This window comes from Phocoena phocoena, chromosome 16 (assembly GCF_963924675.1).
Source record: "Phocoena phocoena chromosome 16, mPhoPho1.1, whole genome shotgun sequence".
NCBI classification, from domain to species: Eukaryota; Metazoa; Chordata; class Mammalia; order Artiodactyla; family Phocoenidae; genus Phocoena; species Phocoena phocoena.
The window spans coordinates 48,074,496-48,135,443 of NC_089234.1; the positions used below are offsets into that span (position 1 = coordinate 48,074,496).

A 60,948-nucleotide genomic window follows, 5' to 3' on the forward strand; every position below is an offset into this window, starting at 1 on the left:
CCTGAGGCCTAACCACACTAGGGCCCCAGGTGTCTGGTGCCACGGGGAGAATTTCATGAGCTGCCCTCAGACCGCCTGGTTGGACACATGGGGTTTTCAGACACACGGGTCCCGCCCGACCCTGCACCTCTGGGGTCAAGATTCTGGAGGTGGGCCTGGAAGCCTCCAGTCTTTCACTTTTGATAACAACTTTTGAGACTGAATTCACATACCATACAATTCACCCATTTTAAGCCTAAAGCTCAGTGGTGTTTTGCACATCCACAGAGTTGTGCAATCATCAGCACGATCCATTTTAGAATATTTCCATCATCTCCCCAAAACTCCTGCCCTTTAGGGGTCACCCCTCACTTCCCACAGCCCCAGCACCAGTAACCGCTTTCTGTCTCTACGGGTGTGCCTGTTCTGGACGTCTCATGTAAGTGGAATTAACTAACTGTCCTTTTGGGTCCGGCTTCTTTCTCTGAGCATGTTTTCAAGGTTCGTCCATGTTGCAGCCTGTATCACTGCTTCACTCCTTTTCATGGCTGAGTAGTATTCCCCCCTCTACTTTTAACTCTATAATTTATTGTGACTCCCTGCCCACACTGCATAGGGCTGATGAGAAATTCACCTTCCATCTTTCTTGGGGTGTAACCTGCACTTTTAACCAACACCCAGGGGTCCTGTGCAGGGGCCGAGAGCCCAGCCCCATACGGTGCACAGTCACCCTGTATGACCAAGCCCAGAGGAAGGGTGAGATGGGCCTGAATGTTTAGAGGACCAGCGCCCTGCAGTCTCATGTGAAACCAACTTGCTGGTCAGTGTCCTGTGAAAGCTGTCCCCAGGGCACCATGCAGGGAACACGGAACAGTCAGGGTCCACAGCACTGCCTTCAGTTCAGGCCTACCCATGGCAACTGTCTACTCGGAAAGTGCTGAGGCTCTTACTGCCTCTTCCAGCTTCTGGGGGCTCCAAGCATCCCTGGACATGTGGCTGCATCCCTCCCATCTCTGCCTTTGTCTTCACATGGCTTCTCCTCTGTGTCTGTGCCTCCCCTCATCTTAAAAGGATTAGGGCCACACAGAATTAGGGCCACCCTAATGCCCTTGTCTTAACTTCTTACATGACCAGTCCTTACTTCCAAATGAGGTCATGTCCTGAGGCCCTGGGGTCAGGATGTGGATGTCTTTTTCCATGGTGGGGGATGGAACACACAATTCCCCTTCACTCTGAGGTAACAGACTCCATAGGACAGGTGTCCTTTTAAGAAGAGGAGATCAGGACACAGAGACACCAGGCACATGCCTAGGACCATTCTAGATGACCAAAACTCTCCTCAACCGTATCTCACCCAGACCCTGTCCTTGGCCTCCACCTTGGCCCCATCCTTGTGGGGCCTGCACAGCCCGGTCTCAGCAAGAATCCCGCCGAGTCGGTGCGGAAATGAGGGCACCAGAGCACCCCAGAATGTGCCTCTCTGGTGTGTGGATAAGCGTGAGCTAAAGGCCACCAGGAACCAGCAGATGAAGGCAAAGCTCTAGACCAGGGCACAAGCATTCCTCCTGCAAAGGAAATTCACATTTATAAAGGAAACGCCCACTTGTAGGGACCTCTCCTTCTCTCATACCTGGAAGAGGAGGCCACTCAACAACTCTCATCAATAAACAAGTCACCAACTTGAATCTGCATCACAAACTCCACGAAACACCCTCGCTCACCGTGCTTTCCCGACCGCCTTCCCATAACTTAATCCCCCCAAACCACTTTCCTTTGTCCATGATGGTATTTACGTCCCCAGTTCTCACTGCCCCCTGAAGTAGCATTTCTTTATTCCCACATATACATACATCATTCAGACTTTTTCTTTTCTCTTGTTAGTCTTTCTTTTCTCAGTTTAATTTCTGGGTTCCAAGCACGGAACCTGGACGGGGAGAGGGCCCTGGAGCTGGCTGCCGTCCATTGTGAAAGCCATATTGGAATCTTCAGGAATGGCGTGAGCCATTGTTAAACACAGCTAGTGTTAGAAATTAACTTAAAACCTTACACTGAATAAACTATATTAAGAATAAAGGCAGCGGACTTCCCTGGTGGCACAGTGGTTGAGAGTCCGCCTGCCGATGCAGGGGACATGGGTTCGTGCCCCGGTCCGGGAAGATCCCACATGCCGCGGAGCAACTAGGCCTGTGAGCCATGGCTGCTGAGCCTGCGCATCCGGAGCCTGTGCTCCACAACGGGAGAGGCCGCCACGGTGAGAGGCCCGTGCACCGCGATGAAGAGTGGCCCCTGCTCGCTGCAACTAGAGAAAGCCCTCGCACAGAAACGAAGACCCAACACAGCCATAAATAAATAAGCTTTCATTTAAAAAAAACAACAAAAAAACCAAGCAATGTCAGAACTACTCTCGTGTGTTGACTAGGGGACCATGGGTGGTGGGGGAACTGGAGCCGGGCAAACATCCACAAAAGCATCCCATGAGGCCCTGGGCTTTCTGGAATTTACACCAGAGTCTTGTCCGTTAGTATTTTTTGTTAATTATGTACTACACATCCTGTATTTCAGTTTACCTAATAAACATATGTGCCCATACATGCACCATTTTGGGGGGAGCCCATTGACAGTAGAGGCTTGTGTGTTATCTGTTGTCCCATGATAGCATATTTTCATCTTTTTTATCTCTGTACCACCGTCCTTCACGTCATCTTACATCATAAACTGTGCACGTGTGCTGGCTCTTCTTTCGCTGGAGAGTGGGGTCCTGACGACTGGCCATCCCTGGCAGAACTCAGGCCCTGAAACGTTGGCTGGACTCACACCCAAAACCTAGGTGTCCAGGGGTATGGATTTTCCAGACCTTTACCTCAATTCCACAACTTGCCGAACTGGAAGAACCCGGCCACTCTGCACACTCAGGTGTCAGCAAGAGCAGTGGGCAGAGATCCTACGAGACAGAGGAGGAGAAACACGATGTGTCCTAACAGCAGGTCCACCGATTATGGCCATGGTGAAGCTGGGCACCCTCACGTGAGAACCAGACAAAGATGCTGTTGCTCCAGAATGTCTGCACCCAGGCACTGTGACCACAGGAGAAAGGGTCACCCCAGTAGACCTCAGCCTCACTCACGCTTGAGTGAAGGAAAGAATGAAGGAAGGAAGGAACGGGCAGTGACCCAGCAGGGCATCCACAGGGACCCAACCCCTCCCCCAGAGAAATTCCACAGTTGCTCCCAACAGGGAGGTCACCGGACACCTGCATTGTGGGCCCTCAACACGCTCTCCTTGACCCCAAACACAAGTTTGTTGAGTGAATGAACAAACGTCACCCCCAGGTACAGTCACTAGAGCCCCTACCTTTTATTGCCCCTGTACCTTAGAAGCACACAGACATTTCTATCTACAGGATCCAGTGTTCCTCCAGGAAAATCCAGCTAAAATGTAAACTTGAAGGTGGAAAGATCACCCGTTCCCTGTACCTACCTGTACCTCCCCTAGGCCCGCCCACCTGCTCGGCATCCTCAGGTGCACACACCTGCTCAATTTGCTGTGACTAATATTAGCGGTGGGTGTTCCAGAAGTGGTGGTGGTAATTGTTCCATTACTAGTATGTTGCTTTGCCATTTTAATCCTCGACTGAATGAAATAATTCCTGGGGCCTCATCTACCTTGAGACAGAACAGAAAACATCCATCCACAGCACAGACAAATTTGCAAAGCGGGTAGGAGAACTCGGTTTCTACAGAGCCCACCTGGGACTCACGCTGGGCAGTGTAAGAGCAAATCCAAATTCAAACCTCTGGGCTTAATTCTCCGAGAATAAAGACTTCCCCCTTCCCTTTTCTTAGGACATTTACTTTAGAACACGTGGGAATTCCTTCTCTGTCTCTTTGAAGTCCATCTTTTAAAAGTAGACACGTGTCTGACACTATCACATCTCAGAATGTTTCCGGCAGGACTGGGCATGTCTCTGACATGTGACGGAGAAAAAAAAAAAAAAACCCGACTTCCAGCTCCTGAGAGGAGAACCTGACTCCAGCGGGGCCTGGTTCCAAACACAAACTCACCTCCACCATGAAGAAATCAGTGATTGTTTATCTGGGAACATGGATGGAGCAGGTGGTCTCCGCTCAGCTGTACAAAGGGTGAGACGCTTTGTCTCTCAGTGGGTTCGCCCCTGATGCCACCTGTGATGCATGACCCACTGTGGTTTCATGCTGGTTCCAGAATAAAAGGTGTTTTCTCTCCTATGTTTGTGGAATGTCCCCTCCGTTCTATCACAGGTCAGGGTCTGAGTGTCCTCTCCTCCTGTCACAGCCCAGGATCTGAGTGTCCCCTCCCTCCTGCCACAGGTCAGGGCCTGAATGTCCCCTCCCTCCTGTCAGAGCCCAGGGTATGAGTGTCCCCTACCTCCTGTCATAGTCCATTGCCTTTTGACAATGTTAAAGGTGACCTGAAGGTCCAGAAATCCCTTCACCCTCTGTGTCCAGGAAACGACTTTCCACAAAGACCCTTCCCCACAAAGACCCACCTGAGACTCAGGATCCCCCATTTTCTGACCAGGCCACACAGACCCAGTCCCTCCCCAGGCTCATCAGCCAGGAATTGACCCACTCATTCCCAGAATCTGTCAGAACAAGGGTTGGTTACCCATGCATTCCCCTCCTCCCCAGTCTGAGCTGCAGCCACTGCCCTCTGATGGGGCAGAAGCCCTGCGCAGAGCACCTCCTGATTTGGGGCCTCTGATCCACGTGCCATCAGGCCACCTTTCATGCCAACCCCACGCCCAGGCCTTTATACCTGTGTTTACTCTTCTCCATGGAAAAACCTCCTTTGGCCCAACTATCCAGATGCTTGCAGACCTTGTCAGGAGTTATCCCTACTGTCATAGTCCCCCCTCTATAGCAACAGTCCTCCTCTATTTTTCTATCCCCCCTCTACAGTAACAGTCCCCCTTTACAGTAATAGTCCTCTACTGTCATATAACACCTCTACAGTAGCAGCCTCCCCTATAGAGTAATAATCCTCCTCTTTGTCATAATCCGCCCTCTAAAGTAAGTCCACCCTCTAGAGTAATAGTCCCCCTATATTGTCTTAGTCCTCCTCTATTGCCATAATCCCCTCTCTACACTAACATCTCCACTCTAGTGTCACAGTCATCACTCTACAGTAACAGTCCCCTCTCTGTTGTCATAGTTCCCCCTCTACAGTAACAGTGATCCTCTACTGTTATAGTCCCTACTCTATAGTAATAGTCCCCCCTCTACAGTTATAATGCTCCTATATTAACAGTCCCCCCTCTGCAGTAACAGACCTCCATCCATTATAACAATACCCCTCTACAGTAATAGTCCTCCATTGTAATAGTCCCCCTTCTTTCGTAAAAGTCCCTTTTCTACTGTAATAGTCCCCTCTGTACGGTAATCGTCCCCCGTCTACAGCGATAAACCCCCATCTACTGTAATGGTCTCACCTCTACTCTAATAGTTCCCTCTCAACAGTAATAGTCCTCCTCTACTGTAATAGTCCCTCTCTACAGAGTGGTCCCCCTCTATTGTGAGAGTCCCCTTTATGATAATAGTCCCCCTCTATTGTCATAGTCCCTCCTCTATTGTAACAGCTCCCACATTTTCATAGTTCCCCCATTGTAACATGCCCCCCTCTACAGTAATAGTCCCCCCGCCACAGTTGTAGTCCTCCTTTATTGTAAGAATCCCCTCTCCACAGTAATATCTCCCCACATTGTCATACTCCCATTTATTGTCACATTCCCCCTCTATCATGAGTCACATCTCTATGGTAATATTGCCTCTTGTACAGACATAGTCTTTCCTCTACAGTAATGGTCCCCCCTCTACTGTAACAGTCCCTCTCCCTATGAGTATACTCTCATGCCCTCGTAACAGTCCCCTTCTCTCCTCGCAATACTTCTTTTGAAATAAGTCTCCTTTCTAACCCAGATTTGATTTTATTTCATAGGCCTCATAGAGTGACATATAGCAAAACACTTATTGCAGGGTCCTGGCATGGGCACCTGTGGATGTGTGTCCCCCATCATGTAGGGCGCCTATTGGTGTGCCTGTGTCACCATCATGGGGATACCTGTGTGTGTGTGTCTGCGTCCCCATCACAGAGGAAACGTCTCCCCAAACACAAGTCAAGTGACACTAACAGTATCCTGTCCACACCTGTCCCTATGTCCCCAGGCCTCTCCCCATAACTCAGGTCACCTGAGTACCGGGTGTCCCGCCCCCTCCTGTCCCACATCCCCCAGACCTCTGTCTTATCAGACTCTGGGTCACTTTGTAACAAGTCCCTCATCCTCCCATTTGCCCCCGCCTGAGAAGGTCATGGGTTTGTCCATGGTGGGAGGAAAATCGTCCCATCCCCGTGGACACCAACCATGCACTTGCCAGGCACTCACCTCCTCCCAGGTGCACAGATGTGGGTCACCCGTCCTCTTCGTTGACTTCAGGCCCCAGCTCTCTGGTTTCCAAGTACAGATTCAGTTGTGCTCTGCACTAGTGCAAACCCAGAACTAGCCAGGTGAGCCCCATTCCCAGGTGCAGTCCCAACCTCGAGCCCTCGGACAGCAAGCCTGGGAGTAAGCCAAGTGCACCTGGGTGCCCTGATGCCTTCCCCACCGAGCACTTCCCCAGCTGGATCCACTCCATCCTTTGCCTTCTCTGTCCACATGGGGCTCAGGTGAGCACCAGGAGAGGCCTTCCCAAAACGCAGCGGGGCGCAAGATGAGTTAAGGTCTCAGTCCCCTGCCCTGCCTGGATGGCCAGGTGAGACATCTGAGCCGCCCACCTGTGACAACACAGGAAGGCTCCTTGCGTCCCCCCGCGCACCTGCAGGTGGTGACTGGCACAGAGTAGACACTCAGGAAGTAATTCTCAGGTGAAGGAATGGACGGACGTGCACACAGCCGGCAAACCCACCCGACGTTCCAGTCCTCCTCCTCACCCAGACCCCTGAATGCTCACCAGGACCCCCAAATGCTCAGCGGGCTGCTCAAATGCACATCAGGTCCCCCGAACACGCACTCAGCCCCACAAATGCTCAGCCACATCAACCCGCCCCGATGGCCCCTCAGCATATGCGCACAGGACAGGAGACCTCAGCCGACAAGCCCTTCCCCGCCCCCGACCTGATCCACGGCCTTGGTTGGCAGCACAGGAGACGGTGGGCTCATCACACACACACACCCCGCCCCGTGAGCTGCAGTCCAGGGGCTCCTGCAGGCTCAGTGGCTCCCCCTCCTCACGCTGGGAACACCGGAGCCTGTGCGTGGATGCTGGCCCCCCCGGGGGGGCCCGGCCCTCCAGCCCCACCTGCTGCCCCTCCAGCCCCTGGGTCCCAAGCAGGAAGGAGGAGCCAGGGCCTGAGGGGCGTGTGGACCACCCTTGACCCCCACCCCACCTGAAGACCCTGAATTCAGACAGGCAGGTGGTCCTCACCGCAGCCCTGAGTCCAGCCGACTCCCCTGCTGCAGGCCCGGCGTCCTCTCTCAGGCCCCCGGAGGGAGCCTCACGCACTGCCTCACACACTCTGGGCCGTAATTGGATGTAAAATACCCACTCCTGTGAGGGTGTGGGCGGAGCTACCTCCCAGAGCTGACCTGCCCCGCCCCAGACGGGACCCCAGTGTCCCCACTGTGGGGACCGCACTGCCCAGCTGGGCATCCTCAGGTCCTCACAGCAGACAGCCTGCAGGGACCAGACCCTCACAGGGGACACGAGGACTTTCTGAGTGTGACCACAGCATCCAGCTGTCAGAGGACAGGACTGAGGATGTCCTGGGTGTGACCACTTGGATAAAGTGTCAGGCCCCAGGCCCCGGTGGGCCAGTGCTAGGGGTGGTGCTCCAGTAGACTCCTCCCACCCAACTTCCCCACTCCCTCCTGCGGTCTGCACTCTCCCCTTCAAGGAACTGTCCCCCCACTGATCCCCCCCATTTGCCTCCCACATTGAAGCCCCCCGGTGGGGCACAGCGGTGGACAAATGGGGCTGAGGAATGGCCTGGCACCTCCAGGCATCGACAGGCTGCCCCCAGGCTGCAGCACACCTAGCCCACGGGCCTTGAGCCCACAGGAGACGAAAGGCCCCCACTTCCTCCCCAGGGTTGCCGTGCTTCCACCCCAGCCAGAAGGCCTTGGTAGAGAACAGTCCAGGCCAGAGGGAGGCTGGACCCAGGAAACTCCACAGTGATGTGCCCTCTGTAGTATATACAGTCAACTCCCAGAGACCCCCAGATGGGAAAGACCCTGCCCACACCATCCTCCCCCCATAACCCTAGGTCCTGCCCCTGGCCTGCTATGTGCTGCTCTGAAACAGCAGCCCTAGGCCAGCATCTGTGGTCGGCACTGTAGGAATGTGTCTGAGCATGGGACAGAGAGGAAGGGCTGGGGAGGGGAGGAGGGGAAAAGGAAGAGAAGGGAAAGGCCCGGGAGGGAAGGGGGGCGACTTCACTGGTGCGTTAAAAGGCAGCGGCCACTGAATACAATGGGAGCTCCTGGAAGGGATGTGGAACAGAAGGGGCGTCACACGGAAACCCGAGGACCGCTGAGTAAAGTCTGTAGTTTAGTTAGTACTGTACCAAGGTTAATTTCTGAATTTTTGATAAATGGTTATATGTTGGGTGAGAGAGGTATACAAGAACTCTTTAGAATCTTTGCAATGCTTCTGTAAATCTAACAGTATCTCAAAAACTGAACTTTAAAAAAAAAAAAAGGCAGTGGCCACAGCAGAAAGGGCACCTCAGGGAGTCAGAAACCTCTCACTCTTCGTGTCATGGCTCATGTCATCCTCAGCTGGGCTCTCTGAGGCCGGGAGGTAGAGAGCTCCGGGCTGTCGGCTGTGGCAGCGCAGCTCACCACCTCTGCGTGCTCACCCGGCTCCCCACCTATCCTGCTGTGCTTCCTCTTTTGCGTAGGGCTGGACTGAGGATGCAAAAGGAGCCCAGGATGGGGAGGACGCTCCACAGAGCTCCCAGCTCTGCGTCTGCGGCTGCCACTCCCTCGCACACAGTGGGTTCTCCACGAGAGCTCAGCAATGAAAGCAGAGAAAGGGGGTCGCCTTCACCCTTCTTTCGGCACCCACTAAAACGGAACGTGGGGGAGGCCCACCCGAGCCCAGCAACCACTGACTGTGGGTGCAGAAATCAAGGACCCCTGCAGGCTCGGCCGTCCGGACCGCTTGCGCCTCACCCCCAACTCCACCCAGGGCACAAGTGGAGCATGGACAAGGCCAGAAGACCTCAGCTGGGTCAACGATGGAAGCCAGCATGGAGATGCCACAGGAGGCTGCAGCGCCAACAAGGAGCTGAGAGAAAATGCTTTCCTTCCCCCAGCCTTGGTCCCGGAGGTCGGGTCAGGGCAGGTCGGCCAGCCCAGCACAGGCACTGTCTAACTGGGCTACATTCTCAGGTACAGCAACTGCCGTGGGCCCGGGAAGGGAGCCACTGGGGTGGCTAAGGGTGGAGAGGGTCAGGTTGCCCATGGCTGCCAAGAACGGACACTCGTGTACACTATGGTCTTTTGGTGACAATGATATGTCAATGTAGGTTTATTAATTGTCACAAATGTACTCTGGCGGGGGACATTGGTAACGGGGGAGGCTGTGCATGTGTGGGGACAGGAGGCATAGAGGATATCTCTGTGCCTTCCTCTCAAATTTTCTGTGAACCTAAAACTGCTCTAAAAAAAATTGTCTAGTAAAATGTAAACAAAAAATACTTGTAACATATATGTACAGGACCACATGTTATTAACATACAATGAGCTCTAACAAATCAATAAGAAAAAGAAGAATCCGGGACTTCCCTGGTGGCACAGTGGTTAAGAATCGCCTGCCAGCGCAGGGGACACGGGTTGGATCCCTGGGCTGGGAAGATCCCACATGCCGCGGGGCAACTAAGCCCGTGCGCCACAACTACTGAGCCTGGGCTCTGGAGCCCAAGAGCCACAACTACTGAAGCCCACACCTAGATCCCGTGCTCTGCAACAAGAGAAGCCACCGCAGTGAGAAGCCCGCACACCACAACAAAGAGGAGCCCCCGCTCGCCGCAGCTAGAGAAAGCCCGCACGCAGCAAAGAAGACCCAACGCAGCCAAAGATAAAAACTAAATAAATTTATTAAAAAAAAAGAAAAAGAATAATCCAATGCAAATGGAAAATAGACACAAACAGGCAGATCATAAACAGATTCAAGTGGTCTGTAAATATATTAGATAATAATAATAGCTATAACATTTACTTAGCCCTTATTTTGAGTTAGGAACTGTGCTAGCACTTTACATGTGTGATGCCGTTAAATCCTGAAATCCAACTAATAAGGCCATTTTCATATCCCCATTTAATAGATGAAGAAACTGAGATTCAGGGCGTTCAGCAACTTGCCCAACATCACACAGCTTGAGAGGACCAAACAGGAATTCTCATCCAGGCAGTCTGACTAAACAGAATCTTTACTCATCTTTACTCATAGTAGTAAAGTAGTAAAAGTCTTTACTCATAGTAAAGGAATTGCAAATCAAAATAAGCATTAAGGTATCATTTTTTCACTTACCAAATTAGCCAAAATACTAAAGTTTGATAAGACTCAAATGTTGGCATGGGTGTGAGAAAATAAACATTTTCATGTATTATTGGTACAATCTTTTTGGAGACCAATTTGCTGGTATCCTTGGACACTTTATACGTACCACCAGTTGAAAACTTTATCCCCAGATATTCTCACAGATGTACACAAAATTATACATATACAAGGACATTTATTTTTACATGGTTTTTTTAAATAGCAAAAAATATAGGCAATAAGATAAAGTCCAGCAGAAGAGAACTGGTTTAATTTTTTTTTTAATGCACCTGTATTCCTTGCAATACAATATACCCACAAAAAAGGAGGAGGTAGAATCTATATATGGCAACATTATCTGCAAGATATATTAATTTAAAAAAATAAATGCAGAATAGTGTCTAAGTCGACCTAATTTATATAAAATATTTAGAAATCTGAGCTTGTGATTACAGAGAAAATCTCCTGGTGGACCCATGGAAAGTACAGTGGGAACTGTGGGAACTGCCCAGCGGGGCGTGAGGCAACCTTCACTCTACACTTTACACTATTTGCAGTTCTTATCATGAACCCGTACAATGTTGAAAAAACAAAAAGCCAAGGTCTGTACTGTTTGAGATTCTTATCGTAACTATCTATTGCTTTCATTTTAAAAAGGCAAAAAGCCAGGCCTAGAGTCACACAGACTGGAGTTTGAATTCCAGCTCCTTCATTTCCTGGTCATAAAACAGGGCAAGTTACTTGACCTCTCTGAATCTCAATTGTCATTGGGAAGTGGGGCAAATTGTGAGAAGTAAAGAAGATAACGTATGCAAAATATCGTCACTGTTTCTACCATTTGTTTAGTGTCAGAGTGTGGTAGCCACTATTATCATTGCCTTCATTCACTGACAGACTATGAAAAGCTGATGTTTTTCAACTGGTTAACTGTGCGTACCAATAAGTTCTTGTGGCAGACTGTAGGTCTCTTGCTTTCTAGGAGAATGTGATGTCTGGAGGTGCCGCAGCCATCTTGTAACCATGAGGCTAGCCGTTGCTAACACCCTGAAGATGGCAGAGCAGAATTATGGAAAGAATCTGAATCCTTGATGTCTTCATTGAGCCACTGAGCCTACTCTAGAACAGTGACCTCCTAAATTCTTAACTGAAATTAAGAATTAAGTGGTGAATTAAACATTCTCATTGTTTAGATAACTTTTGATTCATAATTCAGTTACTTGCAATCAAAAATGTCCTCAAGGGGGCTTCCCTCTTGGTGCAGTGGTTAAGAATCGGACCACAATGGAGGGGACACAGGTTCGAGCCCTGGTCTGGGAAGATCCCACATGCCGCGGAGCAACTAATCCCGTGCGCCACAACTACTGAAGTCCGCGTGCCTAAAGCTTGTGCTCCACAACAAGAGAAGCGACTGCAATGAGAAGCCCGCGCACCGCAATGAGTAGCCCACGCTCGCTGCAGCTAGAGAAAGCCCACGCGCAGCAACGAAGACCCAATGCAGCCAAAAAACAACAACAAAAAATGTCCTCAAGAGACCATTTCAGGGAGGCTTTGTGGGCATATAAAGAGAGAGGAGTGCTTGTCCTGGGCCCAGCCACTCCCTCTCACCCCACCGAAGAAGAGAAGCCCACCCCTGCTCAAGTTCTACTCTCTCTTTCCATCCCAGACACAGCCCTCAGCCACACTTCAGTTGAGAGGCTCTATCCAATCCTCCTGCCCGACATGCTGCAAAGAACAGGCTCTCCCTCCAACCTCTCTCTTGGCTGCCATCACCCCTGGCACACCCAGCTGGCCCTAGGGCACCAGACAGAGCAGGTGGAAATCATGCCAGGCAAGGAGCAACCAGGGGAAAGACCCTCAGAATCAGCCACCACCGCGGTGACCTTTAGGCCCCAGTCCCTCTCTGACAGTCAGCTCTAGCTCAGAACCCCCTCCTCAAGCCCACTGCCCCCGGTACTCCCTCTGCCAGACAGGGTCAGTCCCCCGTGACGGGAGGCACACTCCTGGCTGTCCACACCTGCTCTCTCCATGGCCCAGGAAGAGGACCTTCGTGGGGTGGGACCACGGGCACATTTAGAGGCTCTAGGTAAACTTAAAGGCAAGCCGAAGAAGAAGGGTTATAAAACAAGGCTCCTACTCTCAGCCCCCTCGGCGTGTATAACTCACATCTGGAGTCAAGGGTGTAAGTGAAGTGAGGCTGTCTTCCCTTTCAAAGGCCGAAATCGCCCCCGCCCCCCTTCCCCTTCTGGGCGCCCGCAGCCCTCTCTCCGCCCCGCCTCGCTCCGCCTGGACTCCACCCCCGCCACCTTCTCCAGCCCTTTGCACCTCTCTGGAATCTTCCGTTCAGCTGTCCTGGTTGGCAGTGGAGCGTCAGGAGTGATGGAGGGGGAGGAGAAGGCACAGGGACCGAACTTAGCAGTGTCCGCCATCCCCCCCACCCCGCCCCGCGTCTTCAACCCGGGGCAGGACAGGAGGAAGGTCGCTCGAGGCCGCCCCGGGCGGGGCAGGGTTGGTGGCTCCCAACCTGGGCCCCCAGGTGCCTCTGGAAGGCGACTCCGCGGCCACAAGAGGGCGCCCGTGCTCCTCCGGCGGGCTGCGCACCGTGGCTCCTCCCAGCTCCGCACCGAAGCCCTTGGCTGACCCCACCAGCCGCCTGGGACCGACGCCCAGCTGTGTCCCAGCCCCTCTGGGACTACAGTTCTGCTGATTCCTGCCTCTCCTTTCCCCAGTCCAGTAGTGTGACCAGTAGTGTGACCACGGAGGAGGCCGTGGGCCATGCCCAGGGGATTGCATCAGGGGAGAGGGGAAATCTTGGGTTGGGTTGAAATCTTCTCAAGAAGCCCCTTCCCCTCTCTCTGAATTCCCCCAAGTCTGAAGGGAAAGAAAATCAAACCAGAAAGTGTTCCTTAAAAGACGCAAGCGGGGCTTACAAAAGCCACAGAGCTTGCAAACCAAATGGCGTCCTTGGCCACTTTCTTCCCAGACCCTTGATATCTAGAAATGAAATGTGACGAGAGGAAGGGCAAAGCAGAAGCCTAAAGGGGACAAGCCAAGTGGGCCTGGGATGAGAGGCAATTCCACTCCTCCCCAGCTGGACTCCAGCACCCCAAGTGTAGTTCTTTGGTGAGCCATAGAAAATTCCCGCCCCAACAAAGGCTCCCTACCTGGGCCCACATCAGGCCTTCTCAGTGTCTCAGAAGTCTTCTCAGAAGTCTCCTCCCCCTGCCCCCAGCCCTGGCTCCTAGACACAAGTCCAGTCCCACACAGGAAGGGAGCAGAGACCAGACAGCGTGGTGTATCCCTACGGAGGCCCAGGCCATGCCCCAACCTAATTACAAGGCAAGCAAGAAGATTCTGAAAACATGAGAGAGATGACCTACCTAAAGCCAGCAGATGGGCACCACCCACCTGTCGTGCCCCTTGGGTGACCTAGCCAGCCAGGGCCCAATAAAAGTCACCCAAACTGAGGATCCATAAGGTGCCCTTCTAGCCTGATCAAAGCCTCTTCACTCACAGGGCAGGACCACTGACAACTGATTTCTCTCTTTGGGCAAAAGCGACGGAAACAGCCTGACAAATCAACCCCAAGTTGTCCCAGGGAGGCCTCCTTCTCCAGGAAGAAGCTCAGAAGCTATTTGGCAAGCTCAAACAGTTTGGATTTTGTCTGAAGAGAGAAAGGACAGGTGGGAAGGAAGGGCCTAGACTAGTGAAAATCAGGAATGCCAAGACCCTGACCACGGGAAGAGAGAGACTGCTGTTTGGAGCAGAAGGGATAAGGCAAGGCAGAGCTTTGGCATAAAGGGAAAGAAGCAGCGGGATGTGGGGACAGTGGGATGGATGGTGGGGAGAAAGAAGGTTTCTGGGGGCAAAGAGGACATGAGACAGAAAAGGAGAAAAGGGGGGAACTGAAATTAAAGATAAATAGGGGGTGGGGGAAAAAGAGCACCAAGGGCAGTGCGTGCAGGACCTGCAGAGCCTCCCCACTGCCCCTGGGATGGATGCCGATGGAGGCGCTCTCAATAGGATGCTGAGAAAGCACGCTGTGTCTTTTCTCAGGAAAGACGTTGGGAAATGAAAAGCTTCTGGGGAGCCCACTGCAGACTAGCAGTGAGAGATGGGATGCTTCTCCTTAACATGGCTCTGGGAGCCAGGGTTTCAGAGGACCAGGGCCAGAATACATGTGTCCCAAGCACGGTTCAAGGCAGAGGGTGAAGGACCTGGAAAGAGGCTCTCAATGAGGGAGGTTTAAGGAAACAATGTGGGCCTTGATTAAGGCCCAGCTGACAGGGCAAGAGCTGATCCCACCGGTGGCTGTGGAAGTGGTACCTAGCGACAGCAGATGTGTGCTAAGCGCTAACTCAGTGCCAGGTACCTTATGTGGACTACTTCGTTTACTCCTCACAGCAAGTCAAATAAGGGAGGCACCAATATCACCCCCATTTTACAGATGAGGAAGTTGAGGATCAGCGAGGTTAGTAACTTGACCAAGGTCTCATAGCTATAGGTGAGATCCAGGATTCAAACTCAAGTTTTAGACTACTAAGCTATAGTGCCCCCCTCAATATCCTAAGTATCGGGACCTGCATTGGGAAGACCCCATTGGCCTCCTGTGAAATAAAAATCCAGTACCTCTGCGGGACAGAGACCCAATTCATCGGATTCGGGAGGTGATGTCACAGTGGGTCAGGGCCATTTTCTGCTTTTGCACCCTCCCCCACACTGTGCCCTCAGCCCAGCAGTAGCCTACACTCTGGCAGGAACAGCTTTTCCCCCAGGTAGACCGGTGATCCCTGTGACGGTGATGGCAGCTTTGGACTTGGAGAGGAGATGCATGCCCTGTGTCCTGGCCAGGCCCACAGGTGACAAGTTCCAGGGAGCCAGGCTTCAGCTACTGGGGCCCCAGGTTGCCAGGAAGGAGAGCTGGTGGACGGAAGGGAGATCCCTGGAGAAGAGGTGATTCCTGCCTGAGCAGGGAGCTCTAGGAATCTGGGGAATGCTCCAAAGGACAGAATCTACCGGAAGAAAACAAAACAAACAAGACCAGCCAGGACCAACTGGACCCTTCCCTGACAAAGCTGGGATCTCCATTACTTTATTTCAAGTTCAAAACAAAACAGACATACACATAATGAAATCCACCACCTTCCAGAGCCAGGTCTGAAGGGGTCCCAGAAAGTCTGGTCAGAAATCTGGAGTCTGAGAGGAGGAGATCTGTAAATGAAGCTGGTGGCCATGTCCTGGGACCCTAAACCACTGCCAGTTAGGCCCAGCCAGGGAAAGGCCACAGCGGGAAGCGGGTGGGAGGGTTGGGTCTCCAGGTTGAAGTCGAAAATTAAGCTGCAGCTGCTCCACGTAGACTTGTCCGCAGAGGCTGTGCAGCCGGGGCTTGTGAGGCCAAGGACGCCATTTCCGCTGGTCTGGGGCGGCAAGCTTACCTAGGAGGGTGTTCTGGGGGCCCCAGCCATGCACAGCCCCCAGCTCGGACACAGGCCAGGCTGGATTCCAGCGCCACCCTGCAAACCTTTATCTGGGTCGCGATGAGGTGGGTGGCTGGCTAGCCCTCCCCATTCAGGGCACAGCCCAGCCTGCCATCTTGACATATCAGGTACAGCCTAGAGGTGGCAGACGGAGAATGAACTCATGACGGTTTGCATAGGACAGAGGAGAAAGTCTCTTCATGAAGGATGTCACTGGTCTCAGCCAAGCCCTGTGGCATGCAGCCTTTCACCTGTCCCTCCCCAACCTCCACCTGCCTCTCCTTGTCCCAGGTGGTAGCCTCACCTCCTTTTACTCAGACTGGAAGCCTCAGCTTCCTGGAATTCCTCCTCCTTCCAAAATCCATCACACGCTGTGTGTGTGTGTGTGTGTGTGTGTGTGTGTGTGTGTGTGTGTGTGCGCACCCAGCCCTAGCTGCCCTCTCCATCTCCCCCTAACAGGCCGCTCCTTGGTTCCCATTCCCCAGTCCCATTCCTCCCTCCCACCTCTTCCACTCGAATCTCCTGTCATGGCAGCCAGGGACATTGCTGTAATGAAGTCTGTGTCCACCCCTGCTTCCACAGCTCCTGTAAAGTCCCTTTCCTCAGTCACACCAGGAGCCTCACAACTAGGACCCCCTTGCCAGCCTCCCAACACAACAAACACCCCAACACAGCCTGCACCGCAGTGATTCACCGCAGCCTGGGCAAGACAGCCACCTCCAAGCCTCTGGCCAGGCCGTTCTCTCTGCCTGGTATACCCTTCCCTGCTTACCCACCAGTCCAGCCCCGCTATATCGTCAAGACCCTGCTCAGCTCTGGCCCTGTGTGAAGATGCCTTCCTACCCCAGTTCATCACTCCTCCCCCCGTGTCCTCACAGCTGGGGCTCCTGGCATCCCCATGCAGGGCCAGAGATGAGGGCACCCTGGTACCCACATGTCACTCCCCGGAGCGTGACATGCTTGCCCTGAACCACAGGCGTCGGGACGGACAGGCCCAGGCCCCCGGGCTGCACGGTGCCAAGAGCCTTATGACTGCATGAGAACCTGCTTGATCACATTTTAAAAGGGGAGTAAGATCAAGTCCCCTCCTGCACACCAGGAGAAGGGGGCCCAGGAACAGGGCCAGGCCATGGGCAGGGCTGCATGTGGGCCCTGACTCCACCTTCCCACGCCAGGTGACTCTAGGCAGGGCACTAATCTTTGGCTCCCTCACAAGGCGGTGCTGGTGGATTCTGTCCCAGGAGCTTGGAATCCCCAACACTAAGCCCCAGGACAAGGACACAAACTCACCCTTATCCTCCGCAGGTCTTGAGCGCTCCTTTGTCAATGAAGTCAGGCTGTGCTAAGTGCCAGTGTCCTGAGCTCCCCACCCCCCTGGCCCCCTGACCCCCATGGCCTCACAGCTCCTGCCATTTCCCACTAGGTGGGAGACCCCACCCCAGGCTCCTTCCCTTTTCCCACCCATTCCTGCCCCCCTCCTTTGAAGAACTGCACCAGCTGAGAATAAGTCCTTAAGCCAAAGGAGCAAGGTGAAAATGGTACAATTTCAGGCACTGCAACATATTTTGGGACAGGTGGCCACCCGCTCTCCCTCCTGAGGCCAGTGCCTGACACATGACCTACAGGGATGCTGGCTCTTAGAAGTACCCTGCAGTCCTCTGTAATGCTCAGAGCCCCCCATCCTACACGCTGTGAGCTCAGCAAGGGCACGGGCAGCTTCTCTCCCAAGGAACTCACAGAACCTGGCATGGAACATGGGCTCAATAAATTCTTCTTGTTCACAACTGCCCTGCACTGCCAGCCATGTGCTGCAGGAAAACACTGCAGGCTTCAGCCAGCCTCAGCTCTGCTCTCATCCCACCACCTCGAGCTGTCCAACCCAGGGCATGGCAGTTACAGCCATGCCAGTGTCTGTGGTTGCGTCTATAAAACAGAGTGAAGAGGTAAAGACTCCACAAAGTAAGGGGATGAGTACAGGCTGTGGCACATGGGAGGCCTCCACAATGTCAGTTCCCTCCCCGAAAGACTCAGACAGTCCTTGCCACTTGGGGCCCCACGTCTCACGGCAGGAATTCGTTGTATCTCAGCACTGCTGTGAAAATAAAGCCATCAAGAGGCCTGGGGAAATCATGGCAGAGTTCTGAGGAGAGACTGAACAGAAGGTCGAGGGTTTTGACAGAAAAGTCAGGATCCCCATTATGCACAGTGTTGAAACTGTACCAGAGTTCAGAGCCGGATGCGCAGATGTGGCTCTTAGAAATCAAGCCCTTAAAAACTAGCCCAGCTGCAGGGGGCAGGAAGCCCCCAGGCTGCAGTCCTGCGGTCTGCAGACAGCCAAGAACAGAGACACGTCCATGGGTGCCAGTGGGTCCAAAGGGCACAGGGCCCCTACTGTCCCTGGGGCTGAGTCCATGGGCCCAGGGCAGCTCCTGGGACTGCGGCTCCTTACTCAGGGACTGCACTGGAGCAGCCGCAGCAGCTGGGGCACTGCAGGGACTGCATAACAGCTCGAAGCGGCCCCCTCCGGCTCTCCACAGACAAGCTGTTCTCGCTGGCAGGGGCCCGCTGCAGCTGCTCAAACTGCATCTCCAGGTGCTTCTGGATGGCCAGGCCGAGTACCTCAGGGTCCACTGCAGCTCCATACACCTCCCATGTCATGCCCTCAGCATCCCATCGCACGTCCCGCACAGGGGATGGCACCTCCTCCAGGCTGGACCCCAGAGTTACCTCCGAGAATGTGTGCAGGGCCACAGGGGCCTCCAGAGGCGGGCTGGTGGCCACAGCTTTGCAGACTGCCTTGGGGGCCGCTTGCACACCAGCATCCTGGGCTGACAGAGGTGATGCCAAGATGGGGGCCAAGTCACTTGCTGAGGTCATGGTCCACATATCCTTGGTCCTGGCGCCAGCCTCCATAGCTAACCCGGTGGGACCCCAAGGGTACGCACAGCAGTGGGAATGCCCAGGAAGCCCCGCAGACAACCTACACTGGAATTTCACCCCGTGCTGAGCCTGCAGCCCAGATTCACTCAGTGATGCCGCTAGTTTAGGAAAGGCCAGGATCCCTGGGGCAGGCAGGCCATGGCCGCAGCTGCTGGCCCCCACCTCCCTCACACCACAGAGTAGCGCTGCTGGGGGCAGAGCGTGGCAGGAGGTGGTGGTCGACTGCCCAGTGGCTTTGAGGCTGCTGCTGTGGGTCATTGTGCCCCCCAGGTCAGGTGGCGGCACCCGCACCTGACTCTCGTCCAGTGTCCAGGCTGAGTTTGAAGTCTCATCCTCCAGAGCCAGGTCCCTTTCCAGGCCTGCAGGGGCTTGGCCACCCCAGCCAGAAGTGCTGCTGGGCTGCAGCTGAGCTCTATGGACAGGCGAGCTGCCCAGGGCCGAGCAGCTGAGGCTGGCCTTCCGGGCACTGCTGTGGCCCCAGATCTGGGTGCTGCAGACCAGGTCCGAGTGGCTTCTCTGCACAGCGGCGGTGCTGGGGTCCCGTAGGCAGCACAGCTCACCACCGCTCACAGTGCTGCTCTGCCAGTGACCCACGGCCCCGGGCCGTGGCCGGGGGCTGGAGGCACGTGCCTGCTCCTCACTCTCAGCCTGGTGCCCTTCTTCCTCCGGGACCTGGGCACCCGTGCTGGCCTCGCCCGGCTGGGCCTGCCATATGGTGCTGCTGGCGCTCTTGTGGAGCTCCGGCCTCTGCCCCCGGCCTGCGCCCAGCAGGCTGGAGGAGCTCCAGGACAGGGGCTGAGGGCAGGGACTGAGGGGTTCCTGGGCACCCCGCTCAGGGTGGCTGGATCTCATGGCTGCCTGCAGGAGAGAGAGAGGGAGGGAGCGGCGTTGAGTTGGGTGCAGCACTTCCCCTGGACTCTGCTGGGGGCCCACAGGGTGCAAGGCACACTGCGGGGACAGCTTCAGTCCCAGCCTGCCTGACCAGGCAAAGCCACAAGCAAAACGATGACAGGAGACCAGACACTTCAAATCAAGGTCACCACACATTATACACAGGGATGACACTTCAAATATCTAAAAACCAGAACCGAGCGATCAGAACGAGCCCTAGGGTAAGGTCCTAGAGACCACTCAGGAGGCCAGCTGTTGACTCTTTACTGCTGGGTTATGGGGAAACGGGGAGCCAGGGGAGAGGCCAAGCCTGCTGGGGACAATGGGTCTTAGCACAGAAGTATTGCAGTATTTTAATAACCAGTAAAGCTCAACTGGTGAATACTAGCCAGGTTCCTCCCACAACTGTCAGTATCTCTTTCACCTGGACTAGAGCCTCTTTGGTACACGGTGCGGGGAGGGGGGCGGGTGCTCAGAGAAGTTTCGTGGGACAAGCAAGAAATGAATACAGGGCACACTGAGAACCACCCTGGGTTCTCCCATGCCCCCTCCCCATCTTCTCTCGCGTAGCCTGACTGAGCTGTCACGTCTCTGGGGATCAGTCTTGGCTGCCGTGAAGGGGAAGGGCTTTCCTGGCTTCCATCACAGGTTCCAAGCGTAGGAAGAGGCCCCCACACCAGCCCTCTACGCACAGGACTCACTCGGCATTTCTCATTCCTCCCACAGCCATCTCCTGAGCACCTACTGCATGCCAGGCTCTCGGAACTGGGCAACATGGAACCAGTTTAGATCAGCTGTGCCCCCCCAGAATGGGGTCCAGTACAGGCCTCCCCCGCTATCCAAAAGTACAGCATTCCTATGGAACCGTTCGTAAACCAAAATGGTATAAAGCAAAGAAGCAACTACCTTTTCTTGTAAAATCCTCTTTGGATTTCTTTCCTTTATTGAAAACATGTACTAATTAATGTAGGTCTCTCATAAAAGTGAAGTGACGTAAAGTGAACTTTTGAAAAGCAGGGGATACCTGTACCACCAATCAGACACTCGCACCCTTCCTGCCCCATTCCCTCCCTGCCATTCCTGTCCCTTCCTCTAGCCATACAGACTCCTCCAGACCTGCCTACTGGCCCATCTGCAGCCCAGAGTCAGCACCGGCCCCTTCAACCTTGGTGTCTCCTCCCGGGGAAGCTTTCCCCAACGGGACTGGCTCCATCTCTGGCTGAGCACTGTCTGGCCTGGATGGAAAAGTCTGGCCAACTGTGGGCCTCCCACCAGCCTGAAGCTGTCAAAGCCTGTGGCCTGTTCCTCACTGTCTGTCCTAACACGTGGCTGGCACTCAGAAAGTGTCTGCCGTGTGTCTGATGGAGAGAACAAGCGAATACAAGAGTAAACCCGTAGGGGAAAGGGCTGAGTGCCAAGAACGGGGCCTGAGGGAGGGCATTTCCAAGGCAGGAGAGCTCACTTTGCATGATGGATCAGAACTTCCTGGAGGACCAGCCATGCAGGTCAGGCCTGGAGAGAGAGGAGGGAGATGGTGCCCAGGGGGAAGGAATAGGGTGAGCAGAAAGCAGGAGGCATGTGTTCGGAGCACAACAAGGGGGCAGCAGGCTAGGGGCTGGGCAGGGCCCCAAAGGGAGGGAGTGGGGTCAGGGCATCTGGGCCAGCCTGGCCCCAGCCAAAGCTGTGAATTAGAAACATTACTCTGAGACTCCCAGCCGGGCAGGACCAGCTGGAGAAACACCGCAGGGATAGCAGGCAACAGCTGCAGTTTGGACAACCCCAGTCCTGCCTTCCCAGCCTGGGCTGATAAGAACTGTCAAGAAACCAACCACCCTGGCCAAGTGAGCAAGGCCACTTGAAAGGGAATGTGGGAAGGGCTCTCGGGAACTCAGTTTCTGTATATTACAGACTCCTTGCTGTCCCAGAGCTCAGGAGATGGCTGGTGGCTGTTCGAGCCGACGGTGAGGAGGTTTCTAGGGCAGCTGTCCCCTGAGAGCTCCAGGCTTGCTAGGAAGCCCAGTTCAGCACAACTTCCGGCAATGATGGGAAGATGCTGCTCTGTGCCATCCAGTGCAGTAGGCACTGGCCACATGTGGCTACTGGGCACTTGGCGTGTGGCTAGTGTGACTGAGAAACCGAAATCTTGTTCTGTTTAAATTTAAGGAATCGAAATTTAAAGGGCCACATATGGTTAATGACGATATATAACCACATATGGTTAATACTGGACTGTGCAGTTATAGACATGGTCCCAGCCTGGGCAGGAGTATCCTGTCCTGGCTGCTCCTTGGGGATGAAGCCAGACTCGTCCCTGGAAGAGTCAGGAAAAGGATGAGTAGGCAAGAGAGGACTATGACCCAGGCCCAGCCCTCAAGGAGTTCTAAGATGGACACATAAACAGAGAAGGGCGACAAAGCCAATAACCATCACAGTGATGATAATAAGAAAAACAGCTCCCAGTGCCCAATCACCCACTGTTTGCCAGGCGTGTGCCATCTCCTTTCCAGCACTGTCTCATTTAATAGTCCAAGCAACCTCATGACATATGTCATCTGGGACGTATGAGAGAGGTTTAGTGACTTCCTCAAGGGCACACAGCTGGTAAGTGGTTAAGCCAGGAATTAAACCCAAGAGTGTGTGAGGGTCTCTGTGCTCCCTCTGAGCACCGTGCAGACCTCTATCCCAGACACCATCACTCTCCACTGTCGTCCTTTTTTATTTACTGTTGCCATGGCTCAACCGGAGTCCCAGAACCCGGTGCAGCGTCTGGCACTCCCAGTGGGGCCCACAACATGCCAGTGGAACAAGTGAATGAGTACGAACAAAGCCTGGGTGTCCATCCCACCCGACCTGCTTCTTAGCAGCTTCATAGGCTGCCCAGAGTCAAGAGGGCAGGAGGAGCACCTGCTGCGTGGGAAGGCTTTGGTCACAGATAGCCCCTGGCAGGCAGACAGCCACGGAGCCCCAAGGCCACGTATGCCAAGGAAGCCCCATCTGGACAGCCTACACAGCTTCTGGCTGAGCCTCACCTACCCTGGACCCTCCTCACAAATAGGTCCTTAAGAAGCCAGGCCAGGCCCTGGCCCCACTAAGGAAAGGGTGGGACAAGGCTGGGGATACCCTCAGACTCCACCAGGAGCTGGTGAGAAGCCGTCAGTGACAAGGGTCCCGCTGTGCCTGCCTCACCAGATGGCTGTCTAGTGTCCAGGGTTAGTCATCACCCAGTGAGAGAACAGTGACCACAAAGACACCGGGGGTGGGGGGAGGAGGTTATATTTCTGTTGGTTCCCTTCCTCAGCCCACCTCCACAAATGGCAGGTGACAAAACTGAGACCTGGAGCAGCTCAGAAATGTCAAAGAACCCACAGCTGAACCCTAGCTGGCCTTCCCAGCCCGAACGAGGAAAGGGCTTCGAGGGAAGTTACTCGAGTTATGCCAGGGAAAGGAGGTTTCCCACACACCCTACCACCAAGAAGAGGGGCCTCTCAGGAAGCAATGGAGCTGACCAAATGAACCTTGGAGCCAGGGGCAAGCAGGTGGGCCAAGGGGTCTGCTTCCAATCCAGGCTCTTTCCCTTCCTACATATGTGCACTCAGGTGGACCCCTAACCACTTTGAGCCTCAGTTTCCCCAATCTGCAAATCGGAAATAAATCCCCACCCTGCAGGGCTGTTGTGAAGACTGAACGTGACGGCATATGGACTGCCTGGAACAGTGATTGTTAATAATCTTATCTTTCTTCCTCCCATCAGAAGTGACTTGTGCTCAAGGTATCACAGGACTAGTACTTGGGGTTGTGGGGGGAGCAGAAAGATGGCTTTTAGGAAGACATCGAGACACTCTATAGGTTAGCCTGGTCTCGCTTCTTAATCTTTCCTACCCTCACCTCATCCTAGGACCTAGTTACCAACAGTGTTCCCAATGTCTCCATCATCACACTGTTTCCAAGTCTATTTTAAACCTCAACTTCGAAGGATGCCCATGCACACGCTCATACCTGCATGCATACGGACACACAGAAGTTTGCAGTCTGCATTCTAAGTGCCCCAAATGGCATGTCCATCTGCCTTAAAAATCATGGAAAAGGCTCTGGTTTCATGCAAAAAAGAGACCCTGGGAAGATGTTTTAGCACCAGTTAAAGCACAGGCACAGAGGTATCCAAGACCCCTAGTGTTCTTTAGATGACACTTTAACGTTCTCTCTCCTGCCCCATCTGATGCCAGTCAAATTTGCAACGTGGCCAATTCCCTGTGGCCAAGGCAGCGCTCTCCTGCTGCCTCAGTTCTGCTTGTCAGCAAGTGGAGGAGCAACCAGCCTCGCACGCAGCATTCAACCAGTATCATTCTGAGTAAAAAACTCCAGTTCCGCAAAAACTTCCAGTGGCCCAACCAAAGAGAATGCTAGGTTGACCTGGTCAGAGGTTCCAACTCCTGCTGTGTTGCCCTAGCGGAGGAGCCCCAGGCCTCTGGGGATGAGCCCAGGGGGATTACCAAGGCCAGTGCAAGCAGGCCCCACTGCAGACCACACCTGTGGCGTCCATTTAGGTCTTCTCTTTTAAGGGACAGGCATTTGGATGATGACTTGTTTCCAGCAAAACCAAGACAGGAAAAAGCAAAGCTATGTGGTCAGGAGGGGAAACTGCTCATATGTTGAGATGTGGATCTTACCCCTCAGGGACCAGGGAGAGATACACACCACCCAAATCCTGCATTGCATAGTGAGGGTGTGGCAACCTCCAGCAGGAGGTCTGATCCATCCCAGCAGCAAAAGAGGGACCAACAGGACCAGACTGTTTAGGGCCAAAGTGGGGGAATGCAGCAGGGAGCATTCCTGAGCTACTGAGAAGTGTTTAGAGGGACAAAACGTAACCATCACAGAGCCTTAAGAACAAGATGCCCAGCTCACAAGCTATGCAGGAAAGGGTTCTGGGGTAACAGTGGGGCAGAGGCCCCAGGACCCAGCTCTGCTCACCACAGAGAAGCCTAGGGCCCACCAGCCCCAGAGCTTCCTCCCCTGAGGAGGATTTGCCCATACTTCCCAGGAGGAACCTGGGATGGAGGTCAGCCTCCAGGCCCAGCTGCCCCAAACCCGAAGCAGCCCAGGTGGCTGGTGTGTCCCTACCTGTGTGGCCACGGGCACCCAATGAACCAGCATAGGCCCACGCCCCAGCCGTGGACACACCAGAGGCCGACATACAGGCCCGTTTGCTGCGTGAGCCTGCAGGAAGCAGCATCCACACAGCTGCACACCGCACAACAAACGTGCAGGCTGTGGAGCCTAAGGCCCGAACACACCACACCACACCCTCTCCCCCAGGGGCAAGGGTCCCTGCCCTGACCCTCCCACACAAAGCCCACCGGGACTCAGGGAGAAGGTCCTCAACGCGATCCCCCAAACTAGGCTACAGACCTTCCTAGCAGCAAAGACAGTGACTGAAAGAAGACGGGGCTGTGGGCCAAGGGGGTAGGGATGGAGGGCAGGAGGAGTGAGAGGGAAGGGAGGTCTGGGGCTGGGGGCAGTAGGAGGAGGGTGGGATGGGCGGTGGGGATGGAAAAGGGAGAAGAAACCATAGGAACAGGGGTGGAGGCAGAATGAGATGGGGTCCTGGGCAGAGTATTGAGAAATGGGAGGATGGGCAGAGAAGACGTGGAAGAGGGGATAAGGAAGGCAATGAGACCAGAGAGCGGAGGGATGCGGCCATGGGGGGCGCTGAGCACTGGGCGGGGGCCGGGATGCGGAGGGTCCGAGTGCAGGGAGAGGTGAAGAGTGGGGTTCCGGGGCGCAGGAAGGGGAGGCACCGCCCATCCCACCCTCCTTCGCCCTAACACTGGCGAGAACGGAGCTGGCCTCTCACCCTCTCGCCCGCCCAGGGCCGCGCAGGCCGGCGGAAGCGCTGCTCCTGTGGCCGCCACAGGTGCCCGGCGCAGCGGCCCAAGATGGAGCCGAGCCGGACCTGGCCTGGGCCGAAGACGCCGCCAGCCGCGGTCGGCCCGGCCCGCGGAGCCAGCGCCGGGGAGGAGCCAAGGGGTGACTGGAGGCCGGGGTGGGGAGCCGGGTCAGACGGGACGAAGGGGGCGGTGGCCCTGCTCACCTGGGCCCGCCCCGGCGCTCCACCGCCCACGTCGGCGTCCCGGCCCCGCCCCCGGCCCTGCCCCCGCCCCCACGGTCTCTCTGGTCCCCGCACTATCCCCACATCCTCTACAACCCCACGAACCCTCCCCTACTCTGCCCCGCGAGCCTCCAGTCCTCCTTCCGGACCCCCTCCTCGCGGCACGTCCCACTGTCCCGTCTTTTCGGCCCCGCCCCCACCATGATCTCCAGTTTTACAGGCCTGTCCAACGACCCCCAACCCAAGACACCCATCTTCCCGACCCGACCCCGCCGTCCCCAGTCTCATAGGCTCGGCTCCCCACAATCCTCCAGCCCCCGACCCAGCTCCCCAGCCCAAGTCTTCCTAGCTCCACCGCCTCGGTCCTTGTTCCCCTCCGTCACCACGCCCCGCACAGAGGTCTACAGCCGCTCTGGAGACCCCCTTTCTCACGGCCCGCACCGTGTTCTTGGTCACCCGGGCCCCGCCCTTCACAAGTCACGGACTTCCCACCCTGCCCTCGAGAACCCCAGCGCTAGGACCTGTCTCCAGGGATACTCGGTCGGGTTCCTCTTCGTCCCCGCCCTACGGATGTTCATTCTCCAAGCCCTGGACCCCAGAGTCCAATCCTCTCAGATTCACTCTCGCAGACCCCAAGACCTACCCCGGTCCTTTGCACTCCACCTCCACGGCCCCTCCAAGACCCAGGTCTTGTCCCCAGAGCCCTCCACCCGGCCTCCACAACCTAAACCTCCTAGATTCCATGCCCAGAGTTGCTTCCCCAGCTCTGGCCCCAAAGCCCGTATCCTCCCACACCTTTCCTCATCCCTTTCCTCGCCCATGTCCCTATCTCCACCTTTGCCCCCAAGCCAACCCAACTCCTGGCATTCAATCTTCAGCCCGCTCCCAGGGACCCCAACAGCTGGCTTGTGCATTGACCATGTGGGAACGAGCCGACTCGGCCCAAGCTCGCACCCCTTCCCGCTGCTCTCTGCAGCCCCCAAATGCCCTGTCTCACTCTCTCCCCACCCTACGATGCCAGGAGCCAGTCCAGGCCCTGGGAAATCCCGATCCTGCCCTACTAGGATGGGGACCTGTGAGCTCAGTTCACTCAATATCCCCCAATCTCTGACAACCACGGGCTCCTTACACACAGACTCCCAACAGGCGTCCACCAGCCCAGACTGATCCTGACCCCTTCCCCCCCACCCCCAGGGCCCCTTGTAAGAGAATCTTGTCGTATCTCTGGGCTCTGAGAATTGAGCCCCAGTGTCGACCCTCCTCTGTTGATCCCAGCTTCAGGGACCACTGATTTGCCTGCCCAGCCCTTTGCTGAGGGGGCTGCACCCCTCTGGTTCAGTGGCGGAAGAGGCAATGCCATCTCTACTGCTCTTCCAGTTTGGGAAGACCTCAGGCCCCAGCCTCATTTCTCCGGTCTCCACCAGCCCTGCGCCTCCACCCAGCATCAAGAGGGGACCTGCAGAAAGTTCCCCAGCCGTTGGAGAGTGGAAAGCCCAGGCAGGAGGCTGCACCATTCACTGTCCGTAGCCCCTAGCCTGGCACCTAGTCCAGAGGAGGGGGTGTGCGGCACTGTGCAGCAGGTGTGGCTTGGACCTCACACCCAGCTGCCCCCACCCAATGCCTTGGTGTGTTCTCTGCATGTGAGAGCCCTCCCAGCCTTAGTACCCCTCTCTGTAGCTCTGAGCTGCCCCTCATCAGTTTGTCTCATAGACCAAAGTACGCAACGGATGAACAGTCATTCCCTCAGTATCCGCGGGGTATTTGTTCCAGGCCCCACCGCAGATATCAGAATCCTCAGATGGTCAAATGTCATAGTCGGCCCTCTGTATCTGCAGGTTCCACATCCTTGGATTCAACTGACTGGTGATCGTGTATTAAGTTTGCCATCTGTGGCTGATTGACTCCACACGTGCGGAACCCATGGATACAGAGAGCCGACTATACCGCCATGTCACACACAGCATTTGACCCTGTGGGTCATGCCCTCACGCTTCTCTGCCCAGATTTTAATGACGGGCATCACTGTCTACTCCCCCCAGCCTGAGATCCTGCCACTTAGGGCCTGGAAGCATTGGCTTTACCTTCTCTGCCCACCCACCCCACCCCTCCAGTTACAGCGTCAAGTTGGAATCTCACTCACTGGTGAAGAGGGTGGGGTTCTGCTCAGGAAGACTCAGACTGTCCTAAGCACCCCTTTCCAGTGGGGTCTCTTTCCCAGGGTCTAGCAGATGGCTGGCCTCCTCACCATACACAGCCTGGCAGGGGGATACGGCCAAAAGGGGGCATGTTGGGGATTTGTTTGCTGAGACCACCACCCACTCCTGCCCCTGCCCAGGAATTAGGGCCCCTCCTCCAACATCTCATGAATCTTACTCTTATTTCCTTTTTAGGGAAGTCAACAGAGTTCCAGGAAGGGAGGAGCTATGTGGGGATATACTGAGAGTTGGTGCCTCAGACCTGGGGCTCCCAGCTCCCTGAGCATCAGAGAGCCCCCTGAGAACTTCACTGCAAGTGTTTCAAGGATCCCTGCTTGGAGGTGGGTGTCAGCAGATGTCTGCCATGCTGGATGCCCGCAGATGCAGCCTGATTGAACCTGCCATTAGGGTCTCTGAACATCACCCTGGCCTTGGCCCCTTGTCCCACTGGTCCTCTTCTTCCATTTGTGGCTGGTCATGGGAGCTCTCCTGGCTGCAGTGGCTGCCGGCAGAGAGCCCAGGATGGACAGTCAGACAGGGATGACAATCCCAACACCCCCGCATATTCACTGGTTCTGTGATCTCACACCCAAGCTAAACCATCCCTCTCTCTGGGCACCAACTTCCTCATCTGCAGAGTACTTATTCTCACCTCACAGGACTATAGGAAATAGAGAGTTTGCTTAAGTGTTCTGTAGAGTCTTCTTGCTGCTATCAGTCATTTGATCAAATATTTATCGAGCTTCTCCTTTGTCCTGGAGATACAAGCTAGGACTGCATGGGGTGGGGATGGGAGTGGAGTTTGTTGATTGCTTTGGTAGAGAGAGGAGGCGCTTGACTTAGGACCTCACGGGCCAAGTGCCATTTCCTGAGACTCAGACCCTGACAGAAGAGAAGCAGGTATGGTGGGCTCAGGAGTTCAGTGGGGGCATGCTGGGATGGGTGAGACAGCAGGTGGAGAGGCGAGTGGCACATACAGGACTGGGGTTTGGGCTTCCCCAGGAGGTCTGGGCATCATGGGTACAGGGGTCCCTGAAGCCACAGGAGTGGATAAGGTCTTCAGGGAGAGTGTGGAGAAGAGGACCTAGGACCCACCTGTGAGTAACCAGGTGGCAAAGGACTGAGAAGGAGCAGCCAGAAAGGAATGAGGGAAACCGGGACATTGCTGTGACCCCGGGCGCTTAGAACAAGCAGCTTCAACGAGGTAATGGAGCCAGAGCCACGGGAGTCAAGGGGGGAAATGGAAGACGCTTGTGCAGACAGCTCTTTTAAGGATGGCCGTAAAGGGGAAAGGAAAAAAAGGTGTTACTTGGAAAGGGGTGTGGGATCAAGAAAGAGATTTTTTGGTGTTGGTGCTGTTTTTGGTTTGCTTCTTTTCGGCTGTGTTGGGTCTTCGTTGAGCATGGGCTTTCTCTAGTTGCAGCAAGCAGAGGCTACTCTTTGTTGCAGTGCGTGGGCTTCTTATTGCGGTGGCTTGTTGCGGAGCACGGGCTGTAGGCACGTGGGCTTCAGTAGTTGCGGTACATGGGCTCGCGGGCTCTAGAGCGCAGGCTCAGTAGTTGTGACGCACGGGCTTAGTTGCTCCGCAGCATGTGGGATCTTCCTGGACCAGGGCTCGAACCCGTGTCCCCTGCATCGGCAGGCGGATTCTTAATCACTGCGCCATCAGGGAAGCCCTGGTTTGCTTTTTAATATGATGCATCATGTAGTGGGTTTCCTTGATTTCAAGAAACAGAAAACAACACTGGTTAAGTTAAGCAAAAAAGGAACTTGTTGGAAGATTGCAGAGAGCCCAGATGGAAGCTAATGCAAGAGAGCTGGCCTTGGTCCCTCAAGACAGGAGCCAGGCGGGTGCAGACCCCAGCAGCAAGGGCCACCCCACCATCTAGAAGGAAGGGTTTCAGTTGTTTGTCTTTCGTATACCTCTCAACTTGAGATTTAAAGAACCAGGGAAGCAGGAGCTCATTTGACTGAGCTTAGGCCACATGCCCTCTGTCCTTGGACGGTGAGAGGAATACCTGGCCAAAGGCATCTCTAGGAACATCACACAGGACCCACCAGGACCGCACACACAAGGCATTTTCCCCAGAAGGAGGAATGGAGACTGGGTGGCCAGACACAGACAGATCACGGCACATTGTAACAAACTGAGTATATTTGACAGTGGGGAGAAGGGCCCATAGAGAGGGAGTGCATGAAGAACAGGAAAGAGTGGGAATCACTGCTGGCGTAAGGTCCCCAGTGGGATCCTAAATGTGGTAAACAGGAGTCAGGTGATTTCTGTGTGTAACCAGAGGGCAAGAAAAAATGATGGGGTAATACCTAGGTGGGGCACTAGGTTTGGAAATGGAAGTTCGTTGATCTCTGTTTTCTTGTCTGATGGTTCGTTTTCTCTGTGTAATAAAATGCAAGATCACGTGCTGAGACAGACAGGGGAAGATGGAAAGGTTGGAGGGGCAAGGAGGGAGGAGGAGGTTTGAAATAGTTGTTGCAGAAAGTGGAAGAGACTACTGGCCAAAGAAATGCCATAGAAGATCACCAAGAAATATTGGGGGCCACGCAAGTTTGGAACCAGAAATCATAAAGAAAGAATCTTCATCAAAGAAAAACAAGTTTTAGTTAAGACTCACAGTTATGAGAGAATTAGAGAGTTAAACTTTAAAAGGTGCTTTTGGGACTTCCTTGGAGGTCCAGGGGTTAACACTCTGCACTTCCAATGCAGGGGGTGTGGGTTCAATCCCTGGTCGAGGAAGTAAGATCCCACATGCCAGGTGGTGTGGCCAAAAGATAAGAATGAATGAATGAATGAATAAATAAATAAATAAAAGGTGCTTTTGACGCATCTCCACTTAACCAACTTGTGGAACGAGTCAAGGTCCCCATTCCTTCAGTAAAGATGGTGAGCAAAGCCTTCTGGATACTGGTAGCCAGGAGGACACACTTTAGCTGGCTGGGCACCTCTGCTCTCCCAGCTGAGTTGCTGGCTTACCAAGAGTCAGTTGAGGGGCTTCCCTGGTGGCGCAGTGGTTGCGAGCCCGCCTGCCGATGCAGGGGACACGGGTTCGTGCCCCGGTCCGGGAGGATCCCACATGCCGCAGAGCGGCTGGGCCCGTGAGCCATGGCCGCTGAGCCTGCGCGTCCAGAGCCTGTGCTCCGCAACGGGAGAGGCCACAACAGTGAGAGGCCCGCGTACCGCAAAAAAAAAAAAAAAAAAAAAAAGAGTCAGTTGAGTTTGTATCCAAACTTACTTATTCCAACCATATGTGTTATCATTATTCAAGGTAATTGAACAGCACATGAACCCATGGAATATGAATATGAAAAGAAAGTTTTGTTCCTGTGAAAACTGGGCTAAATGCTCTGGAAAGCGAGTCATCAAAACTGCTGTCAGTTAAGTGTGGGAAAGGCAACTTGAAGAAAGTCAAAACATCTAGACAAATTCTGAATCAGATTGCTCCCCATATGTCTCTGAGTTAACTTGCCTATTAACCAATCATTGATCAGAACTGAACCCTGAGTAAAAGGGCTAATGTTTAGGCAAAGAAGAGAACTTACTGAATCTAGCTTCAAGCATTGCAAAATTCAAAGGCTCTGTCTCTCGTACTCCTTCCCTCTGATCCCCTCTGGGTTAGAGTCATTCTTACCTGGGCTCTCTCCTCTTGGGAAACAAGGGTTGCTGGCAGCCCCAAATCTACATCTTCGTGTCTCTGGATCCACAAATCAAATCTTACCCTGCTTGACAATCCTGGGCCAGGGGGGAGGGAGTTCTTCGATTGGCCAGCGTGTGTCATGTGCTACTCCCGGGAGGGTGGGGACATTGTGCTATGACTGACAGCCCCTCCAGGGTCACAGAAGGTGGTGAAGATGTAAGATGCCGTTGCCAGACTAAAGGGGAAGTGACACTGAGCTAGCTCAACAGTGACCACTGGGGCAGCAACTCTGGGAGTCTCAGAAAAGGAGACGCTGAAAGTTCAAAGGTGTCGATGTGTCATTGCCTAAGGAAGAGAGAGCTTTGACTAAGTTGAAAGGTATATGCTTGTTTTTCAGACAAAAATATCCCTAGAGTGTAAGAGACTCTTCTAGCCATAGATCCATGAGTGAAAAGAACCTCCTGGAGAGAGAAGACTCCCTGGGACCTGGCATCTAACAGATGCTCGCTGAAGGAACAAAGGAAGGAAGGAAAAGAGGGAGGGAGGAAGGAAGCAAGGAAGGAAGAAGGAAAGAAGGAAGGAACAAAGGGAGGAAGGGTTGAAAGGTAGTTTACCCAGGAGTACCTATTACCACCTCAGTTTAGTCCACAAACATTTTATTGAGTTCCTGATAAGTGCCAGTCCTCAAGGCCTCTGTGATGGGAGATTCGGGGACAGCAATGACAGACACACAGACAGACAATTAGCTCATGGTGATTAAAGGAGGCGGAAGGGGCTGGGGCACAACAGGAGAGAGCCTATAAATAGACCTCTGTTGCTTTTTGCTCCCCGCCATCCATCCCCCCATTTCATTTGGAGGATCACCCCAAGACCGAGATTGCTGGTCATCCCCCAATATTTATTCTCCCTTTCTATAGTAATAGAACTCCTCTAGCCAAGAACATGACTACCCAGAATAAAAGCCACATTTCCCAGACACGGTGCTGCGAGGCCTGCCAAGGGCCTAGGTTGTGTCCAGTGAGATGTTAGCAGAAGTGATGGAGTGCCATTTCTAGGTCGTGCCCTTCAGAAAGTATGTGCCTTGGGACTTCCCTGGTGGTGCAGTGGTTAAGACTCTGCGCTCCCAATGCAGGGGACCCAGGTTCGATCCCTGGTCAGGGAACTGCATCCCACATGCATGCCACAACTCAGAGTTCGCATGCCACAACTAAGGAGCCCGCCTGCCGCAACTAAGCCGGTGCAACCAAATAAATAAATATTAAAAAAAAAAAAAAAGAATGTGCCTCGCCCTTTCCCTCCTCGCTTGATGGGATGAAGTCATGGCATTAAGCCAGTCTGTACCATTCACATGAGGGCAGGGCCCTAGGTATGTCAGAGCAGCAAGCTAGAAGGGGCCTAAATCCCAGCACTGTGCATGGCCTATCAGTCCTGGACTATCTATGACCGAGTATCACATGAAAGAGGAATTAACCTCTAGCCTATTTGAGCCACTCTTTGGGGTGGGGGCTGTCTTGCAGAAAGAAAGCTTATCTATTCATTAACAACAATTTTGACCTGGAAGGGAAGTGCTGCGGGTAATGAAACTTAAAATATGTTCTAAATACACATTATTGCAGGCTGGAAAGCCGGAAACCCATGTTATGCCACACGAAAGCAGTTGATAAACTGATTCCTCCAGTGCCTTGGAAAGTCATCTGTAGCTCTAGGGAAATGGTTGAAAATTTCAGGATGTTGAGGTTTGCGGGCTGCTTCTTGCCACTCTCAACGAAGTCCTACATGAGCCAGAAGGATCTGGATAGAGGTGGCAGCATGCAGGCAGAGATGGGGGTTGGTGTGCTAGGAGAAGCTCTTTTGCCTATTGGCTACAACCTAAACTGAAAAGGTTTTCAGGTTGAAAAATCCTACTGCTTCTATAGCGCAAACTGAGGCAGATATAGGAGATGTTTCTGAAGAAGTGGTATTGGCAAGAGGCAAGACTGTGGACCCCTGTCTTTTTCAAGTACTTTCAATGAAAGGTTCTCAGTGTGACAGTGACAGTCAGCTCACTGGCAAAGATGGAGGATATTGCCTTCCAGTCCAAGCTGAATGTTTTCACTGGTCTCACGTTGAGAGGGTGGTGAACAGGTATATCATATAGGCTCATAAATAAAAGACCAGAGTCTCTTACATGCCCAAAACTAAGATTTTGAGGGACATGTGTTTCCCAAAAAACCACAAGCCCGGCTAGCACCAGCCTGCATTGTTGACTCAAAGCAATGAACCCCAACTCACGAAACCCACACCAGCAGGAAGTGGGCTGAAAAACTATGCAGCCCCAAGAGGGGTTCACCTTCGATGCCCACGTCAGATGTGGCCACAGAAGAGAGTGAACAAAGTGGGGAACAGTCCTGGAGAGAGGACCTTCATCCAAGGAATTTGCTCCACACCCTGGTATTCTTTGCTATTTCTGCCCACCAAGATTTGATGACAGCAGCCAACCAGTGGCTGCAGGCGTTTCCATTTTCCCTTCTTCTGGACAGGGGTTCCTACTATGTTATACTGTTCTAATGTACTGTTGTACATTGGGTGTGATGAGGCAGCTAACTTGTGTATGCGTTTAGAGGGCACTGCACCACGAAGAACTACATCCAGACCCCACACTGCAGGCTGTCCATGCCCAGATCCTAGGCGGGGAGCTGGGTACAGGCACTGGATGGAACTTTGGGGTTGTCTTCCCCTGGGGGAGGACATTTGAAGCTTTGGGAGAATGGAGTACACAGACATTTGGTTGGCCAAAGGGACAGACTGGGAATGAGACTGCTAATTGGCCCCTAATGGTCATGATCTCCTTCTTCTACCTGGGGACATGGAAATCCAGGGGGAAACAAAGACAATGTTTCATTATCTTCCTGAAAGCTATGTTTGGCCAAGTAACTGACCAGTAGGACTGAAGTGCGGAGAGGCAATGCCTGTGACCAGAAGGGGTGAACCCTCCTCTTTCTCTTTTCCGTTCCCACTGGCTGGGTGGTATGAGATGGTGAAACATCTCATACCACACAGATACCTAATACCTAGGGCTAGTGAAGCAACAAGATAGGAAAACACCTGGGCTCCAGGCTGCTTACCTACACACAGGTAAGAGAGAAAGAAACTTCTATCTTGCTTAAGTCAATCTCACCTGAAGTTTCTCTTCCAGCAGTTCAACCTGTATGTTACAAATTACTCACCCTCTCCTCTCCTCCATGCCCATGTGCTTTGGGTGGGTCTCAGGAGGAAGAGCATATGACGAGGCCTAAGCCAATCACTGCATCACGTTACCCTGGCCGCAGAGGTTGTTCAGGATAATAGGTATGTGTCCCACTTAGCGCCAATGACATACAATAAAGAATTTCTCTAGGAGTCTTGAGAAAGGAACTCAGTCACTGGGACTTCCCTGGTGGCGCAGTGGTTAAGAATCCGCCTGCCAATGCAGGGGACACGGGAGCCCTCAGGAACAAGCAAGACAGATCCAGAAATATCCATTACTGCATTGCTTCCTTCCTGGAGCTAAGTACACCATCTAACCTCTTGACTTTCCTCTTTTCCACTCTTTCTACCAACTAGAGACCTCTACTGACGCAGAATTCCTGCTGCTTGGACACCTTGAATCACCAAGGCCCCAGCTCCTCCTGGTGGCATCTCTTAATGCATCCTTGCGTCTTCCTCTGCAGCTAGCTGCCTTGCTCCTGCCATCTTTCCAAACTGCCAGTTCAAACAAGAGGAATCTGATAGACATATGTGATCTTTAATGCCAAAGAAAAGCTCACAAGTCCTGCCCAGCCGATGAACTCAGCACTTTAGACCATGTGGCCCTCTCCCATCCAATGGCCACATGGTCTAAAACACGTCCACCTATTAGCTGTCCCCTCTGCTAGGGCTGTGGGCATAGCAGGTGCCACCACTGATGTATTGTACTTCTACATAGAAGTACATCAGCCAGGGCTTCCCTGGTGGCGCAGTGGTTAAGAATCTGCCTGCCATGCAGGGGACACGGGTTCGAGCACTGGTCCGGGAAGATCCCACGTGCCGCAGAGCAACTAAGCCCGTGCACCACAACTACTGAGCCTGCACTGAGCCTGTGCTCTAAAGCCCGCGTGCCACAACTACTGAAGCCCGCGCACCTAGAGTCCATGCTCTGCAACAACAAAAGCCACCACAGTGGGACGCCCACGCGCAGCAACGAAGACACAATGCAGCCAATAAATAAATAAATAAAATATATTTTTTAAAAAAAGAAGTGTATTAGCCAGTGTACTCTTTGGACTTCGAGAGGCAAAAACCCAACTCAAATTGGGTGAAGCACCAAAGGACTTTTCTTTGGCTCTTGTAAGGCAAGAGTCCAAAATCAGGTTTGGCTGAATCCAGAGGCTTAAATGATGTCAGCAGAACCTGGCACCTCGGAGCTTCCCTGGTGGCACAGTGTTTAAGAATCCGCCTGCCAATGCAGGGGACATGGGTTCCAGCTCTGGTCTGGGAAGATCCCATATGCTGCAGAACAACTAAGCCCCAAGTGCCACAACTACTGAGCCTGCGCTCTAGAGCCCGCAAGCCACAGCTACTGAGCCCACGTGCCACAACTACTGAAGCCCACGCGCCTAGAGCCCATGCTCTGCAACAAGAGAAGCCACCACAATGAAAAGCCCGTGCACCGCAACAAAGAGTAGCCCCCGCTCACTGCAACTAGAGAAAGCCTGTGAGCAGCAACGAAGACCCAACGCAGCCAAAAATAAATAAATAAATTTATTTAAAAAAAAAAAAAAAAAGAACCTGGCACCTCTTCGTCTCTTTTAGCTCGATTTTCCATACGTTGTTAACTCAGCAGCTCCCAGATTAGATCCTCACAGCTCTAAGTCCATGGAAAAGAGTTTTAGGAATTGAGAATAATGTCAAATTATTGTAATAGCTATTATTGTTATTATCACTCCCAACAGTTCCCCTTAAATTCTAAGTCTGAGTCATAATAAACTAACATGAGTCACTGCCCAGCTCTTCACTCATCACCATGGTCTAAGGAATGCAATGTTCTGACTGGCCAGGTCTGGATCAAGCTCTAGAGTCAAGGAGAAGTCAGTCGACCCTAAGAATAGAGGTCTGAGAACAGAGGAGAACACATGGATTTTGTCACCAGAAGAAGCAAGAATTGATTCTGGACAGGCAAAAACACCAAATATCCATTGCAAGCTGCACCTTTGGCCACCCGACATCCACTCCTATTCTTCCTCCCATAAACATACTTGTTAAAATATTCTTGCTTAAGATAATGAATGCAATTTTACCATATGTCACCGAAACTCTACTCATATCCACTGCAACAGAAGACCACAGGGGACCTAGATTCTCAATCAGTGACTGCCTCCAGCTCCAGGTCCATAATCTCTGGGTGATGTGCAATGCTTTCAGGGAGCCCAGAAAGACCTGTACTAAGTGAGGCTCTGAGGACTAGATAGCAGAACCTAATGGATGATCTCTTTAGCATGCAGGCGAATAAATTCCAATCAGTTTCCAATTCATCTGGATTATTCCACTCAAGATTCAGGTTTCAGACTGAAAGCATCTGATTGACCTAATCTGCATCCCATACCCAAACCCCCTTGACCAGGACAGAGTGCATCTGATGGAAGAGGGAACATGGTTTCTGTTATTCTATGAGGGAAGCAGGTATACATGGCAGATCCTCACCACGTCTATTTCTAAGACTTGACAAAGAGATAGAGACACTGCTGAAGAGCTAGCTGGTGGGAGCGTGGCTGAGTCAGTGGGCTCAGATGTGGCATCAATGGCTGCTCCAGATATGCAAGCATCCCTCATGCCTGAGAACCTATGGACTCAATTCTTTTTATGAGGCCACTAAAACAGCCCTTGCTCTGGGGAAACTGGGACATTGTTTGTGCCAGTTCAGGCCAGGGTGTTGGTTCCTTGCTGATCCTATCATTATATTGTCTGAGGACCAAATGATGGACACTGCTGATTGCTTACCTGTGTCAGGATAGGCTAGGTTACATGGCAATAGCAAACCCCGTGAAAATATCAGTGTCTTAACTAAACAAAGGCCTATTTCTCTCTCTTGCTTTATGTCCATCATAAGTTGGCAAGAGAGCTCTGTTCTTCATAGTTCCTCAGGAACCCAGGCAACTGGAGGCTTCTTGACATATGCTTTTACAGTCACCACATCAATGGAAGATGACGGGGAATCACGCACCAACTCTTAAAGCTTCCACTAGAAAGTGGTATGTGTCACTTCTACTCATATTTATTTCATTGGCCAAAGTAAATCACACATCCATGCCTAAGCCCCAAGCGGAGGTTTGTACCACCTGCATGAAGAAAGGAAAGCCAACTGCACTGGCCAAGTACACACACAGCACTAATGACAAACACTACCCAAGTTCTCTCTTCTTCTTTCTTCCTAACAGAATCACAGTTCTATCCAGGATGACAATGTGCCCAGCTAAATATACATTTCCTAGTTTCCTTTGTAACTAGGAGTAGCCCTGTGACCTCATGCTGACCAATGAGATATAAGAGGGAATCATCAGTAAGGAAAGCTAGATGTGATGCCCTAAGATGCAGCGGTCATGCTGTGACCATAAAGACAGATCTACACAATAAGGAAGTTAAAGGAGGGGAATGAGGGAGCCTAGATCTTAATGAAATCCTTGAGTGGCTGCCTTTCCCTAGGCTGCCAAACTCTGGGCTGCTTGTTACCCAAGAACAGTAAACCCTTCTCTCTTTTATCCACTGATAGTGGGGTTGTACAGTGTTTGCATATAAATACATACCTTATTATTTATCTTCTCTGTGTTTGAAGTTTCTCACTGTGGGTCTTTAACATACAGATGATTCATGGTACAAGGAAAAGAACATGGACTTTGGATCACTCAACACTGGCTTCAAATCTAGGGTTGACCAATTTCTAATTATGTGTGCTTGGGTGGATAACTAAAGACACATAACTAAGGTTCTTTGAGCCTTAATTTCCTTATAATTATAAAATGGGAACAAAAACCCTGTGACACGGACAGCCATCTCTGCAGTCCGTCGCCCACCTCCCACTGTAAGACTGAAAAGTCAGTTACCTGCTTTTTTCGTCTCCCTTGAAACCAGCATGGCTGTGTGTGGGTCTTGCCCATGAGGTATGAGTCAACATGCTCAGGGCTTTCTGATGGAAGGAGAGGAGTGAGTGAGGAAAGAAGCACTTATCCCACCCATGTTCTCTTCCTTCTTTTTCTGCCTTTGAACTTGGTGATAGAGAACATCAAGCTTGGTGCTATAGTAGCAATCTTGCAAATTTAAGCTGACACATGCAGAGATGGCAGAGCAGAAAGACACAAGGAGCCTGAGTCTTTGACGATACTCTTTGCCAAACCAAATCTGAGGCCATCTAACTCCAATTTCTTGCTAAGTAATGCTATATTTCACCAATTCTAAGATCCACATTCTTTGTCACATGTAATACCTCTAAAATCAAGTCACATCTCACAAACGATTTGATAATAAAGAATTGCTTCATAGTTTGATAGCATTTTTTTCTTATGCAAAGAAGGTAGTATACTAATGATACATTTCATAATCAATGGCATCTTCAAGTTAATAAAATATGGTAACAAATCTCCTTATGGTTTAAGCCACATTTAGTCAGGTTTTCTGTAAGCTGTAGCCAAAATAATTCCTAACTGATAAAAAAAAAACACCTACTATAACATAAAAAACAAACTTATGGTCACCAAAGGAGAAAGAGTTGGGGGAGGGATGAATTAGGAGTTTGGGATTAACGGGTACACACTACTATATGTAAAATAGATAAACAACAAGGACCTACCGTGTAGCACAAGGAACTATATTCAATGTGTTGTAATAACCTATAATGGAAAAGAATCTGAAAAAATATATATATATAAATTGAATCACTTTGCTGTACATCTGAAACTAACACAATGTTGTAAGCAACTACACTTCAATAAAAAGTTGTTTGTTTTGAAAAGAAGAAAACTTCATAATCTAAAAAATAAATACCTACTATAGAGGGTGGTTATGAAGAATAAATGAATAAAATAATGTAAGTAAAGTATGTACTTTGTGTAGACAGTTTTCAAGGGATGGTATTTGGTCAGCGGCTCAATATATATATATTTTTTATTAGAGTATAATTGCTTTACAATGTTGTGTTAGTTTCTGCTGTACAATGAAGTGAATCAGATATATGTATACATATATCCCCTCCCTCTTGGACCTCCCTCCCATCGCTCCCACCCTACCCATCTAGGTCATCACACAGCACCGAGCTGAGCTCCCTGTGCTCTACTGCAGGTTCCCACTAGCTATCTATTTTACACATGGTAGTGTATTTATGTCAAACCTAATCTCACAATTCATCCCACCCTCCCCTTCTCCCTCTGTGTCCACACGTCCATTCTTTATGTCTGCGTGGGTCATTTGTAGAGATGTGGCTCAATATCTTTTTATATAAATTCTTTTTTTCTACCATGTCCAACAGTAAACACACATACACATGTATACACATACACTCACCTAAGAGGGGTATATGCCCAGAAAATAAGGCCAGGTAAACAAACTCTGAGTTACAAGTTTGGCCCACGGAGAACTCAAAGCGGGTGGCAATCTTGTATCATTTGAGATTCTTGATTACAAATGGCAGATACCCACCCAAACTTGCTTAAGCACAAATGGGAATTTGTAGACTCACCTAAGAGAAAAGTTCAACAGTGTTCTGGCTTCAGACATGGTCTGATTCAACTGTCACCAGGACCCAATATTTCTCTCCCTCTGATCTCTGGTCACCACAACTCCAAGATGATCCTGTTCTCATCGGGCTCTTTTCTAATCATGCAAGATTCCTGCGTTATATTCAAGGCCTTCGGGAAGAGCGCCTGTCTCTCTCCCACCATTGTGAGGAAAAATGGGGTTACATCTCATTGGCCCTGATCATCCCTGTGCCTGTGTCTTTCTGAACCCATCACTGCACCCAGGAGAGGGAACTGCAGAGGAATCAAGGTCAGCTCCAAAACAGAGGGTGGGGTCAACCACACCTGAGCCATCAGCACTGAGACAACGCACACAGGGTACCATTTTAGCAGAAGAAGGATGAAGGATGCTGTGTTACAACCACCCCAGGTATCCTCCCTGAGCCTTTTTCTCTCTTTCCCCTAAATCCACTACCAGCACCCAGGCCTTGGAGCTTTACCACTCCCACAACAATTAAGGCTGGTCCAGGGACTTCCCTGGTGGTGCAGTGGTTAAGAATCTGCCTGCCAATGCACGGGACACGGGTTTGAGCCCTGGTCCGGGAAGATCCCACATGCCGCGGAGCAACTAAGCCCTTGTGCCACAACTGCTAAGCCTGCTCTCTAGAGGCCACGTGCCACAACTACTGAAGCCCACGCACCTAGAGCCCATGTTCTGCAACAAGAGAAGCCACCGCAATGAGAAGCCCGTGCACCGCAACGAAGAGTAGCCCCCGCTCGCCACAAACTAGAGAAAGCCCGCATGCAGCAATGAAGACTCAACGCAGCCAAAAATAAATTAATTAAATTAATTAATTAAAAAAAAAAGATTAAGGCTGGTCCAGGGAAGACCAAAGTCAGCCAGTAAGGAGAAGTGGCAAGACCATCCACCTGGGGCCACAGCCGCAAGGTTTGTGAAGCAGGAGAAAGGATGTAGCTCTTCAAAGGTGAGCCCTGCTCAGCTCCCCACTCTAGTCTCACCAAAGTAATCAACAAGAGAATGATTGTGTTTCAGTCAACTCTTGCTGCCTACAGAATCTCTTGGGCAGTAAGCATTTATATCACCCTTCCATGTCTGCGCCTTGGCTGGGGTAGGTTGGCATAAGCTGACCTAATTGATTCCAGGCTCCCAGACAGGTTTGGATCTGCTCCACAGATCTCTCATCAGTCTGGAACCAGCAGCTCCCTGGGTCGTGCTCTTCTCACCTCAATGGCAGAAGCACAAGAGAGCAAGGCAAGTCCAGCCTTTGCTCGCATCATCTCTGCTAACATGCTATTGACCCAAGCAAGTAACAAGGCCAAGCAGAAGGTCAAGTAGAAGGGAGGTGAGTTTCCCCACTGTGTGCAAGAATGAGGAAGTACAATTCCAATACAGGGAAAAGAGGACTTGGGACGGATAATTTAATCTGCCACCGAAGGTACCCAAAGAATAACCTTCCCCACAGGCTCAGCACTTTTACTGATTTGCTCTTTATAGTGAACGCTCAGCCTTGAGCCCTAAAGTCCAATAAGATAGCCTTGTCCCTCATCACATGATCCATTTGGAGGGGGGAAAGGAGTAAGATATGAGAGGGCCCTGAGCTCTCTATGGAGGCCACACCTGGAATGGAGCAACATTCAACAGAGATTTCTTCTCTTCTGTCCACTGCCCTCATGCCCTCAACAGTCTTGATTTGAAACTGAGCAGGAATCTGTGGGGCCCTCCTGGGTATAAAAGCCTTTCTGTGCTCCCCATTTCTTTCTTTCTTTTTTGTTTTTTTGGCTGCATGAGGTCTTAGTTGCAGCATGTAGGATCTTTAGTTGTGGCATGGCATGTGGACTCTTAGTTGCGGCATGTGGACGCTTAGTTGCGGCATGCATACGGGATCTAGTTCCCGGACCATGGATTGAACCCGGGCCCCCTGTATTGGGAGCGTGGAGTCTTACCCACTGGAGAACCAGGGAAGTACCCCCCATTTCTTGCTTGTAGGAAAAAGGCTTCAGACCTTCCCTGAGTTCCAAAGAGCAGATTCAAACAGTTACTAATTAGGAAAATGAGGGAATGCAGAAACAAATTCCTGCAGTCAAGAAACAATAGTGCAGGGACTTCCCTGGCGGTCCAGTGGTTGAGACTTCGCCTTCCAATGCAGGGGGTGCAGGTTCGATCCCTGGTCGGGGACTTAGGATCCCACGTGCCTTGTGGCCAGGGAACCGAAACATAAAACAGAGGCAATGTTGTAACGAATTCAATAAAGACTTTGGAAATGGTCCACATCAAAAAAAAAAAAAAAATCTATAAAAAAAAAAGAAACAATAGTGCAGCTTGGGGCAGGGTCCTGGTTCCTCCTTGGGGAGGGTGGGGGACATGAATAGCAATTTGATACAAACCTTTGAGTTCTTCTACAGGAACTAAGGCTCCCACCCAAGTGGAGGATGGTGACTACATGCTGAGCGTAAGCACTTGGACCCCAGACTGGTCAGAACTAGATAGAAATCTGATGATTGAGATTCCTGGAACATCACCCTGTTAGCTCACCACCAGCAAGTCAGTAGAAAGTCACATACCCTGCAGCCCTCCCCCAAATTTGCTTTTAAAACTCTTTCCTGAAACCCATCGAGGACTTTAGGCTTTTTGAGCCAGTTCTCCTTGCCTGGCCCTTGCAATAAACCTTTCTCTGCTCCAAACTCCAACATCTCAGCTTGTTTGGCCTCACTGTGCATTGGGCACACAAACTCGGGTTCAACAACAGATTCAGTCTTCAGAAAAGCCCGGCCCAGGTAATACGTCTGAAAACCTGAGCTAGAGTTAAGTCTTCCCGTCTCCCATAGCCAGGGCCAGCCTCAGGCAACCCCCTGATCTCTGAGACAGTGTTGTGGTCAGCATCTTCTACTCTCTCACCTTGCCTACTGCAGCCTTCCGAGGTCAGAGCATAAGGAGAGAGGAAAGGAAGAGGTAGGGAACGTCCTTTCTTGATGGTCTCATGCGATGGCCTTATGCTCTCTGGATCTGGAAGAGGTTTAATTTTGTCATGGGCACTCTGAAAAGTCTCTTAAAGATCCTCCCTTCCCCACCCCTACTCCCCCACCTCTTTACCCCAACCTCCAGCTCCAGAGGTGCGGTTCCCTTGACCCCAACAAATAAATCAGAAGCCAATTGCTCACTTCTCAGCCCCTAGAAAGTTTCCCTCCTACTTCCTTCTGCGGCAGCCCCATCACCCCAGCTCTTCCGTTCACGTGGCCCACATCCGATCATGGGAATTATGCACACAGCCCGCATCCTGACAAGCCCCAGGAGCCCCAGTGGTAATTCCCTGTCACTCAGACCCGCATTCCCACCACAAGTGGCACATCTAGTCCCCGAGATCCACAGCTCTTTGACCCTCATTAGAGGGAGGGCAGCTACTTCCCAACACAGCAGCAGATTGCTCGGGCCTCTGGCTCTCTCTCCACCATCTCAAGCCAGAAGCCACGATTGCCTGTGCGCATCAACCACCAGTTCATTTCCTCCCAAGCAAGCTCTCAGAGCGGTCCTGTTGAAGCCGAAGCTCCCTGGGCTTGAGGGGAGGGTGTAGCTTCCCCCCTGCCCCGCTTGCCGAGGGTCCCACGTCACAGCCCAGCCTTCCCCAAAGGCATCTCCCAAGTCCTCTCTCTCCTCCACTCTCCCAGCCTTTTCTTTCCCACTATGGGCCAGTCATCTAGCTGGTTCTCAGCCGCCTTTGAAAATCGACATCATAGTCTACCCCCACTCTTTGGAGTTCGATTGCTAACTTCTTAGTATCTCAGCCAAAATGTCAATTTAACAACTTGAAATATCAAAAGAAAAAAATTTTTTTCCCAGCAGCCCCCTGGAAGATGTCTTCATGGATCTCACTGGCTAAAACACAATCCTATGGCCACCCCTAGCTGCAAAGAGGGCTGGCCAAGTCAGAATGTAGCAAAGGGAGATGTGGGCGTCAGGAATGGCTCAGACCCTCCAGATGCATCCCTGGGGGCCAAGCACACTGCTGCCCCTAACAAAACCTGGGTTCCACTGTGAGCATCGGAGAAGCTGGAGGAAGGGTTGGGGTGGGTGTTGAAGGCTAAGTAGTAAATTAACTGTTGTTTGTCACAAATGGCCCTGGTCGATAAGACCCTACACTCGAGTGGCCAACAATCCTTGGGACAGCTGCCTGGTCAGAGGTGACAATTCAGAAAGGGCAAGCCTTGCATTGATCCCTGACTTCTGCTCTGAGGGGCAGCCTTGGTGGTCAAGGAACCCGGAGCTAGAACAACTAATCAAACCTGGCCAGCCACTCCCTAGCCTCATCTCCTCAGTGTCCCTCACTTTCCACCTGAGTAAAATGGGAATAAGAGCCTCACAGAGCTTGCTGTCCCCACCTCCCATTCACTTCCTGCCTTGGCTAACAATTAATTAAGAGTCTTAGTTGCAAATATCAGAAATCAACTCATACTGGCTTAAGAAAAAAAAAAAGGTAATTTATTGCACCACCCAGGATAAATGACTGCTGGCACAGCAGGACCAAGAGCAGGACAGCTTCATCGGGCCTCCCACGCTGCTCTGAGCTCTTGTCTCACACACACGCCTCCACACGGGCGCTCCCGACATCCCCAGACTCAGCTCTTTCAGCTCAACAACTCCCACCAACAAAGGGAGTGATCCCACAAAAATTCCAGGATTGATTCTGATTAGGTCATGACCCCACCCTGAACCTATCCCTGTGGTCTGGGTCATGTGCAAAGCTCCAGAAAAGAAGCGAGCTGGTGATGCGGGGAAAGGGAAGAGATCGGCTTCTATCAGCTACTACGTGGACAAGGAGAGGACAGAGCAGTTCCCGAAAAAGAAGAGGCAGGACGCCATTGCCAGGAGAGGAAAAAGGCTGCCAAGCAGGGAACAGGAAGCAGGGAGAACTGGGCAGGGGAACAGAGAACATCCCTGGGAGGCAGGAGTGAGCCGTGGGCTCTGGGCTACACCCTGGGACCCTGGATGTCGTCCATAGGATGGCACACATTTGGAGCCAGCGTGGTGGAGTAGGGGAGAAGGAGGGGACTTCTGACCTGACAAGGACAGAGGCTCCCTCCAAGCTCCTCAGCAGAAGGGGTTATGGGAAATTCAGGTTATGGGAAATTTATTAGGGTGGCTGAGGCCACCCTAATAAAACCAGAGAAAAGCGATGATGCTGGTGTGGGAAACCCTTCTCCATCTCACAAAGAGGGACCTGGGGTGACTGGGCTGGAGTTGACATAAATGTCAGAAACACAGTCTTCCACACGTTTCTCAGCGTGTCCTTTATCCTGCTCTGGCCTCTCTGTTCCTAAATGATGACAGATGACACTTCCTTAGACAGGGCTGATTCTTAAGGTTAATTGAAAGTGGCCTTTTGCGTGAATCATCCATTGCACTGAATTATTAATCACCTGCAGACATTTGCAGGCTTTTAAACACTTGGGCTTCCTGCAACCCTCCTTGGAAATGCTTTTTCCAGTGGAAATATGACTTCCTTTTGGCCACGGAAAACAGAAACATTGCCTGCTGCTGTTTCCAGATTTCCCAGCTCCCAGGGGCCCAGTAAGGAGGAAGATCTTAAAACAGGAAGCAGGGCCGGGGCTGCAGGCAGACTCAGAGCCCATCCTTTTCTGCAGACTTGGCTCCAGGCCAGCCTGGTCTCAGAGCCTCCACGGGACAGTGGACAGAGGGAGACTGACCACAGTGCCTGTGGCTGTTGGCCTTGTTCATGGTCATCTCCACAGGAAATGGTGCCCAGGGGCCTTGCATGGGCCCTTCAGCAGGTCAGTGGGGAGGAAGGAATGAGGAGGGCCAGGTGTCAGGTCCAGCTCCACCACTTACTGGGTGGGCCATGGAACCTCTTTGATTTGGTTTCCTCGTCTGAAAAGGTGGTCCCTGCTGGACAGGCTGACACAAGGCAGGGCTCAGTGGGATCATGTACATCAAGCCTGCATCATGGGACTTCCCTGGTGGTCCAGTGGGTAATGCAGGGGGCCTGGGTTCGATCCCTGGCCAGGGAACTAGATCCCGCATGCATGCCACAACTAAGAAGTACACATGCCGCAAGTAAAGATCCCACATGCCACAACCTAAGACCTGGAGCAGCCTAAATAAATAAATGTTAAATTAAAAAAAAGCCTGCATCATGATAACCAGAACATAAGGAGCAACAAGGAAGGTGGATTTCCCTCCTGCCATCTGCTCTCATTTTCACGTGGAAGAAGAAAGACTCAGAACTCAGTGGGCTGGCTGGACATGTAAGGGGCTTGCAGACAGAGCTGGCAAAGTAAGTGCAAGCCCCAGCAGCTGGTGTCCAGGGCTAGGTCAAGGAGCTCCTATCAGACCCCAGGAGGGTAAGCTCAAGATGTGTGATCCATGGACAATGGTGGCAGAAGCCAGGAAGCAGCTCAGCCTGAGGGCACAAGCTCTTCATCCACCATTCAGCACAGCCTTGGCCGGGAGGTGGATATTGGGAACGCTGAGATAAATAAGACATGGCCCTCTGCCTTCATGGAGGTTCTGGTCTGCCAGGTAGAGTGAGCTGGGGTATCAGTCACAGACACAGACTCCTATAAAGCAACATGGTAGCTGCAGGTACAGTGAGGACAACGAAAGGGTGATGAAGGGCTTCCTGGAGGAGGAGGAGATACTAGAGTCTCATCCTGAAGGATGAGCAGTGAAGAAGGAGAGGGGGCCCCTGGATATCTCAGGCAGGGAGAGGGCAGCATAATGAAAAGGCACCTGGTGCATTGGCAGAGCTGTCAGAAGTAGTTCCACCAGTCTGGGCCCTGAGCATTGCAGAGGGACGGGGGGATATGGGGTGTCCCGGTGGGTGAGAATGGGGAGAGGAGCCTGGAAGAAATAAGCTGGGGCAGGGGTATAGGATCGAATCTAAACTACAGAGAGAAAGATGATGAGGGGAGGCATGATGGAGACCTGGGCCAAGTTCTTGATGGTGATGGAGATGGATGGAGGAGGAAGAGGCAGGACTTGGTGACTGCTTGGGTGCGAGTGGTGGTGACTGCTTGGTTATGAGTGGTGAGGGAAGGAGGCCAGGGAGGAAGATGGTGCCCTGGGAAGGCACAGCGCAGGGCTGGGGGAGGATGGGCAGCTCTGGGCCTGGCACTTCCCGACTGGCCACAGGCATTGCCTTTTCCAGGAGTACCCACTTCCCCACCCCACACCCAGAAGGGCCCCAGGGCAGCTCAGGCCCAACTGTGGAAGTGGCTGGGTATGAATGGGCGCCATGCCCATCAGGGAGGAGCGGTCAGGCGGACAGGACAGTCGCGAATCAAGTGGGGGAGGGGTATGCTGTGGTAACGAGGGGTCATGGTGGCTGGAGGATTGCCATCTGGGGGCACACGGGCCTTGCTAGCTGCCTGGTCCCAGCTTAGGAGCAAGCTGAGAGCTCCGGGCAGCAGGAGGAAGGAGAATATAAACCATCTCTCCCAGAGGGCTGCCCAGACACTGCTCAGCACAACAAATCTCCAAAGGTGTCCACTCCCTAGTTCCTGGAACCTGGGAATAGGTTACTTTGTAAGGCAAAAGGGACTTTGTAAATATGATTACGTTAAGCATCTTGAGATGCAACATCACTAATTATTAGAGAAATGCAAATCAAAACTACAGTGATGGGGGCTTCCCTGGTGGCGCAGTGGTTAAGAACCCACCTGCCAATGCAGGCGACGTGGGTTCAAGCCCTGGTCCGGGAAGATCCCACATGCTGCGCAGCAACTAAGCCCTTGTGTCACAACTACTGAGCCTGCGCTCTAGAGCCCGAGAATCACAACTACTGAAGCCCGCGCACCTAGAGACCGTGCTCCGCAACAAGAGAAGCCACCACAAGGAGAAGCCTGCGCACTGCAATGAAGGGTAGCCCCCGCTCGCCACTAAAGAAAGCCCACACGCAGCAATGATGACCCAATGCAGCCAAAAATAAATTAATTAATTTAAAACCATATGGTAATTAATTACCATATGACCCAGCAATCCCACTACTGGGCATATACCCAGAGAAAACCATGATTCAAAAAGACACATGCACCCCAACGTTCGTTGCAGCACTATTTACAATGGCCAGGTCCTGAAAGCAACCTAAATGCCCATTAACAGACGAATGGATAAAGAAGATGTGGTACATATATACAATGGAATATTACTCAGTCATAAAAAGGAATGAAAGTGGGTCATTTGTAGAGACATGGATGGACCTAGAGACTGTCATACAGAGTGAAGTCAGAAAGAGAAAAACAAATATCGCATATTAACGCATATACGTGGAATCTAGAAAAATGGCACAGATGAACCTGTTTGCAAGGCAAAAATAGAGACACAGACATAGAGAACAAATGTATGGACACCAACGGGGGAAAAGGGGGTTGGGATTGACATATATACGCTAATATGTATAAAATAGATAACTAATGAGAACCTGCTGTATAGCACAGGGAACTCCACTTCGCTGTACAGTAGAAACTAAAACAACATTGTAAAACAACTATTCTCCAATTTAAAAAAAAAAAAGGACCTTGAGATGGAGAGATTATCCTGGATTATCTGGATGGGCCCCATGTAGTCACAAAGGTTCTTATAAGAAAGAAGGGGACTTCCCTGGTGGTCCAACGGTTAAGACTCCACGCTTCCACTGCAGGGGGTGCAGGTTCGATCCCTGGTCGGGGAACTAAGATCCTGCAAGCCATGCAGTGAGGCCAAAAAAAAAAAAAAAAGAAAGAGGGAGACAGCACCTTTGGTCAATTAATCTGTGACAAAGGAGGCAAGAATATACAATGGAGAAAAGACAGCCTCTTCAATAAGTGATGCTGGGAAAACTGGACGGGTACATGTAAAAGAATGAAATTAGAACATTCTCTAACACCGTACACAAAAATAAACTCAGCATGGATCAAGGACTTAAATGTAAGGCTGGACACTATAAAACTCTTAGAGGAAAACACAGGCAGAACACCCTTTGACATTAATTGCAGCAATATCTTTGCGATCCACCTCCTAAAGTAATGAAAATAAAAACAAAAATAAACAAATGGGACTTAATTAAACTCAAAAGCTTTTGCACAGCAAAGGACACCATAAACAAAACAAAAAGACAACCCACAGAACGGGAGAAAATATTTGCAAACAAACTAACCAAAGAGGGTTTAATCTCCAAAATATACAAACAGCTCATGCAGCTCTATGTCAAAAAAATAAATAAATAAACAACCCTATCAAAAATTGAGCAGAAGATCTAAATAGACATTTCTCCAAAGAAGACATACAGATGGCCAAAAAGCACATGAAAGAATGCTCAACATCACTAATTATTAGAGAAATGCAAATCAAAACTATGAGGTACCACCTTACAGCAGTCAGAATGGCCATCATCAAAAAGTTTACAAACAATAAATGCTGGAGAGGGTGTGGAGAAAAGGGAACCCTCTTACACTGTTGGTGGGAATGTAAATTGGTACAGCTACTATGGAGAATAGTATGGAGGTTCCTTAAAAAACTAAAAATAGAACTACCATATGATCCAGCAATCTCACTCCTGGGCATATATCTGGAGAAAACCATAATTTGAAAAGATACATGCACCCCCATGTTCATTGCAGCACTATTTACAATAGCCAAGACATGGAAGGAACCTAAATGTCCATTGACAGATGAATGGATAAAGAAGATGTGCTATGTATATACAATGGAATATTACTCAGCCATAAAAACAAACGAAATAATGCCATTTGCAGCAACATGTATAGACCTAGAGATTATCATACTAAGTAAGCCCGTCAGAGAAAGACAAATATGATATCACTCATATGTGGAATCTAATTTTTAAAAAATGATATAAATAAACTTATTTACAAAATAGAAACAGACTCACAGATTTTGAAAACAAACTTATGGTTAACAAAGGGCAAATGTGGGTGGGAGGGATGAATTAGGAGCTTGGGATTAAAATACACACACTATTATATATAACATAGGTAACCAACAAGGACCTACTCTATGGCACAGTGAACTCTACTTAATATTCTGTAATAACCAATATGGGAAAAGAATCTGAAAAAGAATTAATATACATATATGTGTAACTGAATCACTTTGTTGTACACCTGAAACTAACACAACATTGTAAATCAACTATACTCCAATAAAATTTAAGAAAAAAAGAAAGAAAGGCAGAAAAAGTAGATACGTAGATGACAGGAAGTCGGAGAGATGAGAAAGTGCTGCTGTTGGCTTTGAAGATGAAGGCAGCTTCTAGAAGCTGGGAAAGGTCAGGAAGTGGATTTTCCCCAGAAGGGAAGCAGCCCTGCAGGCCCATTTTAGTCTTCTGCCCTCCAGAACTGTAAGGTAATATATTTGTGTTTTTCTTTTTTTTTTTTTTTTTTTTTTTTTTGCGGTACGCGGGCCTCTCACTGCTGTGGCCTCTCCCATTGCGGAGCACAGGCTCCGGACGCGCAGGCTCAGCAGCCATGGCTCACGGGCCCAGCTGCTCGGCGGCATGTGGGATCCTCCCGGACCCGGGGCACGAACCCGTGTCCCCTGCATCGGCAGGCGGACTCCCAACCACTGCGCCACCAGGGAAACCCATATTTGTGTTTTTTAACCACTAAATTTGTGGTTATTTGTTACAGCAGCAACAGGAAACTAACACAGACATCCAGTTCAGACCTGAGGGGAAAGACGGGGAGGTCTGGGGCCACTAAAGCCCCATTTCCTGAGACACCGCCCCCATCTCCAGCCTGGTGAAAGCAGAGGTCAGGGCCTCAGGTCTTCCAGACACTCCAGCCAATAAGACTGGTCGCGGAGGGAGGGGAAAGGGCAGTGGGGGAAATGCCCTGCCTCCACCTAGCAGGGTGAGGGGGTGGAGTGGAATGAGAGGTCCCACTCCTCCGGGACACTTTCGGGGCCCCATCTTCTCACCACCCCACGCCCATCTAGATCCTGAAAAAGACTGACCACATTTCCTCTGCACTCTAGCGACCAAAGGCTCCCAGATAAACTCCTTCCCCTGAAGGGAGAGGGATCCCTGTTCACCACCCATCCCACCTCAGGTCATTTAGGGCTCAGGCAGGGCGAGGCCTAAGGCACACTGACGGACTGGCGGGCTCTTCACCTTGTCTACCCTGCCTCCTCCTTCCCTTGATAGGCACAGGTGTCACTTGGGAGCAAGGTCCGGGCTCAGGCTCTGTCTTTGGACACAACGTTCAAGACCGTGAAACAACAAGACCGACCCTCCCTCCGCCCACAGATATCTTCCTTTCCTTCCCCACTTACAGATGCTTCGAAGTCTAAGACGCTCCCACAAGAGCTCTCCGCAGGGACGCCCTGCGGGCCCTGGGAGAGTGCTCATCCTCTACGGGGCTGCACGCTGGGTGAGAGCAGGCTGCGGACCAGGAGGGCCTTTACTCCAGCCTCTCCGTCAAGGTTGCGTTCACCAGCCTCCATTGGCGTAGCCGCTGCAGTCTGACAGTAATCACTATAGAAATAGTGACAGTGGGTGGTTAGGACTCCTCGCTTCCACTGCAGGTGACACGTGTTGGATCCCTGGTCACGGAACTAAGATCCCGAAAGCCTCACGGCTGGGCCAAAAAACAAACAAACAAACAAAGGTTACTGTGGTGCAGAGTAGGGAGGAGGCCTAGGCGAAACCGCCCTCCGTCAGATAATCACAATAGAGGCTGGCACGCGCCGCGCTCCCCCAACCTTGAGCCAGTCACCTATCTGAATACATTAGATACGTTAACCCTAGAGGGAGTACTATTATTAACCCAACTGAGCTGCGGAATCTGCGCTCTCCAACGCCTCATTGCTGTGTCTATTGAGCCGGCCAACCTGTAAACCTGGACGCTGCCCTGCGCTCCCCCGCGGTCAGACCGCAGCGCCGGGGCCGGACAGGGCGCGGAGACTCGGCCCTGAAATCCGCGAAAGCTCCCGGGAGCAGGGGTCGGAGCTGGGCCTCAGTCTGCAGAGGATCTGCGGAAGGTGGAGGCGCATTCCTAGACGGGCACAGCGCGTGCCAAGGCCGCCAGGGGTGAAGAGCCAGGTGCGGAGCCGTCTACCAGACGCGGGCGGAGCAGGCTTTAGCTCTGCGCCCGGGAAACCTGGCCCTCGCGCCTCAGCCGCGGGGAGCCCCGGGCGCTCCGCCCCGCGCGGAGCCCTTCGGTTCCGGGAGCGCATGGTCGGCACCGCGCCGTTCCAGGGCCACGACCAGGGCCGGGCAGGGGCGGAGCCGCGGCCTCCGGGAGCTGGGTCCCTGCCCCCGCCGTTCTTTGCTGACCGGAGCGCGAAGAGGTACTGTCCCCCGCTTCCGTCCGACGGCCCCGCTCGGCGCTTTAAAAACCCGCCCGGCTGCAGCGGCGGCGGCGGGAGGCGCGACCGAGCCCCGGGCCCGCGCCCCAACGGCCGGCCAGAGCAGCCCCATGGAGGGTAAGTGCCCTCGCCTCCTCACCCGCTACCCCGGCGCCGCGCTCCGCGCCCCGGCCCCTCAACCACCCGTTGCAGCACTTTCCCTCACCCCGCGGGCCTCTGCTGGGGCGCAGCCCTGCCTTGCCTCCCGCTCCTAGCGGGGTGCGGGGATGGAGCGTAAGGCCCGCTCATCGCAGCTAGCTGCGGGTCAGGAGGTGTGGGTGTCTTTCCTTCTCACCACCCAACCGGGTCCTGACCCCAGAGCCCGGGAAGCCCCGCGCCCGCACGTGACCCGAAAGAGGGACCTTCCTTGCTTAGCGCAGGATCGAGGGTCCGAGCTCTCTCAGCCGGCTCAGACTGAAGCCTCCCAGGTCCGGGCAAGTGTGGGGTGCAGGTGCCGGTAGCAGAGTGCCTGTGTTTTGGTTTCTCACGCTCGCTGCTCCCATCTACATCCACATCCCCTCCACCGCCTCCCACCGACTCCGCTAAGTGGGCTTGCTGTGAGAGAGGGCTCGGTGGAGGGAGCGATTTTTAGTAGAGAAAGTTACAGAATTCAAGCTACAGTCCAGCCTCTCAGCAGGTTCCAGGACCCAAAGGGTAGGGCTGTGAGTGCCCCCCAGGGCGTCATCCCTTCCCCTGCTTTCCTTAAGTGCAGGGTGCCCAGCTCACCCTCAAGCCTGAACAGGAGTCCAGGGAAGATGGCGGTTCTCATAAGAGAAGGGTTAATTTCTACGCAGGAGCACAAGGAAATGGTTCATTTCACCCAGAATCCCAAGTCCCGGGCCAGCTGCTTTCCAAGGGAAACCAGAAAGCTCTGCCCAGTGCACTAGGACCATAAGGGAAATGGTTTCTCCTTGAGACCCAGCAGAGCCCAGCCAGCAGCAGCCCTCCCCAGCAGATACATTAAACCTGCCTCTGTGTTATCCCTGGGGTCTAACCCAGGGGGGTGGGCTTGCTGCTCAAGTTCTGTCCCCAGCCTGCCAGTGGTGTGAAGGGGAGTGGCTTTCCCCAGGCTTCACATCCCGGTGGTGTCTGCCCCCAGAGCAGGTGGCCCTGGTGATTGGGGGCATCCGTGGGGGACTGCTGCTACCGCTGCTGTTGATGGTGGTGAGCCGGTGTCTCTGGAAGAGGCTTCGCGTCACGTTCGCCTATGAGGAGCTGTCAGGGACCACGGCAGCCTCCAGCACACAGGGACACAAGCTCTGCCCACCGGATGCCAGGACCCAGGTGAGCAGGTGAGGCAGGATTGGGGCCTTGGGGCCAAGGGAGCTCCTGCTCTTGCTTCGGGCCCTCCCTGTGGCGTTTCCCCTGGAGCGGCATGGGGAAGGAAAGGTCTGTTTATGGAGGGCCTCCTCTGTGCTGGAAGCAGGCCGGGAGCTATCACAAAGAAACCCCACAGTTCTCACCACAGCTGTGAGGCAGGTGTTATGAAGCCTGTTTTCCAGCTAAGGAGAGTGAGGCTCAGTGGACGTAAGTAATGGGTCCAGATAGCACAACTAGGAAGTGGCAGAAGAGGCATTCAAACCCAGGCAGGCCTACTCCGGAAGCTGTGCTCCTTCTCCAAGTCAGCACTGCTGTGGGCAGACAGAGGTGTTGCCTCTGGATGTGTGTGTGTGTGCCCTGGTGTGGGCCCAGAAAATGGTGCTCTTGCCTCCTCCTGGCTCCGGCTGGCTTTTTCTCCTCCGGTGCCTGGCACTCAACCCCTCTGGGCTGAGCGCTCTGAGGCCACACTGTTCACTAGCCACCTACGTGTCATCTCCGTGCCTCTGGACAGGCCACCAGGTGTACCATTCGTAGTGCCCCCTTCCTTCCAAAGCCAAGACTGGGTGCCCCTGAGCAGCAGAGAGTGGGCCCAGGCCCCACAGGACCCCTGCCCAGCCCCGGAGCTCCTGCCTCATGCCACCCGCAGCAATCTTGGTGAGTGTGCCCACCAGGGCCTGCCCAGGGGTCATGGTCTGCTCAGGCCAGGGCGGACCCATCTGGCTTCATGGGCCTGGCTCCAGAAAAGAGCCTGGATGGCCCTGGGGATGCCAGAGTTACCCAGTGACCACTTTTTCCAGGTGCTTGCGTTTACCAAATGCCTGCCGCACCCCAGCCTGGGCCAGATATGGCTTCATGTGCCATTTTGGAGTTAGACCATAACTCTGGGGCTGGGGGAGGGATTATCACCCCATTTTACACATTAAAAAACTGAGGCTCCGGAGGTTAACAGTGCCTTGCCCAAGGTCACAGAGGCAGTAAGCAACAGATCTGGAATTGGAACCCTGATGTTCCTGGGTGCAGAACCTGTGCTGTGTCCTGCTTCCGGATGATGGGTTGGCCAATGCAGAAGGCGGCATGGTGGAAGCTGGGCGCACAGCTCTCTGCTGCCTCTGTGCTCTGAAGGCCTCCCCGGAACCACCCAGTAATCAGCTGGGCCCTTCTAATTTAAAGAGGAAGAACAGGGACAACACTATATTACTGAGACACCCTCTGGACACCACGGAAAGGGGCCAGGCCAGATGCTGGGAACTGCGCCCCGCCCTGCAGGCCCTGACCTCTGGGGGTGGGGGTCAGTCACAGGAGCGGGGGTTGAATGAATACTGTGGCCTCTGCTAGGAGCCCCAGGGAGGAGCAGGCCTGGATGTAGAATGTCTTAGTGCTGAGAAGGCCTCTTGGGGGAGCTGCACTAGAGAGAGGGGCTGTGTTCAGTCTGGAGAAGAGAGCGGGGCGAACGTGGTCAGGAGAGGCCAGTGAACTGCCTGGTCAAAGCTCAGCCAGGAAGGGCTGGGCCAGGAGAGGTGTGGCAGTGGAGCCCAGAGCTTGCTGTCCCCCATGCCCCTGCCTTCCCCTGGCCTGCCAGTCCTCCCAGCCCCTGTGTTGTAGGAGACGCATGCGTGGTGGGGACCATCAATCCAGAGCTCTACAAGATCCCGGAGGACAAAAGTGAGACCCACTTCCCTGAGGGCTGCCTGGGGCGGCTGTGGTTCTCTGTGGAATACCAGCAGCAGGCCGAGCGACTGCTGGTGGGCCTGATCCAGGCACAGCGGCTGCAAGCCCCCTCAGAGCCCTGTAGCCCCCTGGTGAAGCTCCATCTGCTACCGGATGAGCGGCGCTTCCTCCAGTCCAAGACCAAATGCGGAACAACCGGCCCACAGTTCGACGAGCACTTCGTCTTTCAGGTATGGCCTCCGGAGTGGGCAGGGTCTGGGGCCCTCTCCCTCCTGGGAAGGACAGACATTGCGCAGGAGAGCCCCAGCCTTCTGTGCTAACCACGGCTCTGCAGCCCCCAGGACCCCTGTGCCACAGGCTCTGCTTTACCCCTCCTGCCAGGTCAGGGTGTACAAGAGCCCTCACACTTGCATGGTGGGGGAAGATGAGAGACTTGAGGGATGAGGGGGCAGAGGGCTAGGCTCCTCCTGTCCAGGTTGCCTGGAGGTGAGAAACAGAAACATATTCTTGGAACACCCACTGAATGCCAGGCCCTGGCTCATGGAGCTCAAGGAGGCACCCCAAAGCCCTGGAACACGAGGAGCTCTCTGGCAAGGTTATCCACGGAAGGCGGAGGGGGAGACCCCCCAGGCCCCTTGGGGTGGGGGCAGGAACTCACCCGTCCCGTCAGAAGCCAGAGCAGGACCTGAGAGCCATCTTGCGACAGGTGGTGCCTTGGCAGCATGGTGGGCGGATGAGCTCAGGGTCTGGAGGTGCTGAGGCTGCCGGGGCACTGAGCCAAGCTCACGGCGGCCTGGGAGCCTCAGCAGGTGACTGGGGCCCTTACGGGAAGCCAGCAACCAAGAGCTGCCGAGAGGCCCCGGACAAACCTTTTTAAGAGCAGGGCAGCAGGCTGGTTGGCAAGGTAAGGAGAGGCCAGTCTGCATCTGGGAAGAGTGTGATTCCTGCCTTCTTCCGGGGCTGAGCACTGAGAAGAGGGGTGGCACGCGGCCCAGCCCCTGGCTGTCCTGCTGGTGCAGAGGCTGTGAGAATTCACAGGTGAACCCGCTCCTCTTAGGACATCCAGATCCAAGGTGGGGAGGCTTGGATCAGCCGCACGTCACGCTTGCGTGGTTACACCCATCACTTCCCTGCCCTGTCCCTGCACCGACTTGCTCCTGGCCTCTCTGTGCTTTACGGGGGAAGGGGAAGGAGAAGAAGAAGAGAAGAAAATCACTATTAATTAACCATCTGCCATTCGTGGTTTTATAACCCAGAGAGTAAGAAACATTATTCCGTTTTACAGGTGAGGAGACTGAGTCTCAGGGAGAGGGCTGTTCAGGTGCCCAACTCAGGTAGCAGAGACAGGCGGGTTCCCTGGGCTCCAGTGCGGGAGCCTCTTACACTTTTATGTGTAGGCAAATCATTGGATGCCCTGTAAAATGTAGATCCTGCTTCATGGGTCTGGGTGGAGCCTAAGGTCCTGCACTTCTGAGGTCCAGGGGGTGGTGTGTGCTGCTGGTCCTTGGAGCACACTCAGCGTGGCAAGGCTCTGGCACACCCTGCCACCTCCCCGGGATACTGGCCCAAAGGCAGCAAAGGGTCCCCTGAGGATGCCTGGGTTTGGGGTGCACAGGTCCCTGGTTGACACACCCCTCATGGAAGGATCCTGTATCCAGAACATACCACGCCATCCCATCCCCTGACTCCACACCTGAGCCCAGCTGGGCCCTCATCTCCCTCAGGTGCCCAGCAAGAGTATCACCCAGAGGGTGCTGAGGTTCTCGGTGTACCACGTGGACAGGCAGAGGAAGCACCAGCTCCTGGGCCAGGTGCTGTTCCCCCTGAAGACAGAGACCCTGGCGGGCGACTGTCGGCTCATCATCTGGAGAGACCTGGAGGCTGAGAGCCTGGAGGTAAAGGTCAGGGTCACCAGACATATGCCACCATGTGTCAGACTACCGTGGACAGCCAGCAGGTGTGGCCCAGCACCTGCTGGCCAGTGTCAGCCCTCATTATACTGCCCACCACCCCTACAAGCGTGACTCAGCATGGTGGGCCCGGGCCGGAGCTGCGTGGGACAAGGAGGGTGTGTGGAGCCTGGGCAGGGAGGGGTGCCTGAGCCTCTTTTGCCCTGGAGGTCAGATTACTTGGAGCATCCTGAAAAATCCACGTTTCGATTCCTATCCAGATCAGACAGCTGTGAAAGATGACACCCCAAACGGACCAGCCAAGGAAACTACCTACCCTTCCCCCAACCCCCAGTGAGGGTCCGGGTGGCTCAGAATAGGCCTTGGAATACCCCAGACCTGGGTTTGAATCCTCAGCTCTGGTCCTTACTACTGTGTGATCTTCAGCGTGCCCCTTCAACTCCCCAGACCTCAGTTTCCCCATCTGTAAAATGGTGGGTGGGCCTCCAGGAGGGAGTGTGGCTATGTCACGGAGTACCCAGGGCCTGCCTGCTGGGAGGAAGGAGGAGGGCATGGGGGCCTCCAGTACCTACCAGGGTGACAGGGGTGCTTTCCTCTCGGCCTCTCCAGCCTCCCTCCAAGTTTGGCGACCTCCAGTTCTGCTTCAGCTACGACGACTGCCTGAACCGCCTCACGGTGATCGTGCTGTGAGCCAAGGGCCTCCGACTCCTCCAGGGTGACACGAGCTTTGTCGGTAAGCCTTCGCCCTGGGGCAGGGCCCACCCCGTGAGCTTAGGACGCTCACCCCCGCCGTCCGGCTTCTGCTCGCATATGCTGCCAGGAGCATCACTGCCTCCCGAGCCACGCCCTCCCGCGCTGCACGGCTGTGGCGTGAGAAGCTGCTTCCTTATGTGAATCCCAGGGCTGCATCTCCTTGGCCTCCATCAAGACCCCTAAGACACCTGAGACCAAGTTTGCCCCTCCCTTTTCGCAAAGCGGTGTCTTGGCTCCTTGCGGCGCTGCCTGACTCCGCCCCTGCCCTTCTGCGAAGGTTCCAGTTCCTCCAGGAAGAGGCCCTGAGCCCCCCTGCCCCGGGAGCTGGGGGTGGCGGGGGCACCCCTGCGTGCAGAGCTGGTCACTCAACTGGAGCCTGGGAGCTGGGGGCACCCCGCATGTCTCGCCCCACTGTGAACCCCCCCAGCCACACAGTGTCCGCCCCCACGCGTCTCTGCCTCTGGCTCACTATAAGCGAGCTGGCATTCCACCCTCCACTGCGGAGCCAAAACCCATCTAAGCCGCCCCCCAAAAAACTTGGCCTCTGAAGAAGGTGTTTAGGGGCCCCAGGAGGCCTGAGCACCCGGCAGGCAGGACCTGCCCCCTGTGGGGAGGGATGGGGGTGTGGTGCCAGGTTCCAGGAACAAAGGCCAGCCCAGCCGTGGGTGCGTGCAGGAGACAGAGAGGAGAGAAGGGGAAGGGAGCCGAGCGTTTCCTCGGCTGCAGGCAGTACACTAATCAACCCCGTAATCAACCCCGTTTCCTCTTGTAACGCCCTTTGGCTGCAGCAGCTGTGAGTAATGGGGTCCTGGCGCCCAGGCGGGGCATGTGCCCTCCCAGCCGGACCTCCCACAGGCTGGAGGCTGGGCCCCTGCTCGCCCCTCCTAGCCCGCGGTCTGCACTGCCCCCCAGGTGTGCTTGTCAAGGTGTCTCTGATGAACCACAACAAGTTTGTCAAGTGCAAGAAGACTTCGGCTGTGCTGGGCTCCGCCAACCCTGTGTACAGCGAGACCTTCAGCTTCAAGGCCGACCCTGCCGAGCTGGACACGGGGACCCTCAGCCTGACAGTGCTGCAGAGGGCCGAAGGGGACAGTAAGGCTGCTCCCTTAACCTCAGGCCGTGGGGGCAATGGGCAAAGGAGGAGCTGCTGTGCATTCAGGAAGCACGGACCCTTTGGAGGGAGCTGTATGGTTTCTGTTCTCCGCCTAAGGAAACTAGCGCTCAGAGAGACTGAGATAATTGCCCAAGAACACGGAGCTTGCTAGTGAGAGAGCTGCGATTCACACCCAGCTTTACTCTGGTTTGATTGTCCATAGCACCCTAGAAAGAGGTTAAAGGATGGCCTCTGCTACCGCCTCCTGGAGCAAATCACCAGAGAGGTTGGGAGATGGCACAGCTACGTGCCACCAGCCCAATGACCAGGTGCCGTGGGTCTTTATGGGCTCTTGTGTTGCCTCACGCCTTCTGTACAAGGCTTGAGGGTCCTGGGTAAGGTTCAGTGTGGATGAGAGGGTGGAGTTATCCCAGGCTGCTCTCCCATACTGCCCCCCACCCCAGTGTCCACTGTCACTGAGGCAGAGCTGTCGGGCCAGCTGGTCTCATGGGCCAGAGCTTAAGCCCCTTCTCCACTGTGGTAGTTGGTAGGTGAAAATCATTGTTGGATACTCCCCCTGAATATACAAGTAGGCTGATGGAAGACGGCTTCCTTCTGGAGGGGCCCCTTCCTCCCTCAGCTCTTTGATGTGAGGCAGGTTTGAGGGCCCACCGGGAGGGTGGGGGCAGAGTGGGTGCCCCAACGGAAAGGCAGGCTCTCCACCTGGGCTCCCTTCCCCTGCCAGCTACCACTCCAGATCAAAGTCAAGACCTCTTTGAAGGCTGTTGAAGAGGGAGGGGGCTGGCTACTTCCTTCGAGGGGAGAGTGAGAGAGAGAGAGGGAAGGCACTGGGGATGGCTGAGGTCATGTGGCTTCTGGGCTCCAGAGAATGACAGTGTTCTCCCGCCCCGCCCCCCTGCAGGGAGCCCCGAGTTGGGCCGGGTGGTGGTGGGCCCCTACATGTACACCCGAGGCAAAGAGCTGGAGCACTGGAACGAGATGCTTAGCAAACCCAAGGAGCTGGTGAGGCGCTGGCACGCGCTCTGCCACCCCACTGAGCCCTGACCCCGGCAGGGACCTCGGGTCTGCTCCAGGAGCCCTATCTCCCCACAGCCAGGCCTGACAGCCACAGGCCTGGACGCTGCATCCAGCATTCTCACTGGGCTGCAGGACCAGCCCGAGCCGGGGGATCACGAGTGCCGATGTGCAGGAGAGAAGAGACGACAGGAGAGCCCCTGCTAGGACAGTGTTGCGGCCGCTGGGCTACATCTCACCAGCACGAGAGGCCCTCCCGAC

At 53.2% G+C, this 60,948-nt stretch overlaps 2 protein-coding genes across 2 annotated transcripts; one reads left to right on the forward strand and one right to left on the reverse strand.

Annotated features, from left to right (window-relative positions):
* Positions 1-18,095: 18,095 nt before the first annotated feature.
* On the reverse strand, positions 18,096-24,829 carry GPRIN2 (G protein regulated inducer of neurite outgrowth 2). The gene is made up of 2 exons (XM_065894580.1): positions 24,804-24,829; positions 18,096-19,850 (listed from the first exon to the last, which is right to left on the reverse strand). Exon 2 carries the CDS (start codon positions 19,817-19,819, stop codon positions 18,473-18,475), a length of 1,347 nt encoding a protein of 448 aa, XP_065750652.1. The 5' UTR covers positions 19,820-19,850; positions 24,804-24,829; the 3' UTR covers positions 18,096-18,472.
* A 728-nt stretch (positions 24,830-25,557) lies between these two features.
* On the forward strand, positions 25,558-60,717 carry LOC136136034 (synaptotagmin-15-like). The gene is given in 12 exon segments (XM_065893916.1): positions 25,558-25,617; positions 25,729-25,842; positions 51,837-51,932; positions 52,433-52,986; positions 53,228-53,346; positions 54,008-54,200; positions 54,740-54,882; positions 55,831-56,126; positions 57,621-57,791; positions 58,416-58,539; positions 59,472-59,651; positions 60,575-60,717. Coding segments are annotated over 12 exon segments (2,193 nt in total).
* The last annotated feature ends 231 nt before the right edge of the window (positions 60,718-60,948 follow it).

Coding starts and splice junctions, on each gene's coding strand:
- GPRIN2 (XM_065894580.1), bottom strand. CDS start 19,819: ATGAGATCCAGCCACCCTGAGCGGGGTGCCCAGGAACCCCTCAGTCCC.